This window comes from Emys orbicularis, chromosome 13, assembly GCF_028017835.1.
Source record: "Emys orbicularis isolate rEmyOrb1 chromosome 13, rEmyOrb1.hap1, whole genome shotgun sequence".
NCBI classification, from domain to species: Eukaryota; Metazoa; Chordata; order Testudines; family Emydidae; genus Emys; species Emys orbicularis.
This window is the reverse complement of record NC_088695.1, coordinates 50,343,675-50,410,629: the sequence shown is the minus strand read 5'-3', so window position 1 is coordinate 50,410,629 and position 66,955 is coordinate 50,343,675. Positions and strand designations below refer to the sequence as shown.

General features: G+C 51.2%; 4 protein-coding genes and 1 long non-coding RNA gene across 5 annotated transcripts; 4 read left to right on the top strand and 1 right to left on the bottom strand.

Annotated features, from left to right (window-relative positions):
* The first annotated feature begins 2,974 nt into the window (after window positions 1-2,974).
* Window positions 2,975-3,880, top strand: MYADML2 (myeloid associated differentiation marker like 2). Its single transcript, XM_065416268.1, has one exon. It carries the CDS (start codon window positions 2,975-2,977, stop codon window positions 3,878-3,880), a length of 906 nt encoding a protein of 301 aa, XP_065272340.1.
* A 6,531-nt stretch (window positions 3,881-10,411) lies between these two features.
* Window positions 10,412-21,448, bottom strand: LOC135887637 (uncharacterized). Its single transcript, XR_010561817.1, has 3 exons — window positions 21,372-21,448; window positions 18,489-18,569; window positions 10,412-10,504 (listed from the first exon to the last, which is right to left on the bottom strand). It is a non-coding gene; the product is annotated as an uncharacterized LOC135887637 (long non-coding RNA).
* A 353-nt stretch (window positions 21,449-21,801) lies between these two features.
* Window positions 21,802-27,638, top strand: PYCR1 (pyrroline-5-carboxylate reductase 1). The gene is made up of 8 exons (XM_065415380.1): window positions 21,802-21,834; window positions 21,956-22,046; window positions 22,852-22,922; window positions 23,998-24,177; window positions 25,555-25,776; window positions 26,429-26,521; window positions 26,883-27,046; window positions 27,189-27,638. The coding sequence occupies exons 2-8, from the start codon at window positions 21,980-21,982 to the stop codon at window positions 27,349-27,351; spliced, it is 960 nt and encodes a 319-aa protein (XP_065271452.1). The 5' UTR covers window positions 21,802-21,834; window positions 21,956-21,979; the 3' UTR covers window positions 27,352-27,638.
* A 19,038-nt stretch (window positions 27,639-46,676) lies between these two features.
* On the top strand, window positions 46,677-47,259 carry MAFG (MAF bZIP transcription factor G). Its single transcript, XM_065416144.1, has 2 exons — window positions 46,677-46,715; window positions 46,807-47,259. The coding sequence occupies exons 1-2, from the start codon at window positions 46,680-46,682 to the stop codon at window positions 47,257-47,259; spliced, it is 489 nt and encodes a 162-aa protein (XP_065272216.1). The 5' UTR covers window positions 46,677-46,679.
* An 11,708-nt stretch (window positions 47,260-58,967) lies between these two features.
* Window positions 58,968-66,330, top strand: SIRT7 (sirtuin 7). Its single transcript, XM_065415808.1, has 10 exons — window positions 58,968-59,063; window positions 59,191-59,328; window positions 61,042-61,146; window positions 62,274-62,344; window positions 62,505-62,577; window positions 63,633-63,731; window positions 64,227-64,463; window positions 64,717-64,797; window positions 65,058-65,164; window positions 65,774-66,330. The coding sequence occupies exons 1-10, from the start codon at window positions 58,968-58,970 to the stop codon at window positions 65,985-65,987; spliced, it is 1,221 nt and encodes a 406-aa protein (XP_065271880.1). The 3' UTR covers window positions 65,988-66,330.
* Window positions 66,331-66,955: the final 625 nt, after the last annotated feature.

Below are 66,955 nucleotides of genomic sequence, written 5' to 3'. Positions count from 1 at the left end.
ATTCATTTTTTGGCTGTGGCAGGGTCTAAAAAAGTTGGGTGAGGATTTTTTGTATATTTTTTTCTCTCTTCCATTATTAAAATTTTCAAAAATTAAAATAATTAAAATATAATCCACCTTTGGGTAAAGATAGGGTTACCATACGTCCGTTTTTTCCCGGACATGTCCGGCTTTTTGGTAATCAAACCCCCGTCCGGGGGGAATTTCCAAAAAGCCGAACATGTCCGGGAAAAATACTCCCTGGCTTACCTTAGAGCGGGCGCCGGGGGCTGCTGTGCTCCCTGACTCCTGGGCTCTGTAAGAGCCGAGCTGCCCGAGCGCTACCGGCTTCGGGCAGCCCCCATGCCTCCAGACCCTGTGCCCCCGGCCGGGCACTTCCCCTCCCGGGCTCCGGGGGCGCAGGGTCCAGAGCATGGAGGCTGCCCGAAGCCGGTAGCACTCGGGCAGCTCGGCGCTTACAGAGCCCAGGAGTTCAGGGAGCACAGCAGCCGCCGGAGCCCGGGAGGGGAAGTGCCCGGCCGGGGGCGCAGGGTCCGGAGGCATGGGGGCTGCCTGAAGCCCGAGCGCTACCGGCTTCACGGTTTGCCGGGCAGCCTCCAGACCCTGCGCCCCCGGCTGGGCACTTCCCCTCCCGGGCTCCAGCTGTGCTGGGGAAGCGCCGGCCGGGGGCGCAGGGTCTGGGGGCTGCCCGGCAAACCGTGAAGCCGGTAGTGCTCGGGCAGCCCTTTTCACGTGGCTGGGAGGGAGGAGGGGGAATGCGGGGCGCTCAGGGGAGGGGGCAAAGTTAGGGCGGGGACTTTGGGGAAGGGGTGGAGTTGGGCAGGGAAGGGGCGGAGTTGGGGCGGGGCCAGGGTGGGAAAGGGGCGTGGCCAGGGCCCTGTGGAGTGTCCTCTTTTTTTATTTTTTAAATATGGTAACCCTAGTAAAGACCAACCCTGGGGAAAAACATTTTTGGAAAGTTCTGAGCCTTTGAGAATGGAAAATAAGAATATTACCATAATTACTGTGGGCACTCCAAGCACCTGGTCAGTAGCTAAGACAAGGGGAGTCTGCAAAGATTGGAGAACAAAAGTTAGTCCCATTTTGCCAACGGCAGTCCTTCCTGTCACTCAAAGCTCTAGGAACCTGCACTTTACTGTTAAAGTAAGAGAGAAAGGAAGAAGCAGGACACGACACAGCAAGAGAGAGAGCAGCCAACTCATTTCTAAAGGTGTTCCCATACAAAAGGCTGACACTCGTGCCCAGGACAGAGCAACAGCAATACCTTATAGTGACAAATACCCCAATATTGCTGTAGGGTTAACCCTTTCTGATTTTCTGGGCTAAGACTAAAAATGCAGCTTATCTACCACCGTGTTTCACTTTAAGGAAGGAAACACGGTGGTAGATATTCCTCCACTCCCTTACATCCAGGGCAGAAACAAAACGTCAGTGAGACAAGAACTGGGCATGAAATTCCACAGATCTGAAAACTTCCATCCCAAGCCAAGAGGGCACAGTAGGTTCAGCATCCTAGTGATCAATGAACCTCATCCTAGGGGTCACAGACCTGCATGTGGTAGTAGGAGCCATTGAATATAACGTTCCAGAGATCAGAGAGCTGCTGGAGCCAAGCCCAAAACAGAATCAGATCACAATGGTAATGGAAACATTTATCTCAGCCCCAGGATGCTGCCGCTCAGGACCCTGGCCTACATCTAACTACTGTGATGCAGAAGGAGACTGCTTGATGGGAGGTATATAAGCCCCAGGATGATCAGAGCCTTATTCCCTGTGGACTAAGGAGAGGGGACTACAGGTTAATTAGAGCACCTGGAGCCAATTAAGGCCCCACCAGAGACCTAATAAAAAAACCCTACTTCAGTCAGCCAGGAGAAGGGAAGGAGAGTTGACTGTAGTTTGGAGGTGACTGGTGTTGACCAGAGGATCAGAGTACCGGGGCAGGGAGATCCTGCCCAAGCAGGGCAGAGGGACTTCCCCAGCACAGAGGACTGAGAGAAACCCTGCCCACGGGGAAAGAGGGTAAGAAGCCTGCGAAGCTGAAGGGGCTGGGACCGGAGTAGGAGGTGGACCTGGGTCCCTTCACTGCTCCCCTTTTCTCCTCCTCCAGGGCACTAGCAGAGCTCAAGAACAGGGGCAGGGGCAGGGGCAGCACCCTGACCCACCACACCAAGGAAAAGCATGGGACCCACCACAATAGCATTGGCCCTTTGCCAAACTACTCTACTGCCCAATATCAAACGAAGCAAAATTAATCAGTCTCTATTGTGCCATTGGGTCCACACCCCTCCATCCCACAGCTTCTGTGATGCCACCAGATCCATATACCCATCTGGTGCCATTGAATCTGCCACACCAAATTCCAGGTTCTGTGGTGTGGTAGGATCTGAGCCCTCTCCCCAAGAGGATCTGAGACCTCTGCAGGGTCTGGGAATGCTGACAGTCAGTGTTTAAATGACAAAACAGGCAGTAAAGGAAATGCAGGCTGTTAATCAGGAACCCCTGATGGAGTCCAGTTTGAGTGTAACTAACACCAGCTCATCATAGTTTCAGGGGACAGAGTTCATTCCATTCCAGGACTATTAATATAGCCAACTATTTATATTGCTGCGTTCCTACAGCACTAAAGCAGAGAGCTACAGCTGCAGAGCTAAAACGGAATAAAATGTCAACCACCAAGGAGAAAGTGATCATGCTAGAGACTGAAAGAAGAGACCGTGAAAAGACAGAATAAGAGACAATCTTCACAGATCCTGCCTGGTACTGCCGGGTTAACTGATCTTCATAGCTCTCGGATACCTGCAGCCTGAAAACAGAACCAGTCAATAATCTTACTACAGAAAATGAAGCTATTCTGCGAGGTTGCCAGAAATGCACGCTCGGCGAAGATTCTGATAGAGGGATAGAGAACTGAGCTAACCTGAAAGGAAGCTTTGCGGTCTCCAACTGCCTTGTTACCTGCTCTGATCAGACTATGGAGAGCTCAGGAGGGCCGTATCTGAACACAGCAGCAGTGGCATCCCCGGTGGGAGTAGCCCGTTTGCTGCAGGTGGCGTTTGGATGTACTACTTTCAGCCTGGTGGCCCATCAGGGGGGATTCAGTGCAGCCTATGGCACCTTCTGCATGTTCGTCTGGTGTTTCTGTTTTGCTGTCACCATCTTTATAATAACCTGTGAGTTCACTCGTCTCCACAGCTGCCTGAGCATCTCCTGGGGAAATTTCACAGCTGCCTTTGCCATGCTGGCCACACTCATGTCCATCACTGCGGCTGTGATCTACCCGCTCTATTTTGCCCAGTTTGGCTGTTATTCCATCAGTTGCAAGGTGAGAGATTTCCGCATAGCAGCCAGTGTCTTTGCAGGGCTCCTGTTCATTGCGTATGCTGTGGAGGTGTTTCTAACCAGAGCCAAACCAGGACAGGTGACCAGCTACATGGCCACAGTATCTGGCCTCTTGAAAATTGTCCAGGCCTTCGTGGCCTGCATCATCTTTGGGGCACTGGTAAATGACAGTCAGTACAGCAATTATGTGGCTACACAATGGTGTGTGGCTGTCTATAGCTTCTGCTTTGTGGTGACAGTGGTGGTAGTGGCCTTCAATGTCACAGGAAGGACAGCAATGCTGCGGTGCCCCTTTGAGCGCTTCGTGGTCATTTACACATTCGTGGCCATCCTCATGTATGTGAGTGCAGCAGTGATCTGGCCAGTGTTCTGCTTTGATAGTAAGTATGGGTCCCCATGGCGCCCCTACCAGTGCTCCCAGGGCAAATGCCCCTGGGACAGCCAACTGGTGATTGCTATATTTACTTATGTGAACCTGGTGCTTTACATTGTGGACTTGGCATACTCTCAACGCATCCGCTTTGTCTCACACCCTTAAATTCCCAATGCTGCCCCTGCAAAGCCATCAGGGCTCAAGCAACAACAGAGTTGGGAATCAGTTGGAGACAGGGGTCATAGAAAGTAGCTGCTGAGCCAGACACACCAATAAATTAAACAAACTTCAAGGTTAAGACTAGATCAGTAAATGAACAATCTGTAATGGGTGGGCAGCAGATGAGTCGGGAAAGAAGACCACAACCTTTCTTACCCCTCAACATTTGCTTCCTCCCTTCTGTATAGGGGAAAGGAATAGCATAGCAAACTGGATAGTATCCTTGCATCTCCACCAAACATGAACATCTGCTGCAAGAGTGGCTACGTCTGCCACTGGATTATCAGGCCAAATATTAAGCAGGGATCAGTGAGGTCGTGGGACTGCTACCAACACTGAACTCTAACCGAGAAGGGACTGTATCCAGGGAGACTGAGGAGTTCAGAGACAGCACCAGCTCTAGAACAGAATGAGGATCCTTCAAAATCCCAGACCTTTGATGTTATTTCTGTTATGGCGAGAAATTCATTGCTTGTAAATATGGGAGGTTCTAGCAAAATGGGTCTGAGGGGGAAAAACATGACAACAATTACGCTGATTTGAAGACTAGGAGCCCCCTCACTGGCCCACACACACTGTGGAATAAGCGTCGCCTTGTGTATGTGCCAGGTTGAAAAGGTTAGGGATATTCTTGTTAAGGACACTCTGAGCCATTACAGAAGTGAAAGTTGCTGAGTCATAGCTCTACTACCCAGAACTGGAGTGTGTGCTGGATCCAAGGCCTCGAAATAACCACTTTTAGTTTGAGCTGCTCACTGTTCACTCAAGCAGGGTCTGGAGATACAGTAGCTCCGTGCTCATGTAAAAGTTGCTTAATAGGCCAATATATATATATATGAACTGATGGAAATTAAAGGTGTGTTCTGTGGGGAAAAAGAATGGGGACAGAAATGGACTGGTCCCACCCTACTGCTCCAGGCCCCTGCAGGTTACAGATAAGATGATCAGCCTCATGGGGGAGAGGGGGAAATGCTTAAATCGTTAATGGATCCAGCCAATTTTCTCAGACCAGATTAAATTCCAGGACCCCCTAACTCTCTGCCCTTTGCTTTACCTGCCAGCTGCACAGCCACCTCCCTAATCCTTCTTCAGCAAACACCCTCTCTGGTCTCCTATAGCATGGCTCAGGATTTCAGGTTTACTCCCCATGGAAACTGCCTTCCTTCATCCAAGGGAATTCCCAATCCAGCAAGAAACCAAAGCAGTTTGTTTTTATTCAGATACTTGTACAGAATGTGTGTGAATCTAATAGGAGGTCAGATTAGAAACCACAAATAAAAATGACACATTGTCAAAAGTAACTGTGTTTAATTTGCCACACCGGTAGCATCTGACAACAAAAGCCACATGGTAACCTTACAATGCACACACCCACACAGCTCCATACACTCCCACCGTCCCCTCCCCAGATACAGCCTCTCCAACTTCACCTTTCCCACCAGACACTCCTCTTCTATCCCCCCCCCCCAAAAAAATCCCACCTTATCTTCCCCAGACAGACCCCCCCCCCAACACAGATTTCCACACATTCCTTCCCCTACCCCCCGGAAAAGCACTGCCTATAGTTTATTTTTTAATGTATAAAGTGTGCGCTGTCTAACATGACTCAGGATGGGAGTACAAAATCTAATAGTCAAGTCCACTGAGCACCATGTTCTGCACCAGAGTCTCTAAAGATCCCAGCTGTTCTCTCTCAGCAGAAGGTGCAATCTGGAAGGAAGGAACCATTTCACAGTAGCTCAATACAGATCATGGAGTTTGGGCAGCTAAAGAAAAACTATGTGGGAGATGTTGGGTGATTCTGCTGCTCTCTCTCCAGGTTAGAAGCAACCATTTTGGCTAGAACCCCAGGGACAAGCTTTATCAAGCCCAAGACAGAGAGCTGCTCCCACAGTCAAACAAGAAAATGCATGAAAGACCTTTCCCAAGAGGGTTTTCACCACACTAGGGAGCAGTAGACAAAAGCCTTACAGGGGATTTTCCTCCTGCACAGATTCCCAGCTTGGACAGGAGCTCTAAAAGGGAGTGAGTGGCTCTATTGGAAGGCATCCAGCTACATGGAGTCAGCCAGCTCAATGGGACAGTAGTAATAGAAAGAGACCAAAACTATGTAGCGTGGTACTAGATAACTAGGGGTGTTTTATGGAATGCAACTTTATGGCTCAAAATCAAAAGAAACCAAAACCAGGAAATTCAGATACATTTATTCAACAATCTGAATTCTATCCCTTTCATTTAGAATTTGGTGCACTTTGTATTGTCTATGTTGTTAAATTTAGGCATAAATGCATCCAGTAGCAACTGGAGCCCTTGTAGATTCCTGGAGTGGTTTCAATTCCAAATCAAATGTCTTGAGTATGCACATTGCATGTGGAAGTGCATTTATCTCACTTAATTAAAAGTCGACAAAAGTAGTCATGGTACATAACTATTCAAAGAAATATTCAATTGGTATTATTATATTTTTTAACTCTATATCCCACCAAATAAAAAAAAGTTGTCCACACCCCATCTAGTCTAGGTTTTACTGAAAGTATTTATTTTTGTTTTATTATTTATTATTGTAAGTATTTTTGTTTGTTTGTTATTTATTGGATGGACTTGGCCCAGATGCTGGGAAAGGTGTGGAACTCTCTATACAGGAATTATTGGCTTGCTTTGTAAAAAGTGCAAGTGGAAAAAGGGACTGTCTCTTTAAGACACCATGTCTTTGAGGAATCTGCAGTGGATATAAAAGGCCTGGCAGGAGCCCAGGGAGTTGGTCACCAGTGACAGGTGTCCAGCAAGCAGGCGCTGTTTATTGCTGGAGATGACATCGCTAAATGCTGTGTGCAGTGAGGGCTGAGTGCAGAGGCACCGACTTCCCCAGTTCCTGGGGGGTACTCAACCCCTGCTCCACCCCAGGCCCTGCCCTCACTCCAGTTCTTCTGCCCCTCACGTTCCCATCCCCACCTCACCTCTTCCCGCCCGCTCCCTCACCTCTTCTTGCCCCTGCTCCTCCTCCCAAGCCTCCTGAATGCTGCTGATCAGCGGCGGGTGGGAGGTGCTGGGGGTGGAGAGGAGGAGCTGATCTGTGGGGCTGCCAGTTGATGCTGAGCACCCACTTTTTTTTTTTCTGTGGGTGCTCCAGCCCTGGAGCGCCCACAGAGTCAGCGCCTATGCCTGATTGGAGTTTCCCTCCACTCTGAACTAATTACCTGGAACTTGGAAAAATCTGCCAATGATACAAAATAATGTGTATTATAGGAGACTAAGGTCTTGTCTACACTACAAATGTTTTGCCAGTATAGCTACTGTATATTGGCAGAGCCCCCTAGTGTAGACATAGGGTATGTCTACACTACGAAATTAGGTCGAATTAATAGAAGCCGGTTTTATAGAAATCGGTTGTATACAGCCGATTGTGTGTGTCCCCACATAAAATGCTCTAAGTGCTCTAGTCGGCGGACCGCGTCCACAGTACCGAGGCTAGCGTCGACTTCCGGAGCATTGCACTATGGGTAGCTATCCCACAGTTCCCGCAGTCTCCACCGCCCATTGGAATTCTGGGTTGAGATCCCAATGCCCGAATGATGCAAAACAGTGTCGCGGGGGGTTCTGGGTACATGTCGTCAGGCCCCTCCCCCTCCGTCAGAGCAACGGCAGACAATAGATTCGCGCCTTTTTACCTGGGTTACCTGTGCAGACAACGTACCACGGCAAGCATGGAGCCCGCTCAGCTCAGCTCACCGTCACCATATGTCATCTGGGTGCCGGCAGACGTGGGACTGCATTGCTACACAGCAGCAGCAGCTAACTGCCTTTTGGCGGTAGACGGTGCAGCATGACTGGTAGCCTTCATTGGCGATCTGGGTGCTGGCAGCTGTGGGGCTGGCAGCCGTAGGGCTGCATTGCACCAGCCCTTGCCTTTTGCCTTTTGGCAGTAGATGGTTTATTACGACTGGTAACCGTCCTTGTCGTACAGCAGTGGCTGGAACTCCGTATGTCCCCCAGTCCCCTATCCCCCCAGTCATATTCTGCTGCCTTCACAATGATGATGATGGCTATCAGTCATAGTATGCCATTTTCTGCCAAGCGCCCTGTTGGATCATTGCACATTAGCAGAGTCTTCCCTGAGCAGCAGATCGTGCAATAGGCCTGAAGGCCATCGTCATCATAACTGCCAAGTGCCCAGAAGATGCCGAGGGCTATCAGTCATGCTGCACCGTCGTCTTAAGATGTAAAAAATAGATTTGTTCTGTATTCATTTGCTTCCCCCCTCCCTCCGTGAAATCAACGGCCTGCTAAACCCAGGCTTTTGAGTTCAATCTTTGGGGGGGGCCATTCTGTGTGACAGTTGTTTGTGTTTCTCCCTGATGCACAGCCACCTTTGTTGATTTTAATTCCCTGTACCTGTACGCCATGTCGTCACTCGCCCCTCCCTCCCTCCCTCCTTCCCCTGGTCCGTCAGATACTAGTTTCGCGCCTTTTTTCAGACCAGACGCCATAGCTAGCACTGGGATCATGGAGCCCGCTCAGATCACCGCGGCAATTATGAGCACTATGAACACCACGCGCATTGTCCTGGAGTATATGCAGAGCCAGGACATGCCAAAGCAAAACCAGGACCAGCCGAGGAGGCGATTGCAGCGCGGCCACGAGAGTGATGAGGAAATGGACATGGACATAGACCTCTCACAAGGCACAGGCCCCAGCAATTTGGAAATCATGGTGTTCCTGGGGCAGGTTGATGCCGTGGAACGCCGATTCTGGGCCCGGGAAACAAGCACAGACTGGTGGGACCGCATCGTGCTGCAGGTGTGGGACGATTCCCAGTGGCTGCGAAACTTTCGCATGCGTAAGGGCACTTTCATGGAACTTTGTGACTTGCTTTCCCCTGCCCTGAAGCGCCAGAATACCAGGATGAGAGCAGCCCTCACAGTTGAGAAGCGAGTGGCGATAGCCCTGTGGAAGCTTGCAACGCCAGACAGCTACCGGTCAGTCGGGAATCAATTTGGAGTGGGCAAATCTACTGTGGGGGCTGCTGTGATCCAAGTTGCCAGGGCAATGAGAGACCTGGTGATATCAAGGGTAGTGACTCTGGGAAACGTGCAGGCCATAGTGGACGGCTTTGCTGCAATGGGATTCCCAAACTGTGGTGGGGCCATAGACGGAACCCATATCCCTATCTTGGCACCGGAGCACCAAGCCACCGAGTACATAAACCGCAAGGGGTACTTTTCAATGCTGCTGCAAGCCCTGGTGGATCACAAGGGATGTTTCACCAACATCAACGTGGGCTGGCCGGGAAGGGTACATGATGCTCGCGTCTTCAGGCACTCTGCTCTGTTTCGAAAGCTGGAGGAAGGGACTTTCTTCCCGGACCAGAAAATAACCGTTGGGGATGTTGAAATGCCTATCGTGATCCTTGGGGACCCAGCCTACCCCTTAATGCCATGGCTCATGAAGCCATACAGAGGCAGCCTGGACAGTAGTCAGGACCTGTTCAACTACAGGCTGAGCAAGTGCCGAATGGTGGTGGAATGTGCATTTGGGCGTTTAAAAGCGCGCTGGCGCAGCTTACTGACTCGCTCAGATCTTAGCGAAAAGAATATCCCCATTGTTATTGCTGCTTGCTGTGCGCTCCACAATATCTGTGAGAGTAAGGGGGAGACATTTATGGCGGGGTGGGAGGTTGAGGCAAATCGCCTGGCCGCTGATTACGCGCAGCCAGACACCAGGGTGGTTAGAGGAGCACAGCATGGCGCGGTGCGCATCAGAGAAGCTTTGAAAACGAGTTTTGTGACTGGCCAGGCTACGGTGTGAAACTTCTGTTTTGTTTCTCCTTGAAGAACCCTCCGCCCCTCCCCCCCCCACCCGGTTAACTCTACTTCCCTGTAAACCAACCACCCCACCCTCCCCTACCCTCCCCCCTTCGAGCACCACTTGCAGAGGCAATAAAGTCATTGTTACTTCACATTCATGCATTCTTTATTAATTCATCACACAACTAGGGGGATAATTGCAAAGGTAGCCCTGGATGGGTGGGGGAGGAGGGAAGGAAAAGGACACACTGCAGTTTAAAACTTTAACTCTTATTGAAGGCAAGCCTTCTGATGCTAGGGCAATCATCTGGGGTGGAGTGACTGGGTGGCCGGAGGCCCCCCTACCATGTTCTTGGGCGTCTGGGTGAGGAGGCTATGGAACTTGGGGAGGAGGGCTGTTGGTTACACAGGGGCTGTAGTGGCGGTCTCTGCTCCTGCTGCCTTTCCTGCAGCTCAACCATACGCTGGAGCATATCAGTTTGATGCTCCAGCAGCTGGAGCATCGACTCTTGCCTTCTGTCTGCAAGCTGACGCCACCTATCATCTTCAGCCCGCAACTTGCTCTGTTCATCCCGCGATTCAGCACGCCACCTCTCCTCTCGTTCATATTGGGCTTTTCTATAATCAGTCATTGACTGCCTCCACGCATTCTGCTGTGCTCTGTCAGCGTGGGAGGACATCTGTAGTTCTGTAAACATGTCATCACGTGTCCTTCGCTTTCTCCTTCTAATCTTCACTAGCCTCTGTGAAGGAGAAACATTTGCAGCTGGTGGAGGAGAAGGGAGAGGTGGTTAAAAAAGACACATTTTAGAGAACAATAGGTACACTCTTTCACGTTAAATTTTGCTGTTCACATCACACAGCACATGTGCTTTCGTTACAAGGTCGCATTTTTCCTCTTATATTGAGGGCCTGCCGGCTTGGTGTGAGAGATCACTCACGCAGTGCCAGGCCACAGATTTCAGCTTGCAGGCAGCCAGGGTAAGACACAGTCTTTTGGCTTTTTTAACCTTCTTAACATGTGGGAATGGTTTCAAACAGTAGTGCTCTCATTTCCCATACCAAGCACCTGTTGGGTTGGCCATTTAAAATGGGTTTGCAATGTAAAAGGAGGGGCTGCGGTTTCAGGGTTAACATACAGCACAAACCCAACTAATTCCCCTCCCCCACACCCAATTCTCTGGGATGATCACTTCACCCCTCCCCCCACCGCGTGGCTAACAGCGGGGAATATTTCTGTTCAGCAGAGCAGGAACGGGCACCTCTGAATGTCCCCTTAATAAAATTGCCCCATTTCAACCAGGTGAACATGAATGATATCACTCTCCTGAGGATAACAAAGAGCGATCAGGAATGGATGTTGTCTGCATGCCAGCAAACACCGGGACCATACGCTGCCATGCTTTGTTATGCAATGATTCCAGACTACGTGCTACTGGCCTGGCGTGGTAAAGTGTCCTACCATGGCGGACGGGATAAGGCAGCCCTCCCCAGAAACCTTTTGCAAAGGCTTTGGGAGTACATGAAGGAGAGCTTTCTGGAGATGTCCCCGGAGGATTTCCGCTCCATCTCCATACACGTTAACAGACTTTTCCAGTAGCTGTACTGGCCGCGATTGCCAGGGCAAATTAATCATTAATCATTAAACACGCTTGCTTTTAAACCATGTGTAATATTTACAAAGGTACACTCACCAGAGGTCCCCTGTGTGCCCACAGGGTCTTGGGTGAGTTCGGGGGTTACTGGTTCCAGGTCCAGGGTGATAAACATATCCTGGCTGTTGGGGAAACCGGTTTCTCCGCTTCCTTGCTGCTGTGAGCTATCTATGTTCTCTCCATCCTCATCTTCCTCGTCCGCCGAACCCGCTTCCCTGTGTCTTTCTCCAGTGAGGGACTCATAGCACACGGTTGGGGTAGTGGTGGCTGCACCCCCTAGAATGGCATGCAGCTCCGCGTAGAAGCGGCATGTTTGCGGCTCAGCCCCGGACCTTCCGTTTGCTTCTCTGGCTTTGTGGTAGGCTTGCCTTAGCTCCTTAATTTTCACGCAGCACTGCTGTGCGTCCCTGTTATGGCCTCTTTCCTTCATGGCCTTGGAGACCTTTTCTAATATTTTGCCATTTCGTTTACTGCTTCGGAGTTCGGCCAGCACTGATTCATCTCCCCATATGGCGAGCAGATCCCGTACCTCCCGTTCTGTCCATGCTGGAGCTCTTTTGCGATCCTGGGACTCCATCACGGTTACCTGTGCTGATGAGCTCTGCGTGGTCACCTGTGATCTCCATGCTGAGCAAACAGGAAATGAAATTCAAACGTTCGCGGGGCTTTTCCTGTCTACCTGGCCAGTGCATCTGAGTTGAGAGTGCTGTCCAGAGCGGTCACAATGAAGCACTGTGGGATAGCTCCCGGAGGCCAATAATGTCGAATTCCGTCCACACTACCCCAATTCCGACCCCCTAAGGCCGATTTTATCGCTAATCCCCTCGTCGGAGGTGGAGTACAGAAACCGGTTTAAAGGGCCCTTTAAGTCGAAAGAAAGGGCTTCGTCGTGTGAACGTGTCCAGGCTTAATTCGATTTAACGCGGCTAAAGTCGACCTAAACTCGTAGTGTAGACCAGGCCATAGTGACAGAAGGAGTTTTTCTGTCAGCACAGTAACACCACCTTCCTGAACAACATTAGTTATGCTAACAGAAGCTCTCTTCTGTCAGCATAGCTGTGTCTACATTGCAGGTTTTGCTGGGATCACTATGTCCGCTATGGAGTGCGTGGTTTCACACCCCTGATTGATACAGATATGCTGATAAAAATTTGCAGTGTAGATATGGCCTAAGGAGAGTAAGGAACTGCAGATGGGTCCAGCAGAATATGGTATCTGAGCAGCAGGAAGGCAGGTGAAATTCAATATCTTGTATAGACACAGAAAGATACAACTTCAACTCAGACACAGTGCTGGGGCCTAAATAAGGTCACATCCTAGGAACAATCTAGGTATTGTGCACTGATCAGTGACAATGTCTGCTCAGCTGTGCCCATCAAAAGAGCAAATAAGATGTTAAGAAGGAGTGTGATTGATGTGAGTATGCTTGGTGGTGAATATGGATCTGGATGCTAAACATATTTTTCTGTATAGGGTTTCTGAGGTGGTGTGTTGGAATGCTGGGCAGAAAACTTTTAGCATGTGTCTAGTCAAAACTGTAGAAAGTTCTCTCAATGTCCAAAAGTCCCAGCTTTGGCTGCTTCTGCTCCTACCAGCTGGCGTCTCCAGCTGGCTCCTCTCTCCAGTTTTCTACCAAGGCAACATAGAGAGAGAACATAAGAATGACCATATGGGTCAGACCAAAGGTCCATCAAGCCAGTGTCCTGTCCTCTGACAGTTGCCAATGGCAGATGCCCCAAAGGGAATGAGGGATGTGCTGGCCGTTGCTTCCAACAGCCCCCATTGGCCTGGAGCGGCGAACCATGGCCACTGGGAGCCGTGATCAGCCGAACCTGCGGACGCAGCAGGTAAACAAACCGGCCCGGCCCGCCAGGGGCTTTCCCTGCATAAGCGGCAAATGTACTGATAATGAGATGTGTCCCTCAGATTGTCTGAGTACAAATAGCAGCCCTCATCACTTTGATTCACGCAGCTGGAATTCTATGGAAGGGCCTAATGTGTTATGAAGCCCCAACATTGGCTGTGCTGCAGCCCCTGAGGCAAGAGATTGAGATTCCTGCACCAAAAGTGTCAATTCATCCAATTAAGGGGTTAGTGGTCTCAAAAAGCACTCCAACTGCAAACACTCACTCTCCTGCTGATGCAGAGGAAGAGGAATGCCTCAAAGCTAGGGCCTGCGCTGCAGCAGAACTCCACTGAGGAGACATTGGCTATGTCTACACTTGCAGAGTTTTTGCGCTGTCAGTTTCACCAGTGATAGGGAACCGGTAAAAGAAAAGCGCTGGTTTGTGTTCTTACTTACTTCCACAGGCGTCAGATTGTTTTCACATTTGAAGCACTTCCATCCGATGAGAGCAGCGCACTGAGGGCAGCTATCCCACAGTGCTGCTCTCTGCATTTTGAGGATAGGTCTTGTGGGAAGGGCAGGGGGGTGATTGCGGGACATTCTGGGTCCCTGCACAGCCTCCTCTCCCCAAACACTGATCAGTTCCAGTACCTCAGCATTGCTCTCTGGAGCAGCCATTGACACCTGGCCAGATGATAAGTGAGCACTTGCCAAGAAAACAGGAAGGGGGAGTTTCAAAGTTCCCAGGGCTTTACAGGGGGAGGGGTAGACATCGGTTTACCTGGCATCAGAGCAGCAGAGCTACTGGCCAGAGTGGTCACCTAGGCACTATGGGATATCCGCTGGAGGCTAAAAGCTGTGTAAACAGGAAGAATGTGTCTTCACTTGCACATCACCACAAAAGTATCACTGGTAAGAACTGAATGCCTCTTGTGAAGATGGTTTTCTGTTTGCGGTGAAACTTCTGAGTTTTACCACAAAGAGTCATTGACCAGATGCTCCCATGTTTTTTGCACAAAAAAGGGACTTTTTGTGCTTTAAAGGGCAAGTGTAGACATGCCCACAGCCTCTCTCTTTTTCTCCTGCTTTGGTCTTTTGTGCAGAGGCTCAGTGGTGCAAACAGTTTCCCTAGTACGTTTATTAAGATTTACCATTACTCAGTTTCCACACAAGAATTTCTTTATTAGTCCAAAGGCCATTTGATGTTGGTTATGTCCAAAATATCAATACAAACAAACACACACATATTCAATATCCTACCAACAATACAATTACAAGCATTGGCCAAATACTCACAACAGAATCAAGCTCAAGAAATACCTTCCCTTCATGGCGAGACTCCAGAGGAGTAAGGAAAAGTTCTGACAAAGAATATCCCTAAACAATTTGCCTTTTTATACACTATAATAAACAAGTGATGGTGGGTTTTTATATATATATATATATATATATATTTTATCAGACCTTAGCCAAAACCAGAGGATGCAGTTTCAGGGCTGTGCACTAGGGATGTAAAATATTAAATGGTTAACTGATAAGTATTAGTCTTACCATTAATATATTGCAGTTAACGTTTAAAACAGATTTGCAGCCTTGACCCTGGACCCCTGCTGTGTTGAGCTGGGCGGCAGCCCTGACCCCAGACCTCCGCCATGCATCAGACCCGGACCCCTAGCCCCACCATGCGGCAGTTCCGATCCCTGTCGTGTTAACAATTAAACATTTGACCGACATAATTTTAATAGTTTAAACAGGTACTTTTAAAAATGGTATTTACACCCCTACTGCGCACGCTGTCCTTTTCCCCAGTCCAGACAATATTAATGGCAGGCCCCCTTTTCGAGGCCTTCTTCTGATCTAATTTTGCCATATTTTTCCCCAACCACTGGACTAAGCATTTCTTTTTAAACAAGCCATATATAAACAATTATTTACTGCACCTCGTTCCCAGTTAACCATGTTTTCTTTATTCTGATTACCTGAACCCAAACCGTAAATAAGATAACACTGGTATTTCAAGAATCACCACAAGTTTAACACGAACAACTCTTCTATCTCATGATTTAATTCTTTTTGGTCACATGCTTTGGATCTATTCCTCATGCTAATATACAAACAATTAAAAAAAAAACAGTTCACTGAGGCCCAATGTAGGCCTATATTCCTACACTCTGCCTCAAGTTATCTGAGATCAGTGCCACTGACTTCCAGGGATGGCCTCAATTGTGCTGAGAAGCTGTCACTTGTCACAGCCCTCTGTTTCAATGGTGAAGTTGCCCAGCTCAGCTTACTAGGAGGATGGGTTTGCATGAAGATGGGCAGCATTGACACAGAGTCCAAATCTCAGTTGTCTTGGCTGACTCAAGCTCTCCCCATCCCCCGCCAAAGCATTCCATGCCAGATTCGTGCCAGACTTACAGGAGCCCTACAACTATTAATTTGTTGTTAATTTCCAGGAGGTCCCAAAACTGTTTTGTGGATATTCAGTTCCAGTAGATCCAACCCCAAGGTACAGTTATTCCTTTTAGTACTATATACACTGCAAGCTCTCCCCAGAATAGATATGACAGATCTATACATGTATTTAAAGATTTCAGGTTCGATCTGTGTCATATTTGATCTGTCATGGGGAGAGCTTTTGTAAATAGATAAAGTCAAACTAAGGTTTAAAACATGATTTTTCTCTCCAAATTCTTTCCTGAAATTTGTGTTGGAGGAAACATGGGACTGGCAGACAGGATGGTTTGTACAAAGAGTTAACAGGTTTTCCAACACATGGAATTTCTTCATCTCTGTTTCCTTTATAAAGGTCTCACCTTTCTACATGCAGCCACATTCTAAAGAACTGACAGTTGAGTAAAAAGATACTACTAGATTAAAATATTCCCAGAATGTGGAGCATGAACACATGGCAGGCTGACTCCTAAATTGCCTCTGCCCAATTTAGAAAACCAACACAATGTGCTGAGACATTCCTAGCTGTTTTCAGCCCTGTGCTGAGTAACTGCAAATCTCCACAGCTGTTTTCTATTCATCCTGAAGAAACTCCCAGAGATGAGGCAAATTTAGCGGGAGACTTTCCCAAGAGCTCATGTTATCTGAGTGCCTATATAGGTGCTGAGTTCTTTTGAAAATCTGATCCTTTGTTTCTGTGAAATAAAATCCTGATCCCACTGTGACGCTCTGTACCTTGAGGAACACGCAGCACCTCCATGTTCATCCTTATAATATGATTGTGTGGTATCTAATGCAAAGTTTGTCATGTCGGGGGTCTTCAAAAGGCTCATGATGTACTGAGCATTGTTGTTACAGTGATGTTATAGTAATGTTATAGGTTATAATTTCATGCATATAGTTATGAGGCTGAAAATGAATCCTCATGGCTTATGAGGGCAGGGGACTGGACTCGATGACCTCTTGAGGTCCCTTCCAGTCCTAGAATCTATTAATCTATGAAAACAAGCCGGGACAAAAACTCTCCAGAAGCAGAGGGGCAGTTCACACCTCATCAGGGCATGTATGGGACAAACCCAGCCCAGCCTCACAGGAACAAAGGATGCTGGCCTAGGCAACAACAAAAGGATCTGTTGGACTCTGGAGTGAGTTACCCCCCTTCCTTTGGTCAGCTTGGGACTGCAATGAGGTAATGCTAACCTGACTCTGAAGGGGGTGGCCAAAGCCAAGAGGGAAGAAAGGACATGATAAAAGGGAGAGACTTTGCCATACTCTTCCTTTCTCTTCCACCACATCTACAGACACCACACCAAGCGACTGAAGTGCTGATCAAATGGGAGAGTCTGGCTGAAGAGCAACCAGCCAGCCAGCCTGTGGTGAGAAGCATCTAAGTTTGTAAGGGCACTGAAAGTGTTAAGATCAGCTTAGAATGCGTTTTGCTTTTATTTCATTTGACCAAATCTGACTTGTTATGTTTTGACTTATAATCACTTAAAATCTATCTTTATAGTTAATAAATCTGTTTGTTTATTCTACCTGAAGCAGCACGTTTGGTTTGAAGCGTGTCAGAGACTCCCCTTGGGATAACAAGCCTGGTACATATCAATTTCTTTGTTAACTGGACATTGCAAGTCAGAGGTTCCTAGGGTTGCGTCTGGGACCAGAGATATTGGCTAGTGTCATTTGGTTGCACAATCCAAGGAGCAGCTTACATGCTAGAGGCTGTGCGTGAACAGACCAGGAGTGGGCGTTCTCACAGAAAAGCAGGGTAAGGCTGGCTCCCAGAGTCAAGGACTGGAGTGACCTAGTAGATCACTGGTCTAGATAACACCAGAGGGGAACGTCACACCCACCCCTACACTTCCCTCCTATTTCAACATATGCACAATCTAGTCACAGGCCAGGAAGTGACAGAGTCCTGGACCAAGAGGTACAGTATTCATGCAGTTTTATAAAATGCTGTAATTAACAGGACTTGATTTCCACAATCTGGCAACTGTCTAGATTTGCCAGGCTACAGGAGCAAATACAAAAACAGCTTAATCTCAATAGTCCTCTTCATCCAAGTGAGCTCAAGGTGATGTTATGGACCAAACACTCTTCCATTTCAGATAATATGTTTATTCCATTTTCACTTATCAACTTGAAGCATCATCCTACTCACCTCCAGGCCAATACAGAATTCCTTCCCCTCCCAACTCTTTCCTGTGAGGGATGGACAGCCAGCAGGAGGCTCAAGAACTCTGTGTGTGGGTAGGTGGGAAGGCAAATGGAAGCTGTAATCAGCTGAGCTTTACAAGGGGTAATTAGTTAAGAATGCAAAAATCATTGTATTTTAAATAATCCACATAGTTCAATCTGATATCCTGCCTCTGACAGAGGCCAATGCTGGATGCTTCAAAAAAGGCACAAACCCTTTATGATGACCCAAATATACAATACTATCCTTTTTTGGGGGGTATGGGGAGGTTCTTCTTCTCTTGACCCTAACCAAGCTGGTGATCAGCTCATTCCCTGGTGCATGGGGTTTGAAAGCCACTGTACTGTCATCCTCAATTGTGAGACACTTATATGTGTAATGGCCTCCCTGAACTGATACATAAGGACACAACCCCTACCTTCTTCAAATCCCTCAAGACCCACCTATGATGTGAGACCAATATACCTCTTCCTGTATGCTAGTAGAGGATGCTGCAATACATGTAACAAATAATAATATTGTGCCATCCTAACTGGGCTCACTGCAGGTGTTATACTTAGCCATATACATGTCTAATCATATTTTGTAAACTTACCCAGCTCTTTGCCTCATCAATGCTGTGGGCTGCATTCTCTGATCTGGCGCCTCATCAGATTTGCCCCATGCCACTCTATTCCTGTTAAATATAAATCATGTTAATGTCAGCACTGCAACTTCTATTTTACATAAACACAGAGAGGGTTTCTCAAGCATATAGAGGGCACTGCATATAAGTGACAGGATCTGGGTGGATGAGTAGCAGGTTCTTTCTCCTCATCAGGTGTGGCCAGAACGACTTTCAGGATCAGGTAAAAGCCGCCCTACTGGTATAGTAAATCCCTGGATTTCAGCAGGTGATGGGGGTATCCTTGGTGATGATACTGGTGGATGCACTGAGGATGCTTCTGGCACCAGCTCCCTGCCAACCAAAGTTGCCAAAGTGCTCCCAAGAAAAGTAATGTCCAAATAGGGTGGCAACAACATCCTTTCAAAACTGGCTAATCACAATTAATTCCCCAGTGCCCATATATGAGATGGCATGAGTCCTGCTACGGGCCCTTCCCCTTTTCATAGTAAGAGGCTGATCTGCTGCTCCGACAGTTTGTAGCCACCCTATATTTACACTCACCTGATCCTGGGTCTGCCTAATGGCTGACCTTGTCCCTGGCATGTATTACAGCATTATCCCCATATCTGCATTCAACTGTCCATCTAGACCCGAGGCGCTCTGAGCCAGGCCCTCCCTACGTCCGTCCAGACCCAAGGGGCTCTGAGCCAGGCCCTCCCTACGTCCGTCCAGACCCGAGGCGCTCTGAGCCAGGCCCTCCCTACGTCCGTCCAGACCCGAGGCGCTCTGAGCCAGGCCCTCCCTACGTCTGTCCGTCTAGACCCGAGGGGCTCTGAGCCAGGCGCTCCCTACGTCCGTCTAGACCCGAGGCACTCTGAGCCAGGCCCTCACTACGTCCGTCCAGACCCAAGGGGCTCTGAGCCAGGCCCTCCCTACGTCCGTCCAGACCCAAGGGGCTCTGAGCCAGGCCCTCCCTACGTCCGTCCAGACCCGAGGCGCTCTGAGCCAGGCCCTCCCTACATCCGTCCAGACCCGAGGCGCTCTGAGCCAGGCCCTCCCTACGTCTGTCCGTCTAGACCCGAGGGGCTCTGAGCCAGGCGCTCCCTACGTCCGTCTAGACCCGAGGCGCTCTGAGCCAGGCCCTCACTACGTCCGTCCAGACCCAAGGGGCTCTGAGCCAGGCCCTCCCTACATCCGTCCAGACCCGAGGCGCTCTGAGCCAGGCCCTCCCTACGTCCGTCCAGACCCGAGGCGCTCTGAGCCAGGCCCTCCCTACGTCTGTCCGTCTAGACCCGAGGGGCTCTGAGCCAGGCACTCCCTATGTCCGTCTAGACCCGAGGCACTCTGAGCCAGGCCCTCCCTACGTCTGTCCGTCTAGACCCGAGGGGCTCTGAGCCAGGCCCTCACTACGTCCGTCCAGACCCAAGGGGCTCTGAGCCAGGCCCTCCCTACGTCCGTCCAGACCCGAGGCGCTCTGAGCCAGGCCCTCCCTACGTCCGTCCAGACCCGAGGCGCTCTGAGCCAGGCCCTCCCTACGTCTGTCTGTCTAGACCCGAGGCACTCTGAGCCAGGCCCTCCCTACGTCTGTCCGTCCAGACCCGAGGGGCTCTGAGCCAGGCCCTCCCTACGTCTGTCCATCTAGACCCGAGGCGCTCTGAGCCAGGCGCTCCCTACGTCTGTCCGTCCAGACCCGAGGCGCTCTGAGCCAGGCCCTCCCTACATCCGTCTGTCCGTCTAGACCCGAGGCGCTCTGAGCCAGGCGCTCCCTACGTCTGTCCGTCTAGACCCGAGGGGCTCTGAGCCAGGCGCTCCCTACGTCTGTCCGTCTAGACCCGAGGGGCTCTGAGCCAGGCGCTCCCTACGTCTGTCCGTTTAGACCCGAGGCGCTCTGAGCCAGGCGCTCCCTACGTCTGTCCGTCCAGACCCGAGGCGCTCTGAGCCAGGCCCTCCCTACATCCGTCTGTCCGTCTAGACCCGAGGTGTTCTGAGCTAGGCGCTCCCTACGTCTGTCCGTCTAGACCCGAGGGGCTCTGAGCCAGGCGCTCCCTACGTCTGTCCGTCTAGACCCGAGGCGCTCTGAGCCAGGCGCTCCCTACGTCTGTCCGTCCAGACCCGAGGCGCTCTGAGCCAGGCCCTCCCTACATCCGTCTGTCCGTCTAGACCCGAGGCGCTCTGAGCCAGGCGCTCCCTACGTCTGTCCGTCTAGACCCGAGGGGCTCTGAGCCAGGCGCTCCCTACGTCTGTCCGTCTAGACCCGAGGGGCTCTGAGCCAGGCGCTCCCTACGTCTGTCCGTTTAGACCCGAGGCGCTCTGAGCCAGGCGCTCCCTACGTCTGTCCGTCCAGACCCGAGGCGCTCTGAGCCAGGCCCTCCCTACATCCGTCTGTCCGTCTAGACCCGAGGCGTTCTGAGCTAGGCGCTCCCTACGTCTGTCCGTCTAGACCCGAGGGGCTCTGAGCCAGGCGCTCCCTACGTCTGTCCGTCTAGACCCGAGGCGCTCTGAGCCAGGCGCTCCCTACGTCTGTCCGTCCAGACCCGAGGGGCTAGCCTCTGAGCCAGGCGCTCCCTACGTCTGTCCGTCCAGACCCGAGGCGCTCTGAGCCAGGCCCTCCCTACGTCTGTCCGTCTAGACCCGAGGCGCTCTGAGCTAGGCGCTCCCTACGTCTGTCCGTCTAGACCCGAGGGGCTCTGAGCCAGGCGCTCCCTACGTCTGTCCGTCTAGACCCGAGGCGCTAGCCTCTGAGCCAGGCCCTCCCTACGTCCGTCCGTCTAGACCTGAGGCGCCCTTGCCTGGGTCCCCCTGAGTGTATGTCTGGATGTGGATCCCCCAGGACTATCCATTAGTCTGCGGAGGCGGGAAGCCGGCACTGACCTGCCCCGCGCGCTCTGCGATACTCTAGCGAGGGCGGGAGGCGAACCTAGAACGTTCCAGAACCTGTTGCCACTATTAACACTGAGCAGGTCCCCTCTGCTCCCCCGAGACTACAATTCCCAGAAGGCAACGTGCGCCCACACTACAGCGCCCCATAGGCAGCTCGGGCCCTACGTCAGTATAGCTAGAGCATTGCATGCCGGGACACAATAGCCGTCTGGAGCGTTGACTCCTTGCAGCCCTCGTAGGCAGCGAATGATGCAATTGCAAATACAGGTTGCCCCAATGGCTGGCGAGCGCTGAGAGGCGACCCCGCCTCGTCTTTCTGATTGGTTGAAGCTCCGGCGAGGCCCCTCCCCCTCGCCCGTGGATTGGCGGGGCTCTATCGCGCTGTCCCTGTGCCACGAGTGGTGGACGAGGGGCTGTCACTCTCCCTTCGCCGGAGCGGCCACGTGGGCAGCAGGTTGGGGCTCCGGGCGCGGGTCCGGGCGCGGGGCTGGCTCCGGGCAGCGCGGGCTCGCCGCCGCGGGGGATGCCGGCCGGCCCCGTGCGCGTAACCGCGGCTCCCCTTGTCTGTCCCGCAGGTCCCGCCGCCTGCCGGACGCACCATGAGCGTGGGCTTCATAGGAGCCGGGCAGCTCGCCTTCGCCCTGGCCCGGGGCTTCACCGCCGCAGGTGGGTGCCGGGCGCCCGGGACAGGCCCCCTCGCCTCGGGGCTCCCGGGGAGTTCCAGCCTCGGGCCTGGCGCTGGGGGGCGGGGGCGGGGGCAGGGGGTAACTCGGCTCAGGAGGGTGGCGACCCAACCATCGTTCCTGTGGTCTCTCGGGGTGTGACAGGAGTAGGGTGACCAGATGTCCCGATTTTATTGGGACAGTCCCGATTTTTGGGTCTTTTTCTTATATAGGCTCCTATTACCCCCCATCCCCGTCCCGGTTTTTCACATTTTCTGTCTGGTCGCCCTAGACAGGAGCTCGTGCAGCGCGTTTAGGATCCAGGAAAGCTGGTTACATGGAGTCTGCAGAGGTGTAGAAGGGAAATGGTTCTTTCCCAGGGAGACACAGCTGAGAGATGGAAATAATGGCGGTGAGGCCTCTGGGGAGTGTAAAGAAAATTTTAAAAAGCTGTCAGCAAAGCTTAAATGTGACACTTGTATATCAAAATACATGTCCACACATAGACTTGCACTGAAATAACAAAAGATGTGAATTAAAACTGCCCTATTGGTTTGAAGCAAATTTGTGTATTTCATCCCTAAGGCACAGGGTTCTTGAGAATCTGAGAATGGGAGAGTTCTTTAGTAGAGAGACATTAGGATCAGTATTTACATCACTGAGCCAGAAGAAGAGAGGTGTTGTGAGGGGACAACATAAGGGTGGGGGAATGACCAAGTTCAGAATGACCTGGATAAATAACAGTGAAGAAGCTCTGGGGTAAGCAGGACACATGGAACCCAAACTGAAGTTACCTGTCCCTTTCCTAGGGATTTTGGCTGCTCATAAGATCACAGCAAGTTCCCCAGACACTGACCTCCCAACTGTATCTGGACTGAGGGTAAGTTCTAGTGTTTGTAAGATCCAAATTCCTACCCACAGAAATCCCATAAAGATCTCAATATGTTTGCAGTGGCCACAAGTAGGACTCCTATGTTTAATATTGCATGTTGTTTTCTCTGCTTGGCTCAATAAGATTCTTGGGTCTGAATCGTCTCGCATCTGAACTTCCTGCCATTGGCAATTGGGTTCACTTATTGCCAGCAGTGCACACAGAGCCACAAAAGGTGAGTGGTTCCCATCTTTGGGGCAAAGAGTTTCTTGCCCAGAGAAGCTAATTGAGAACCACTCTGGGAATCTGAAGGTACAAATAGAGTCAATAGTTATCATAGGCGCCAACTTTCTCCAGCGCTGGTGGGGTGCCCCCCCGCCCCAGGTCCTGCCCCGACTCCACCCCATCCCCGCCCCTGCCCCCATTCCGACCCCATCCCCAAAGTCACTGCCCTAACTCCGCCCCCTCCCTGCCCCTATTGGAGCCCTTCCCCAAATCCCCGCCCCGGCCCCACCTCTTCCCTCAGCAAGTGTTCCCCCTCCCTCCCTGCCCCGCGAATCAGCTGTTTCACGGCACAAGCGCTGGGAGGGAGGGGGAAGAAGCAGGATGCAGCGGTGTGCTCACGGAGGTGAGCTGGAGCAGGGAGGCGGGGCCAGGCCGGGCCACAGGGAGCTGCCGGTGGGTGCTGAGCACCCACCAATTTTTTTCTGTGGGTGCTCCAGCCCCGGAGCACCCACGGAGTTGGCGCCTATGATAGTTACATGTTCAAAGTGCATGACTGCACTATAGTGAAAGTGCAATGTGGAACTGATCATGAGCTATAAAGGTTGGGGATGTAACTTTGCTCCTTCCCCCTATGGTAACTAAAAAAACAAACTGTCCTGTTCTCAGTGGGTTACTGCTGTACTCTCCTCCTGATCAAGTCTGTCTCTGCATGACTCCTAGTGAACAAGATTATTCTCTGCTGGTGGCTGACCCAGCTTGGCTGAATCCTGATTCCCAAATGCCATTTCTAAGAGCTGAGAATGCAAGGGAAGTACTAGGAATGAGGTGCTATTGCTATTTAACTTTCAAATTATTCCAGAAAATAGGTGTAAACTTCACTATAAGTAACAAGGAAACAGTTAAAAACAGCGATGTCCTGTTCCTGGCCGTGAAACCTCCCATCATTCCCTTCATTCTGGACGAGATTGGCTCAGACATAGAGAATCGCCACATCGTGGTCTCATGTGCTGCTGGTGTCACTATCAGCTCCATTGAGAAGGTGAGGGACAGTGTGCTGCACAGCTCTGATGGGGTCAGAGGGCCTGGAGATAGGACTACAGGCTACATGCCTGCACCTACATGCATCTGCACCTGAAGCTTCTTGAAGTCAGGGCACTGAGGGCTTGTCTGCACTTACATTTTATAGAGCTCTAACTTGCTGGCTCAGGAGTGTGAAAAATTACCCCCCTGAGCGCAGCAAGTCTGAGCGCTTTAAAGCGCTGGTGTAGACAGGCTCTGAGCGCTGGGAGCCAATACCCTCATGGAGGTGGATTACCAGGAGAACTGAGAGAGCTCTCACAGCGCTCGCGCGCGACTACACTCACACGTCAAAGCGCTGCCGTGGGAGCATTCCTGCAGCAGCGCTTTGAAGTTTCCAGTGTAGACATACCCTAAAACTCTAGAAAGCTTTTCTCAGAGGGCTGGAGCTCTGGGTATTTGACTTTGAGACTGACTTGTTCTCCCAGCTGCCAGAAGTTGAGTACAATGTTCATTTCTGGCACTGGGAGCACTACAGCTCATGAGTTAAGCACCATTTGCCCATGAGACTCTGGCCCATTTCTGGACTGCAGCCAATTTTTGGAGGAGCAAAGGTTGCACTAGGCCCTGTTTGCACCTCCTAATCATACCCAGGATAAGCTAAAACAGTCACTAACTTACTCCCTGGCTGCCGTGGTCCGTAAGGGACAGTCTGGAAGCCTGGAATAGTCAGAGTGCTATGCATTCCAGCAACACAGATGGAATGTCCCTGTCCTACAAAGTGGTGTGGGTCTATTCTGGCCCAAGACCACCAGGGAATCCTTATGCCAGTAGGGAGGTCCATATGTTTTCCAGCCCCTCTGCTGCAAGATTGTCATGCAATGTCTGGGAAGCATCCCAGAATCGGGGCCTGTGTTAATAGGGCCTCGGCATCGTCCCCGTCCGTTCCCCATAATCATATGAAACTTGAATAGGTCTTGTCTTTCCCTGCTGAGGGCTGCCAGCCCCTCTGCATTCATGGAAACTCATTATGTTAGATGTCTGCAGGAGCTGCCCCCATGGAAACTACAGGGGCCATGCTAGAATGATAATGCTTCTGCTACCAAGGGATGGGCAGGGTCTGCTCAGCACTCTGTAACTGAGTTTCACCTACATTCCCAGGGACATTGCATTAAGGGCTCGTCCCCTTTGGCAAAGGCTTAACAGAGGGAATCTTGAGGACCATCCTGCAGAGATGCCTGGGGTTGGGGTGAGGAAGAGGTCCTTTACCCTGCTGGATTCCCTCTGACCTTTGGGAGTTCCCTAGAGGGGGGTTACTCCAGATGTAGAAGGTGTATTAAATCTGGTTCTCCGTCTCTCTCTCCTTCCCGTTCTGTCTCCAACTCTTTCCCATCCCAAGAAACTCTCTGCCTTCTCTCCCACCCCAAAAGTGATCAGGTGCATGACTAACACACCTGTGATCGTGCGGGAAGGTGCTACCGTCTATGCCACGGGGACTCACGCAGAGGTGGAAGATGGGAAGCTCCTGGAACAGCTGATGGCCAGTGTGGGCTTCTGCACTGAAGTAGAAGAGGACCTAATAGATGCTGTTACAGGGCTCAGCGGCAGCGGCCCTGCTTATGTAGGTGCCACTTCCTTGGCTTATGCAAGTCAAGTGGAGAACATTGGGGTTTAAATGCTGAGAACACGCCTGCATCTGAAAATGGTATCCGATTAGGCTGCAGATTTGACCAAGGAGATATATTTGAATTTCTAATCACCTGGAGTGTGTAATCTATAACCTGTAGGTATCTCATTCAAAGCCAGGCCAGCTCAACAATGAGAGTCTGTTAACAGCTAGACTATGCTTGGCCTCTGAGGAATGAGTGTGGGTTTCTGTTCAGTGCCTAGTGGACAAGAGTCCACATTACAAGAACGGGGCTAATTGGGCCACTTGTCAGCAATTTCATCTGAGGCCAAGGATGGAATGGCCTCAGAGTCTGAATCGCCCTGCTCGAGACCGAGGCCCTCTGGGTGGATGTGAAGCTTGGTTTGCAGCATGTGCTGGGGAGCCTGAGGATTGAGTTCCTGTCTGCCCAGTCTGTCATCTTCATTTGCTTAAGAGATTGTCCTCAACAAAGAGTGATTTTTATCAGGTCCCTTTAAGTGGTGGGGGTCCACAGTGACCCCAGAGCCTTGGGCACTGTCCCTCTGCCTGGGAATGTCACAGCCTTGAGGGCACACGGTAATCTCCAAACCTCAGAATCACTGTCATGCTGTTTCTGGTCTCTCAGGCATTCACAGCCCTGGATGCTCTGGCAGATGGAGGTGTGAAGATGGGGCTTCCCCGCAGGCTAGCTGTCCGACTTGGAGCCCAGGCCTTACTGGTCAGTATCTTCTCTTCCAGACTTCATTCAGTTCACATCTGGTCCATCCAGATCAGTCTGCAAACTAGATCGAATCAGGCCCACACTGACCGTTTGTTCACATAAAGGTCGCGCTGGGTGGATTTCCCGGAGATTACTGGAGTTGCTGATGCTCTGCGGGAGGCTGGGATGGAAAGAGCGAGGCCGTTACTCCTCTACAGACTTGCAACTCTGAGCTGGGTTTCCTGTAGCCCTGCAAATGTGAGAAAGGGGCCGATTGCCTACTGCAGCCATCTAGCAGCAGGGAACTGGAACGCGCAACTGTTGGGAATCCTCTTGGTCCTATTTCTGACCAATGTTTTCCCTCCCTGTCCTGCTGCAGGGCGCTGCCAAAATGCTGTTGGAATCTGAGCAGCATCCTGGGCAGCTGAAGGACAATGTCTGCTCACCTGGGGGAGCCACCATCCATGCCCTGCACTTCCTGGAGAGTGGAGGCTTTCGCTCACTGCTCATCAATGCCGTGGAGGCTTCCTGCATTCGCACAAGGTGAGCAGGTGTAAGGCCGGCCTGACACTTGGCAACTGTTGCCCCAAAGGGAAGGCTGCAGCGTTCTGCTGCTCCTTTCTGTCTAGATGCCTCCTCCTTTGTGGTTCTGCTCTTCCCACTGACTGACAGACTCTTCCTGCAGGGAGCTGCAGCACCTAGCGGATCAGGAGAAGGTCTCCCCAGCTGCCATTAAGAAGACCCTTCTGGATAAGGTGAAGCTGGAGTCTCCCTCTGTTTCCATGGCCTCTGCCAGCAAAGTCAGTCTGTTCAGCAGCAGCTGGGCACCCAACAGCAAGAAGAACTGAAGGGATGAGGCTCGTCCAGGCACCAGCCCCCTTGCATGCACTTTCTTCTCACTCTGTAAAGGAAAAGCTCTAGTCGTAGGCGTTCCCAGCCCCTTGCCTGGCTCTTGGCCTGCAGCAACTTTGGGGGCGGTGCAAAGCTGTAGAGAAGGGACCTTAACTTCCAGCTGAGGGTGGGAACACTGTCACTAGCACTTCCTTCCCTTTGGGGGAGGGCGGTTGCTCCATCACTGGCACAGCTGGTTGTCAGGGACACAAAGCGTCTCCTCTGGCCAGAGGGCTAGCTTCTCCGTAAAGCTAACTCCCCCCCCCCCCCCCTTAATAATCTCCTGGGCCAGGGGTCCCCAACGCGGTGCCCGCGGGCATCATGGCGCCCGCCGGGGTGTCTAAGTGCGCCCGCGTACTGGCCGGCGGACGAGCATTTCGGCGGCGACGCCTCTGGATGACGCTGCTTGTTGGCGGCATTTTGGTGGATGCTCGTCCGCCGCCACAGTCCTCCGTGGCTCATCGTCTGGCACCTGCCAGACTAAAAAGGTTGGGGACCACTGTCCTGGGCAGTAGTTTATTTTGATGGGCTTATTTTAAGGAGTATCCTGCTGCTACTTGGCTCTGAAGGTTAGAGCGGGGCCTTGGGCCCCCCATGGCTCCTATCCCCATCTCTTTTTCTTCATCACCCAGAGTAGAAGCCGTCCCCTCTGTGCATCATACTAGGGTTCGGCTCAAAGTTGTCTTCCACTGAGAGCAGCAGCCTTGCTTTCCCCTCAGCCAGAATTCACATTTCAGTAGCTGCATGATGCAGATCTCAGAGCATGTGTCTCTCTTCCTGTGCCTGGTGTGATTTGCAGACCAGGCCATCCGAACATCCCCCTTCTGAACACGCTGTTGGGGCCCCGGCCACTTCTCCTCCATCAGCACCTTCCTGGATGAACAGCTTAAAAAGCCTCCACTCAAGCGAGTGTTCCCTGCTGCCTGTGAACAGGGTCCAGTCCCAGCCTTACCACCACTGAATGCTTCAGTTTTCATCCCATGTCCGAAACGCTTTCTCCGCTCCTTAGCATGTTCTCTACCTGCTGCCTTGGGGGCAGAGAGGGAGGGGAACCTGCATTTAGGTCACACCTGGTTCCAGGCCCCAGCAGGATTTGCCCATTTCCCAGGGTCTTGTCCAGTTGTGTATGCGAGGCTGTCAGCCCTTCCCTTGGAGCTGATTTCACAGGATTCCTCCATATGCATATGGTTCCTTTCTAACTTCATCTCATTCCCCAATGTTTACATCAGTCCTTGATGGTTTCCAGCTTCACCACCCTTTGTGCTCCAGCTCAAACTGCAAACTTTCTCCACTCTGTACTGCAGCCCCTGTTCCTCCTCTGGCCCTGCTGCACTCCTCCTCTCTTTTCCTGCCCTCTCCACTTATCTGTCACATGCCCTCCCATCTCCAGCTCCCTGGAAGGTGGTGTACTAAAGGGAGAGAGGAGAAATGCCTGGGCTGGCAGACACTAGCTATGGAGGTGGGTGTTGAACCTCTGTCCAGTTACATTAGGAGCTACTCCAGGACCAGCAGCACAGGCAGATGCCTATCAATACTTCACTCACTGCTTTGTGTGACTCGTTTACAGCAAGGGGCTAAGCTGATCTATGTTTACATAGCTTCCCTGCCCCTGCTGCTGCTCCCCGTGGAAACCCTGTCACACACCAACGAATTGCATGGGGTAGACAACAGCCCCCTGCCCTCCCTTTGCTTGGGTGCAGTGGAAGCCAGCAGGCATGGCAATGATATATTGTTCTAGACCATTTCCTACCTCTACTCCAACAGGGCGGGGGGGAAGAGAGGCAGGAGCTGTCTCAGAGCTGAGGTTTACAGTCGGGTGGTGTTGGAGCCTCGTGGGCCAGGCCTCTGTGCACAGAGCCCTGGGGCTGAGCCCCAGTGCAGGTAGCATGTAGGGTGTGTCCCCGCGGCAGCTGGGAGAGAGCCTCCCACCCCAGACAGGCAGACATGGCTCAGCTCAGACCGACCCACCCTCCTGCAGCTGAGGGAAGGGGGCTAGTCAGCCGCTGCACACGTGTTTGTAGTGCACTCTCTCAAGCCCGACTAGCACATCTGGCCTGGGCTGGGAGGCTCACTCCCTGCTGCAGTGGAGACACACTGTCGGTGGCACAAAGGTAAAAGCTTTCTTTCTGTCCCAGCTCCTGCTTGGCAGAGGCAGCGTGGGACACTATTGCTGAATTAGACACACTTGCTCCCCCTCCCTCTTTCCAGAATAAACATTGCTTCTCAGCCTGTGGCTAGTGTGATCTGTGTGGACATGGAGTGTGTCCCTTCACTGTCAGGGTGCCCAGCTGTCGCCAGCGTCTCCTGTTCTGCACTGCACTCATTTTGAGCCACGTGGGAGGGTTTGTTTTCATTGGAGGCTAATTCCTAAAGGTGGGAGATGAAGGTCCAACCCTGCTCTTCACCCTGGCTCCTGGGGGCAAGAGCACAGAGGCTGCACTCACAGGTTCATTAGCTCTGGCTTTTAGTGGTCTAAAACATGGAGGGAAAAACCTTTCTGGCTGAATTGTGCCAGTTAAGGGTCTTGAAATTGTAATCCCCTGAAAGCCTGGCCTGGGCTTCTGCCCCTCTAACAAAAAGCCACTGTGCCTGTAGCTAGCATCACAGCTGCACTGTAGGCTGTGCCTGTGGTGGTGAACACAGCACCACCATGAGGCAAAAGCAGAGCACACCCAGGGCCAACGTGCAAAGCCATAAATTACTGCAGCCTACATCGTGGATAGGGTGACCAGATGTCCCGATTTTATAGGGACAGTCCCGATTTTGGGGTCTTTTTCTTATATAGACTCCTATTACCCTCCACCCCCGTCCCGATTTTTCACACTTGCTGTCTGGTCACTCTAATCGTGGAAAGGGGACAGCACAGCCTGCTTCCCCACCACGTGCTCTGCAATCACTGGCCTTCGTTGGAGAAAGGAATGTTCTAAACAGTGGCTCTGGCAGCGTGCAATAAAGAACAACCAGCAGAGCTAAAAGGTTTCTGTCCTCCAAATAAGGCACAGCAGGATGGGCCAGTGCCCTTGCCGTCACTAATGGGGGGAGCCCTGGAAGGAAAGCCCTGCTCTAGCACTCATTTTACAAGCTGGGCTTCAGAGAGCTCTAGCTCAGCTGGGCTTCTGGTCCCCCAGAGAAGGGCCCACCAACCCCCATTCAAAACATATGCAGGGTTTGGCTTCATTTGTCCCCCTCCATGTGTTACATGGGAGTGTACAGCTACTGCTGAATACCCTAGAGAGCATCTCCCTCCAAGGACATAGTACCTTTAGCCAGCATGTCACCCTAATTCCCGTGTGTTGCTGTGCCTCTGAGTACCATGAATGTGCACATAATCCCTCTCTTACCCTTCTGCTGACATTGTTTTAGACTTGAAGCTCTTTGGGCCAGAAACCATGTCCTCATGTTTATGCAGCACCCACTCCCCCAATGCTACAAATAACAATTACAGCCGGAGCACAGGTGGCTGCTGGGCCTGGCCTGGGGAGAGTAACACTTCATACACAGGAAGTAAGCCTCCCCCCCAGGCTGTGACTTGCTTTAGCACCATCACAGGCACCTAAACAAGAAGCAGCTGCAAAACCCTCTTTCCTGTGTCAGCATTTCCAGTAGCGACCCTGCTCCCTGCCGTTTCAGCAGCACTGAGAAAATGTAGATACAGCAAAGAGGAGCTGCTGAAGAGAAGCTGGGCTGAGGGAATTTCTAGGGGAGAGGTGGGTAGCACAGCATGCTGATGGTCTGATCTCTGGTATCAGGTATTTATATCTGCAGGGCCCAATTGGCAACAAAGAGTTCTGATGCAAAGAGTGTGACATTTGGTCAGTTTGTCAGCCCCCGTCTATCCCTGTCCATCTCCCAAGTTCCATCCAAACGGATCTAATTAATAATACCGCACACACCCCAGGGGGCGGGTAGGAGCTGACTTATACCTGCACAAGACAAGACGTTTTCTACTCAGGCAGTTCTCAATCACCGACCCATCCCTTCAAGTGAGCAACTCCACAGAGCTGGGCTTTTGTCTCCAAATAAGCACCTTTACTTGTTAGACTGACAGAATTCACCCAGGCTACCCAGAGGCAAGGCACTAGCCCCTCTAATCTAAGATCTGTCTGTTACCACAACCCCTGTACTGTCTATTAGCAGGACCCACAGCACAGCAGACGCTGGGAAAGGCGCTAGAAGAGACAAGCTCTGAGCTTCCTTTGTTGAATATAGAGTTCATTTCCTCTGAGGAGAGCCCTGAATATTGGAACAAAGGGCCCAGCATGGGTGACTAGGAGTTTCTGGGGACATTCCTAAGGCTGGGAAGTCAGGGGCCCTGCAGAAAGACTAACACTGGAGAAGGGGGCTGAGGTTCGATAGGAAGAGCTAGTGCTTCCCCTCAGGGCTGCCCTGGCTAATGCAATTATATGAACTCTGAGATTCCAACCCAGGTCTGGTAGCTACTGGGACTCCAGTTGAGCGGGAAGGATTTGATCATCATCCCAGGGGAATCCTGGCTGGTGAGCAGGAGGTTAAACTTGCAAAGTTGAATGTAGTGTTTGCACACTGCATCTGTTCCTCTGCAGAGCACTGTCTAGCAGCTCAAAGGTAATGTGTTCCAGGAAAAGGATGTGCTAAGTGGGGTAAATTGGGTGAGTGATCTGATGGCGAGGGACATGCTTGGTGGAATATTATGATGGGCAGACTCGAGGGGGGGGGGTTGTTTCCCTAAGATACATTACACAGAAAAGTGCTGGGCCAGGCAGATTCTTGGAGAGGGGGATGTGAGCTGCTGACTAGAGGGGGGTTGGGCAGTGTGACTGGGTGCAGTGCAGTGATTAGTCCAAGGCATCTAGCAACACGATGAGGACCTGCTAATCACCTGAGAAGGTGCCCAGGTGACAGCTGTAAGCCGCAGAGCTGAATAGAGGCAGTGAAAAATGCAGCCTCTGTTTTATTTGCACATATACAGACAAGTCCTATTGGGACCTGAATTGTTCCCCACTGCTGGCTGCGATCCACATAGTGACTTTGCAGCTTTCCTGCTGTGGTCATTCTGTGGTGTACCTGCTTAGAGGAGAAGCAGTTCGAAGATGGGACTTTCCACAGCAGGACGGTTGCCCCGACCTGTGTTGGTTGGATTATCCTGGGGAAGGGGGAATTCCACCGTCTGTCATTACCCACAAAATCTGCATGAATTTAAAAGTCTTTGTGAGTGAGTGCGCTGAAGGTGCAGCTTTTACAATGTGCTGAGCTGCTTGGCTGCTGCACTGTCAACATGCCATGCAGAAAACTCTCTAACCTGCAACAGTGTCTTGCCTCTCCCCTCCCACTAACATGACAGTAACCCCCCCACCTCTCCCCTCCCACTAACATGACAGTAACCCCCCCACCTCTCCCCTCCCACTAACATGACAGTAACACCCCCCCACCTCTCCCCTCCCACTAACATGACAGTAACCCCCCCACCTCTCCCCTCCCACTAACATGACAGTAACACCCCCCACTCCTGGATAGGTTAATATCACTAGACAATGCAGCATCAGAAACAAACTCAGATCACCCACTTTTTACCTCAAGGGCACAAGGGGACCTTTGCACATCTCCCCAGCAGAAGCTTTCTGACACTCAGCTGCCTTGGGAAGGAGACTGGGGTTCTCTCTGCCCCTAGGAGGCTGAAGGCTCCATTTGTACAACTAGCCACACTCTGGATCTAGTGTTGGAGCAAGGGACCTGTCCTGATGGTGTACCCTCCGGTGGAGACTAGGGTATTACCAGCAGATCACGCTCAGTGCACTTTATGACTATCTTTTGTCGCAGACCATTGATGGAGCCCCATCCCCAGACTCATCTTCAGGGGACATTCCGGCTTACCGATGACGCAAGACAGGTGGAGGTGGGACGACTGTTACAGTGCTTGTAGCAGAAGTCTTGTCTCAGACATTTATTGAATTCTTATGCTGTGGCTGTGTGGGAGAAAAGCAAGAAGTGAGGTTCCTAGGGGCAAATCTAAGCTCTATTAGTTGCCTTTGATACTGTACTTAAGGGGTGGGCAACTTTCAGGAACTAGAGGGCCACAAAATCCACTAAAGCCCTCTGGCGGGCCAGGGGTGTGTGATGAGGCAGTTAAGTCCTGGCCTCAGGGGTCTGACATGGGGGTCAGAGGATTGGGTCCTGCCCTTTGTAGGGGATGATATGAGGGGCCGGTCAGTGCCAGGACCTCAGAAGTTCCAGGGTGTGTGAGTGGAGAGTGAGCCTGCCCCACACCCATCCTGGACCAGTTCCTGTCCCACAGGACTGGGCCCTACTCCCTGCTCTGGCCCATTGCCTCTTGCCCCAGCATCCTATGATATGTGTCTGTGAACAGGTGGGGCCCTCCCCTCACAACACTGCCTCCTTCCTGGCCCTGGTGGCCAGATTGCCTTCCCCAAGCTGGGCTACAGTGGGCCAAGTGAAAGGATTAGCTGCCCCTTGACCATCCCTGCCGGTGGTGATGTAATTGGGATCCCTGGAGGGTGAGGTGGGGCTGCTCTTTGGCAGCCCCAGAGCAGGGCTGGATGATCCCCAGCCTGCCCGGGGCACTCACGGGGCAGGGCAAGACCTGCGCTGTGACTGCCTGCATGCGAGTGAGGACAGTGGGCAGCTGGGCCCATGAGCTGCCCAGGCCAGAGAGCGCAGCCCAAGGTGGCTGTGATGCCTATGCTGGGCTGGGGCCCACTTGACGGGCACGTGCTCAGCTCCTCCTGCATCCCTGGCAGGCAAAGCCCCGGTGATTGGCTGCTTGCTCACTTCCCTACCTTCTGGGGGGTAAGTAGCCAATCAGAGCTTCTGTGGGAAGTAAGTGAAGCTCTCATCCCCTCCCTCAGGCAGCGAAAGCTGTTCTCAAAGGGATGGGGCCTGGGGGGAACTAAAGAGACCAGCAGTTCGGGGCAGCTTTGCAACCTCCCCTCCTTACCAATGGGAGGGCTCCTCTGCCCCACCCTGTCCCTCCATGGCCTGGGAAAGGGTGGGGGTCAAGGCCCAGAGGACCTGAAGCAGGGGGAGGGGGCAGAACCAATGGGGCTGGAGGGACAGACAGGTGAGGGGTTAGACTCCATCCACTTTTTTAGCTCTTTAAGACCTGGATTCAGCCATCACTTAACCAAAGTTTGCAGCATGAGGGTCTGATCAGATTCTCTGATGCCTTTAGATAAATTACTCCTGGGGGAATTCTGCAACAAAAAAATTAAAAATTCTGTGCAGAATATTTTAAAATTCTGCATATTTTGTCAAAATAACACAGTATAATTACACCAGTTTCAATTATTTTTGGTAATTTATTTCAAAATACCTGTCAGCAGGTATGTCGGTAACAATACAGACAACCAAAAAGATTCAGGAAATGTTTTTTTGGCAAATAGATTCCTTACTAGGCATATTAATACAGAACTCTCAGTAATAATTAATTTAAACTACAATACAGAACTGTATTTCCCGCACCCCTCAGAAGCAGTGCAATGGTTTGGGGGAGTCGGGGTAACGGAGGAGCTGAAGGAGAGGAAAGTAAATTGCTGGGAAGGAACCTGGGTGTGGACTTGGAGGGGTGTTAGGTATGGGTGGGAAATGTATGGAACAGGTTTTTTTTCAGGGGGTGAGAAGGAATTATTAGGAAGCTTCCCCATGCAGACCCTGGTTGACCCTTAGCCTCTCCCATTCAGTCAGGCACATCTGCTCCTGTCCCCATGTGTTCCTGCAGCCCCGGGTGTCCTTGCACTCCTTGTCCACATGTGTCCCTCCACCCCCATTCAGATACCCACTCCCCCCATCCCCATGTCGCCCTGCACCCCTCCCCCTGTTCTCATGTGGCTCTATACCCCCTCCCCATCTCTCTGTACCCCCACCCAGCCACTCCCCTCCCCGTCCCCATGTATTTCTGTGCCCCCACCCAGTCACTCCCCTGTCCCTATGTAGCTCTGCACCCCCTTCCCCATATGTCCCTGCACTTCCCTCCCCCGTGGCCATGTGCCTCCACTCCCATTCAGCCCCTACCCCAGTCTGTCCTCCACCACTATCCCTTATGAGCCCCTGTATGACCCCCCCCAGCACCCCACACTGTCTGTCTCCCCATAGCCCCTGTCTCCTGACCTGGCCTGACAGGAGCTGTGAAGAAGGCAGACTCTTTCTCCTCCCTAGCTGACTGGGAGCGGCTGCTGTATTCTATCGCCACACACCCTCTGGTGGGCAAAAGGTGGAACTGCAGAAGTTATTTTCCGCTGGGAGCCGCTGCAGTTCTTGGGCCACAGCGCCCTCTGTTGGGCAAAAGGAGGAACTGCAGCAACATTTCAGCAGAAGCTTTTTACTGCGCAAACATTTAAAAATAGGTGTGGCTTATTACCTCAGACCAAGGTACCGCAAAACACTCACATTCAGGAGTGCAAGTAGGCTGGTACTTGCCAGTATGCAGTACCGGCAAGAGATTTTTAGCGGGTCCAGGGTACCGGAAAGACTTGGGGCTAGCGTCCCCCCGCCCCCCCAAGGAGGGCTGGGTCTGTGCTCTGCTCCTTAAAGGAGCAGAACACAGCTAGGGAGGACATTAATTCTTTAAATGGCTTTAACAGAGGAATACATATGCTAACAAACAAAGGCTTTGTTTGAATTTGTGACCATGTTTTGTGCTGTTACATTGGTCAGGAGTCCTCAAGAGGGGATGGGTGCAGGGTACGGAAGGTGTTTAAACACTGTTTTTTATTCTGTTTCTCCCCGTTGGTCTGAATTATCCATGACATCCATACTGTATCACATCAAGTCCAAATCATTAGAGGCATGCCTCTGCTTGCACTGACCAGAGGATGTTTGGATTCTGATGTCAACCCAGTTCTGCAGCCTGACAGGAATCAGGTGTTGTCCCCAGTGTACCTAGAATTCTTCTTTGCAGCCAAACTAGTATAACATGCATTTTATTAACTGGAACAGGAGCAGCAAAACAAAGAAAACAAATGCCTAATTTTCCAGCTTTGTGGGTGAGAGAACTATGAGTGAAAATTATAATGCAGGACACTGATGGTCTTTAACCAGCTGCCTCAGGAATCTGCCAAGAACTTTGCTGAAAATATGTTCCTCATCTTAGCAAGGGAGCCAAGACTTATCACACATCTGCCTACCTTTATTTGAATGAAGCTCCTTCTGATCTGACAGCTCAGGCATTGTCAGTTTCATCCAGAACAATTTACAAACTTGAAACCTAATCCTGTAAACCCTTAATCGTTTTATCAATCCCATTGAAGACAATGGGACTATTTGCATGACTGTGGACCACTTTTGTGGTAAGAGTTTCAGGAGTCTGTTCTGTTGAATCCCCCATTTAAATTCAATGTTTGGGCACAACACCATAAAGCAGTTTAGGATACAGTTCTACTTAAAATCGTCTTTTAATAAGTCCTACATATGCTGAAATGGCTCCTCACCCAAATCCCATATAAACAGACTGAATACTATATATGTGGGGGGGGGGGGAGTGAGTAGTTAAGCATGTTGATGATGTTTGTATATACAAAAGGGGCTGTCGGAGGGGCTGGGGAGAGCGTGGGGCCCCTGGGCTGGGGGCAGGGAGGAGTCACATGGGGAGATCACATGCCCCCCCCCCCTTGTGTCCCTGCCAGGAGTGCAGTACCGGCAAGAAATTATTTTTACTTGCACCACTGCTCACATTCCATGTATTGTTACCACCGGAGCTCTTGATCTTCGATACAGCATCTCTCTCATCTCCATTTCTTGACGTCCCCCCATCTCAATATTCCAAACACCAGCTCCATGGAACCAAGTCACACCCTGTCTCAGGAGCCAGAAATGTGCTACACAGCAATTACACCCTCCATTTAGCATTAATTCAGACTTGTGTCTCATTGGAACTATTGCATCCAGAGGATTGCTTCCCTTCCAGAAACCATGGGGCACCTCTCCTTTATTTTCCTGCGTCTTGCATCCACTCTCACCCGTGTCTCCCCAGCTCTCAGGAGGCCTTTGCCGGGTGGCTTAGTGGGGGACTGCCCGGGAGCGGGGGGATCATTGGCCCGGCCCGGCCCGCACCACACCACACGGGTATTCGCTGGCAGCACTGCACTGAATCTGAATGCAGGTGCCACGCAGGGCGGGTAACGCAGCAGCCCCAGCTCCGACCTTGGCTGGCCTGGCCTGGCCTGTGGGATGGGGCGAATGCTGCAGCACCCGGCTCCCAGCCCAGCTGCTCCCCCCTGCCCGGGCGCCATGGGGCGCGGGAGCCCTGGGGTGCGGGAGCCCTGGGTGCCCAGGCCAGGCCGGCCCGTGGGGCAGAGGCCCCAGCTCTGGGCCCCGTCCCTGGGCAATGGCTGTAGCGCGGCCAGCCTGCACCCCGGGGCGCGCCCCACCCCGCACGTGTGCGCGCTCGCCCGCCTTCCCTTTAAGGTCCAGGCCCACCTGCGCGACGTCTTTTTTTGCCCCGACACTAATGACCGCAGCCACCTCCCCTTTAAGGCTCGGGGCTGTTGCGCCGGGCCCCCGCTTCATGAATGGAGCCATGTGACCCAAACATCACGTGACGCGTCCGTGAGCAGCGGCGGCGGCGGCGGATCCCGGAATCTCGGTCCCTCCCAGCGCCACCCCGGCCCCGGCCCCCCCGGCGGCACCGTGAGGAGGGTGAGGGACCAAGCGAGGGCGGGGCCCCCCTTTCCTGGGGGGGGAGCAGGGAGCCCCCCGGCCTTTCCCCGGGGTATTGTGGGGAGAGAGAGCGGGCAGCCCCCCCTGCCTTCCCCCGGGGTACCGGGGGGAGAGAGAGCGGGCAGCCCCCCCTGCCTTCCCCCGGGGTACCGGGGGGAGAGAGAGCGGGCAGCCCCCCCTGCCTTCCCCCGGGGTACCGGGGGGAGAGAGAGCGGGCAGCCCCCCCTGCCTTCCCCCGGGGTACCGGGGGGAGAGAGAGCGGGCAGCCCCCCCCTGCCTTCCCCCGGGGTACCGGGGGGAGAGAGAGCGGGCAGCCCCCCCTGCCTTCCCCCGGGGTACCGGGGGGAGAGAGAGCGGGCAGCCCCCCCTGCCTTCCCCCGGGGTACCGGGGGGAGAGAGAGCGGGCAGCCCCCCCTGCCTTCCCCCGGGGTACCGGGGGGAGAGAGAGCGGGCAGCCCCCCCTGCCTTCCCCCGGGGTACCGGGGGGAGAGAGAGCGGGCAGCCCCCCCTGCCTTCCCCCGGGGTACCGGGGGGAGAGAGAGCGGGCAGCCCCCCCTGCCTTCCCCCGGGGTACCGGGGGGAGAGAGAGCGGGCAGCCCCCCTGCCTTCCCCCGGGGTACCGGGGGGAGAGAGAGCGGGCAGCCCCCCCGCCTTCCCTGGGGGAGGATGTGTGTTGCTCTCACGTTGCTATTTGCCCCTTGCAGTGTGCAGACCTGCTTGAGGGTGTTAAATGCGAGAGCTGCTGATTCATCAGGTGTCTGGGGCTGTGGTGTGAAGCGTCTCAGAGCTGCTGTGGGTCACACTAGAGAGGGTGTTTCCGAGGAGCTGGTGCCTGCACCCCCACCCCCATTCTGCATGCACCTTGTGAATGTTGAACAGACACTGCTGACTCATCAGCATGCAGTCACTGGGTAGACAGTGCCAAGGGGGAACGGGGCACTGAGATGGGAGTGAGGTGGGGGCTCATGGACAGGGGGACAACGTGCTGGTCAGTCTGTGTCTGCAAACCGATTTTTAGGGGTCAGAGCTTGACATGCTGACTCACCTGCTGAGAAAGTGACATGGTAGCGCTGTCACGGAGACAGCACTGTCATGAGGGGCAGCAGGCCTCCCCCTCGTGTGCCTGGCTGCTGTGGGATGGAGGTGCAGGCAGTGGGATGAAAGGTGGAGTTAAAATCCTGACCAGAATGTGTGAGCACACAGTGTTTGGTGGCATCCATATGCTGGGTCTCTGCGTTGACCACTCTGGCAGCTGAGGGACATGATGTAGGGAGGAAACAGAAAAGGCTTGTTGTGGGAGGTGGATGTATGTGGTGGGGTGGGAACAAGGATTCTGAAAACACCTCCCGGTCAACCAATATGGCCTGGGCTCAGTGTGAGACCATCAGACTGTCTGCTCTGTGTACTTCTCACACATGTGTTTGGGCTCTGTGCGATCTGCCTGTTTGCATGCTTGTATTGTACTTGTAACACCCTGTGCACCTCTCCTGCCTCAGCTAGTGTTACAGCTGATTGATCTGCTAGGGTGATAGTCTTACAGTACAGTCCCCAGCAGGTCCCCAGACACATGGTCTTTGTAACAATAAACACAACCGTTTCAAGGCTCAGTTGAAGAGGCTGGCATACCCTAAACATAAGCAGAAAGAGGAGAGCAGCGCTACAGATCTATTCAAAGTGCCCAAAGATCAACTAAACCCAACTGTTGTGAGACACCAAAGAACCCTGGGTAATAGTGAACACCTGTGTGCAACCTTGCAACAGTGCACCATCTTCCCTCCCATAGCAAGATTTCTGCTAAACCCAAATGCATTGTCACAAGGCAGAGTGAACCAAAACAAGTGGGGTCAGGCCTAACCCCACTGGTAGATATGCTGAAGGCCTCTGCCTGTGAGGGCAACCCAGCTCTGTCAAGGGGGCATATGAGTTTAACAATAACAGCAGTGTTTATGAATTAATTGCTGCTGAATGGGTAATGTTAAGAATGTTTTGTGTTTCTCAAGGATGTCTCACCAAAGGATTTAAAGGTCTTTGCAGATACTTGCCTACTTCTAGGTTTATATGCTGTGCCTATAGGAACACAGGGATTGCCAGACTGGCTCAGACCAGTGGTCCATCTAGTCCAATCTTTGACAGCATCCAGAACCAGCTGCTTTAGAGGAAGGTGCAAGAAACTCTGTAACGAACAATTATGGAATAACCAGCCCATGGGAGTAGTTTCTCCTGTCCTTGACTGTCAGTTATTGTTTGGCTTAGGCCCTGAAGCAGGAGGGTTTATATGCCTTATACATTTCTAGCCTGGCTAGTGTAAGGTCTGCTCTACACTAGGAAATTAGGTTGGTATAACTACATCGCTCAGGGATGTGACAAATCCACCCCCCCCAAGCGACCCAGTTAAACTGACCTAACCCCCGGTGTAGGCAGTGCTAGGTCGACGAGAGAATTCTCCCATCAACCTAGCTGCTGCCTCTTGGGGAGGTGGATTAACTTAGCTGACTGGTGAATATCTCCTGTCCGTTTAGATAGCATCTTCACTCCAACACTACAGCTGCAGAGGTGCAGCATTTTAAGTGTAGACAAGCCCTAACTCTAGTTGCTCGATCTTTAAAAACACATTGTGTCAACTGCGTTTCTATGGCAATGTCAGCCATTGTGTTAAGTTTCTCCCCAGCCCACACACAACTTTTTGTAAAGATCCTACCTATCAAATCAAAATGTTTAATAGTGGCAAGGCATTTATTCATAACGTCATTTAGTACAAAATGTTAATGAATTTAGCTCCCAGCTGCGAGGCAAGCAGGTCAATATTATCCCCACACTGCAGAAGTGGAAACTTAGGCAGGGAGAGACTGACTTCCCCAAAGCCACACAGTAAGTGCAGAGCCAAGAGTAGGATTTGGGTGTCTTGCATCCCAGTCCTGTGTTAAAAACACTAGGTCATGCTCTCCAGTCTCCATGTGAATCCTCCCATTTGTTTGGTTTTGAGTGCAGTAGCCCCTCATATGTACCAGGCACTTGCCAAGCACAACAGAAGATATGTTTCCTGACCTGAAGGAGGGATAGCTCAGTGGTTTGAGCATTGGCCTGCTAAACCCAGGGTTGTGAGTTCAATCCTTGAGGGGCCACTTAGGGATCTGGGGCAAAATTGGTACTTGGTCCTGCTAGTGAAGGCAGGGGGCTGGACTCACTGACCTTTTCAGGGTCACTTCCAGTTCTATGAGATAGGTATATCTCCATATATTTAAGTGCTCCCATTCTGAGAGAGATCTACAGATGGGTGTAGGGGGAAGGAAGGGTCCAGACAAGCATGCTCTGTGTTTATTTTGGTTGGTTTGCTTTATTACATGGATGGCCTCTGCATCAAGTTGTCCTACATGCTGGGAGTTACTGTAATGTCAGTCTTTGCAGCACGTCTGCTCCCTCTTACCTGGGTGATCAGCAGAGGTACAGGTTTCTATTTGCTCTGCCAGCTCCTCTGGATGGAGTAGAGGTATATGAAGAGCAGCAGGTGCAAGTCCCTTTGGATGTGAAGATGTACACTGCAGGAGAAGACTCTGCTAGAGCCAATGCACCTGCTGTGTTCCACAGTCTGCTGTTCAGTAACCTCATTGGCCGTGATCCGGGGCTTTCTGAGCTGAGGCGTGGTGGTTGCTCTTTTGTATGAGGTGGCAGGTGAGGGCTGACAGAAGACTTTCTTCAGCCATCTGTGTTGTCAGTCACCCCAGAGGCTGGGCTATTTCTTTCATCTTTGGTCTCCCCATGAAGGAAAAAGCTGGAGAAAAGGACAAGCCAAGAAGCTGCCATCCCTCCTACCTTTAGATCTGAGCGTTTGCTTGTCTCTGTACCCCAGAGACCTGACTCGGGGGTGCGCAGGGCTCCTCTGTTCTGTTTTTTCTATACAGTGTCACTTGGAATGAAAGCTTCTGAGTTGGGGCAGCTGTTGGACATTGTACCATTGGGGGGGAGGGAGTTTTTGTTCTGTTACTGTTAAAATATTTTCTTAGGGGAAAGGGGTTTAGAGGTGCAGAGGCTCATTGCATGCTCTAGAAAGGACTGAGAATTGCACTCTATGGGCTCTCCTGAGCCCAACCAGTATCCAGGTTTGAGGGAGAAGTGTAAGGTGAGTTGCTGCTCATTGAAAGACATGCTGCTGGTTGGCCCTTAATTGTAGTCTCCTGCCCCCTGCCCAGATCTGACGAGGTTTGGAAGGATTCAGAAAGTTTGAGCTGCATGCAGTGGGGAGCAGCAGGCGCCACTGGAACCTTTCCCTCCCAGGTTTCAGGGTGGGCTGCAGGTCCTGCTCAACAGTAGAATTATTCTCCTTTCTTGTGTCCTGGCATTTCCTGCTCCTGGGAGACAGGATTCTCAGATGACAGCTTATTGCATGAAGGTTTGCTGCTCAGAGCTGGGAAGGCCTCTGCTTTACACCATCTTAGGCCACTTCCCATCTCCTATGTAAGTTATACACCTTGGCCAGCAGAGCTGTGCATTTAGAAAGGGGTTAACTTGCTGAGGGAAGGAGTATCTGAGAATCAGCTAGTCCCATTCGCTGTCTGAATTCAGCTAAACTGTGCACTTGGAGACAGGTATTTTAGCTGCACTGCAAAGATGCTCTGGGCACTAGTTCGACTTGGGGCCCATCTGCTGCAGCGTGAATCTGTGGGTGATCTGAAGAGATGAGTTTCAGAGGAAGTACTGTCTCCACTTCCACACATACAGTCAGGGAGTATATTCAAGCGGTGTCCTTACTGCCTGTGTAAGCACCACTGTTTGGCCTGCCACCCCCCCTGCAAAACCCCTTACCGTGCAGTTCCTTCCTCCGGCTTCTACATTCCTTGAGGATGGGCCTCCCTTAGTGGAGCCGTCTCCAGGCTGGCTGTGCTGCTGGAAGGAGTGACGTCAGTGTGTTTACACTAGTTTGATGGCACAGTTCTGTGAATCGGGAATGTTGAGAATGGGGCCTGTGTTGAATCATGCGTTTTGCTGTCAGCTCTGTTGTGCCTTTTTTTAGCTGAGGAGAGAATTGGCTGTGCTTGTGCTGAGTTCAGGCCTTTTGAGTTCTGGGGAAATGTGTTGAGGCTGCATTTTTCCCCTTGGAGCCATTGTACTTGGCACTTTTCAGTGTGATCTTTCTTCATGAAGCCAGTGAAAAGCTGAGAAATCAGCAGTCTGGGGAGTTAGACCAAGTGTGTCTCTGCCTTGATGACAGTTCTGAGTGTCCTCTGTGTAGGCTTCTGAATAGCCCTGCCTTTGGCCTTCCTGTCAGGGCTGGAAAATGACCAGCAAGCCTTTCCCTTGTCCTCCCCTCAGTGATGGAGACTTAGGCTAGGTCTACACTACCCGCCTGAATCAGCGGGTAGAAATCGACCTCTCGGGGATCGAATTATCGCGTCTCGTCGGGACGCGACAATCGATCCCCGAATCGACGCTCTTACTCCACCAGCGGAGGTGGGAGTAAGCGCCGTCGACGGGAAGCCGCGGAGGTCGATTTTGCCACCGTCCCTACAGCGGGGTAAGTCGGCTGCGATACGTCGAATAGCGTAGCTGAATTTGCGTATCTTAAATCGACCCCCCCTGTAGTGAAGACGTAGCCTCAGGCACTGATACCTTCTGAGTGATGCTTCTCCACCTTTGATCTCTTCTTGAGAGGGGGTGCTGAACCATCAGATGCTTTCAACTGGAATCTTATTACAGCTGCAGAGGTGCTGGGAGGCTAGGCTTGGATAGAGAACAAGGCCTGACAAATTGGATTCCTTCTGTTCAACCCTTTTAACCCTTAAGACACAAGGAAGAGTTTAGTTGTCGTCAGCTTCTCCCACTCCTTGGCTCCTTTCCAAGCTGTTGATCTTTCTCCTACCCCCATCCCATCCCATCCCAGCTGTCTGACCACCTGCAGTGGCTTGGAAGCACCCAGCCATTGCATCTCCACCACTGGTTCCTTTCAGCTCCCACCTGTCCCTGACTCTTCTCAGATCTCTTCTTGTTCCCAGAGTGACTCTCAGATCTGGAAGCAGTTTGCATGGGCTGTATGATTTTGGGAGCTTGAGGAGTGGGGGGGATGATAGCACCTATTCCTGACAGCCCAGTGCATTCAAACACCCAGTTTGCAGGAATTCAATGTTTTAGCAGTAAAGGGGCATATGTAAATACTGCACAGTGCAGGGGGTGAAGGGTAGGGTGAGGCCGTGTTCTCTGGGCAGCTCCTGTGAGGTGCTTAATGGAGATCTGGAATTTTCATGCTGAGGAACTTTGCTGAGCAGCTCAGGCCCTAAATTTGAGTGAATCTGCCTCTGTCCCCCTCCCCCATATTAATACTTGGCTTGGGACTATAGTCTGGATATTAAATGTTTATATAGTCTAAAATATCAGTGTCAAGGCTAAATTTGTAGGGTCTACAAATGTGAGAGTTGCCCCCCTCCCCCCGGTTCTGCAGCTCCTGCCAGTAAGAGCCCTTTTTCCATGAATGAGGAAGTAAACCGACTATTTCAACTCCATTGTAGTGGGGTGTGGGGAAGATTCAGTGTTTCTCCCGAAAGTGAGAGGGAACGACATGACCCAATGAAGAGGGAAGAATACGTTTTACGAAGCAGTTGCTGGTGTCCCGTCAAACCGTCCTGCTCATGGCCTGTGCTAGCCTGCTCTTTGTGCGGCAGCTTCCTGTGGAGGCTGGCTGGCAGAAATGACCTTTTATAGCAGCATAGTTAGCATCTTGTGAGTGGCTAAGGCTGTCCCCTCTGGGCATAAATTACTTACCTCCCAGTAGCCTCTGGCACTTTAGAAGCATTTGAATCCTGCCGGTTTGTTGGGAATCTTGGAACGTGCTGAAGCCTTTCTTCTCTGGTGGGTGGTGGTAGATGCATTGCATGATGCCTGAGCCGCAGTTGCTGGAGCACCGTAACTTGGCATTTACTGACTTTTGTGTCGGATTCTCAGCGTTGTGTCAATGTTTCTTGCATGTGATTAGTTTTTTTATTATGAAAGCATTAACTGTGCTTGCGACTGGATAGGACACAAATATAAAGGTGTTCTCAGTCTGGATTTGGATGGGAGTGCTCATCCCAGTCTTGGCAGTGGCAGATCTCTAGGGGGGCTCACGGTCCCTTCTTGTTATGTCAAGTGGGATTTCAGGAGGCTTCACATTAGCAAACCCTAGACAGGGCGGTGGTTTATTACTGTCTTTCTAGAACGGCAGACCTAGAGGACTAAGGACCTAGGAGCACGAGTCTCCATTACAGCTGTCCGTGTACCTGTGTCTGAATCCCAGGTGGCTGCTGTGTGACGGGAAGAGCTCAAATCTTCCCACTGGTGATAGCAAAGGGATCCACTCTCTTCTTTCTGTGGCCTCTTCATCTTTAATTTATCACCCCTGGTCTCTGAACTCGCTACCCTGAATGAGGAGGGGAAAGCGGTGGCAGAGATAATCAATTCTATTTTGTCAAGGTCCAGACTCCAGAGAAAATAATAATAATAAAAAAAAACCAGCCCCAACAATAATGATGATGATAAGATTTCAGAGTCTGTTCAAAAGCATCTAGCAGTCCGGCTTTGGCCCACAGTCTACCTATTGACTACCCCTGGTGGTGGGCCTTTGCCCTGGCATTTTAACAGGAGGAGGAGCTTGTCAGGTGGAAAGTGCCCAGCCCCTGCAGAGAGGCTGGCTTGCCAGAAGCCAGCTAGGCTAGGGGTTGAGGAAATACTTAGGCATGAAGTGGGGCTTGTGTGGTACCAGTCCAAACAGACAATGGGATTCTTTTATGGTGGCTGGCAGGGCGAATACTTTTCCAGTGCTGCAGAGTCCCTCTACCCTCTCACACCTCTGAGTGGGCCGTGGAGCTTTGCTAAGTAGACATGCACCCCTGGACTGTGGGGTGAGAGGGACAGTGCAGGTCAGGTGGCGGGAGCGGAGAGTGGTGACTATCTGCTTCCCGGGGCTGCCAAGCAGGGGATTCTAGCAGAGCCAGTGGCTTTCCCCCTGCGCAGCTACTTCTGGAATCACCATTCCTTGGCCTTCACCGGTTTGGGTCCTCTGGACTCTCTGGCCCCCAGCCTGAAAGGGTCACAGGTAACGGTGTCTGTTTTCAGGCCCCCTATGGAGGGAGGACACTTAAATGACTCCACCTGGTTGGTTGTGCTTGGGGGTTGTGAGGAGGGGGGTGGCTGAGAGAGGCTCAGAGGTTGCCAATGTGCTGAGTCAGCATGACCGGCTTGGAACAGCCATGCTCTGGACCCAGCCTGCCAGGCTATTTTTAAATATGTGGCTTCCTTGTACTCTGACTCCTCCCAGTGTTTCTAATCTTCCTTCTGCCCCCCCCCCCATTCCCTCCCCAGCCACTGCCAGCACTTGGCTTAAGTCTTCACAGGCGCTCGGGTGAGGAAGGAGAGAGATGAGCAGCAGCAGCTTCTGCTGAGGGGCAGGATCAGTTGCTTGTGAGTCTGTCTGGTTCAGACTGGGAGACAGGTGTTTGCTAAGCATAGCATGTGGGAGAGACTGGCACTGGCAGCAGGCTTTGCCCCAGCCTCCCCTGTTGGAGCCCCTGGGTGCTGTGCAGGGTTAGGTTGCCCCTGGGGAGTTGATCCCACAGGCCAACCTCTGACCTTCCCCTCCTTTCTTTCAGATCCTGACTGACCAGGCTCTCGTGTTATGACGACCCCCAACAAAGGAAACAAAGCCTTAAAGGTAAAGGGGAGGGGGGGCCTGGGAGCATGGGTGACAAGCAGCTGGCGCTATGCGGGCGATCGCAATAATGCGTGTGTTCCTCTTCCCCCAGGTGAAGCGGGAGCCGGGCGAGAATGGGACCAGCTTGACAGATGAGGAGCTGGTGACCATGTCTGTGCGTGAGCTGAACCAGCATCTGCGGGGCCTGTCCAAGGAGGAGATCATCCAGCTGAAGCAGCGTCGGCGCACGCTGAAGAACCGAGGCTACGCGGCTAGCTGTCGTGTCAAGCGTGTCACCCAGAAGGAGGAACTGGAGAAGCAGAAGGCAGAGCTGCAGCAAGAGGTGGAGAAGCTGGCTTCTGAGAACGCCAGCATGAAAATGGAACTTGATGCTCTCCGCTCCAAGTATGAGGCGCTTCAGAACTTCGCCAGAACCGTGGCCCGGAGTCCTGTGGCCCCAGCTCGGGGCCCTATCACCTCCAGCATGGGGCCCCTCGTCCCTGGCAAAGTCGCCACCACCAGCGTCATCACGATAGTGAAATCCAAAACGGACGCCCGGTCTTAGTAAAGCAACGCTGCCTGGGCTTGTCTGTGCAGGGCAGTTAGGCGCAAAGCTAACCTGGAATCCCCAAAGCACAAACCCTTTTCCTAGTGGGTCAGGACTCCCTCCTCTCTGCTCGGGACTGGCCTGCTGATCACTCCAGTTTTGTGTTTTGTCTTGTTCAGATTGATATGACCAGTGGTGACACCCCCCCATCCTGTGCAAACAGAGCCTCCCACCTATGGGTCTACAGCCCTCTGGGGCATCCTTGGGATAGAGACTGTGAAAGACCTTGGTGTTCTAGCCAAAGAAATTCTGCACAGCATGGAGGAAGGTGTGTGCTTGAGGCCCATGACGCTTCTCAGTGGGTTGGGGATGGGAGGGCAGAGGAGGCTCTGTGGCAGGGAGTCGGGATCCCTGGTTTCAGTCACTTCCGAAGGATTTATTCCATTATACTTCCAAGTGGCATATCTCGGTGCCTGTTTGCCAGGTGCCCAAATCTGCTGCTTCTGTCTCGCTTGGTATCAGTGATTGCCGTGGGGGTAGTTTGTGTAACTGAGTTTATGTTAACTTCTAGACGCACCGCCTGTGTCCCAAAGGCAGGTTTCCTTGTGACTTTCACTGCACCAGCCACACACATGCAGTAATGGAAGGGAGGAAACTGCAGTTCCCTGGTGTCTCTGCTCTGGAGATGTGTGTGTGTGTGTGTGTGTGTGTGTGTGTGTGTAGGGGGGGAAGATGATGGGGACACTGTGGGGGCCAGCAATGGGAGGGGGAGGAGGTACCATAGTGACTGAAGGCCAGTTTTGTGCCTAACATGTTGCACTGAACAAGACCAAAATCACTAGTTTTTTCCCATCTATTGAGGGTATCAAGTGTCTCTAGTGTGATGGTTTACACAACCAGTTTGTGGTTAAATAGTCCTTTTATTTAAAGAGAGAAACATTCATTTTAAGAGTTATTAAATTATCTAAGTTTAAAATCAGACAGAAGAGAGCGCATATTTATAGTCGGCTTTTTTTACCTGAGCAGGCGGGAATATTTGACCATATAAATGGAGAAATATTCTCAGTCTCTGCTAGCTGAAAAGTAAATAAAGAAAAATAATTTTAAAGTTTCTCATGAACCTCCTGCAAACTCTCTGTGGCTCCGAGGTTAGTTTTTATAAAGAGTTATCAGACTTTATTTATAAAATTTAGAAAAAGACAAAAAAAGAGGCAAGTCCTGTTTGATATCTTTTTTGCAATTGTACCAAAAGTGACTTATTCTTGAACTCGCTGGCTTCCTTCGTGTTCCCACTGTGTTGCGCTGTCCATGCTCTCTGAGCTCTTGTGTGGCGCTGTGATGTGATGGTGCCAATAGCTGCCTTTGCTGTCTGGATGTCCTGTCTTCACGCTGCCTTTGCTTTCCCAGGGATTGACATGGGCACTGTCCTAGGCCTGCAGTGGGTCCTTGGCACATAGGCGAGGTTGCTCCCCAACCAGTGAGGGCCAAAATCCATCCTGACCTTTCTAAACTGAAGTCAGAACAACTTGATGGGTGTGAACAGATGGTTCCACATCTCCATGAGCCTCTCCTTCTGCACTGTCCTTTTGTATTGTCCAACAGCCTGTTTCCCTAGCTGGCAGCCACCCGCCTCAGAGGTACAGCTGCTGCTGGAGGCTGTTGCTAACCAGGTTGTTCTTGGTAGCTCTGTTACCTGAACATGGCAGACTGTTGTAAGACTGCTTCCCCCAACTCTTCAAGCAGGAAAGATGGCAGGGGAAGTGAAGCAATGGAGATTGTTCCAAGAGGTCATGTTTAGGAGGAGACTAATGGGAAATAGCTCTGGGCTTTGGTTTCCTTTTAGATCCTGCGGTAAGAACTTTAAGTGCTCATTAGATGCTGGCCATGAGCCTCATTGTGCATTTGAGCAGGGCAGGAAGTTGCATCAGTCCTGGTGATGGACTCCCTTGCTGTTGAGTGTCTGCATAGTACCGAAAGGGAAGCCAGGGCATAGTTGCTTTCTTTCCTCTCCATCCAACCTCCCCGACTTCCTGGTGTAGCTTCTTCTAGGTGTGATGTGTATGTTAGGCTGGTGCGTAGTTTGCAAGGCTGTGCGACGGAGCTGGGGGGGGGGGGGGATAGCTCAGTGGTTTGAGCATTGGCCTGCTAAACCCAGGGTTGTGAGTTCAATCCTTGAGGGGGCCACTTAGGGATCTGGGGCAAAATCAGTACTTGGTCCTGCTAGTGAAGGCAGGAGGCTGGACTCGATGACCTTTCAGGGTCCCTTCCAGTTCTAGGAGATGGGATATCTCCATTAATTTAGCTAAGATGCTATCTGAGGTCTTGATCCCTTCCCACAAACTGTTCCCCTTGAAGCTAAAGCTCACAGCTGTTACCCCCAGGTGGCAGGACAGTGGGAAGAGACCAGCCTGACAGGGGACACTGAGCTCCATATGGTGATCTCTGGGCTGCTGGATGCAGGCTGAGTGTAGGGGACAGAGTACATGGTGCTGCAGCCTAGCCCAGCACCAAGCTTAGGAGCCTGTTTGTATTGCTGACCTTATCTGGTGGGGCACAGATTTCATGCCCACCCCACTCAAGGGCAGAGATTTTTGCTTTTTACGGAGAAGCAGGTATGCCTGCCAAAGCCCAGCGTTCAGTGAGAAGAGGGAGGGCCAAGGACAGGTTGGAATGTGCGGGCTCAGAGCAGAGCAATAGTCCATTGTGGAGGATTTTCCATTCAGTCCCACCCTTACTCCGGAGCTTGAGGGTTTTTTCTGCTTTGTTTTGATCTGGGATCCAGGAGGAAGCTGTTGGGGTCGAACTTCCCAGTGAGTTGCATTGGACAGAGGAGAGGATTGGGGAGGTCTTCCCACCTTCCCCATGTTCCCCCTGCCAAACCATGGGTCTTTCTCTAGTCTCCATTATGAAAAGTAGGTGTCTTCAATCTCTGGTCTCAGCCTCCAGGAACCTGCTGAGACTGTAACTCTCCGGAAGGGCTAGTGACTGCACAGTGTGCAGTGCGTCTCCTTGGGATTTAACTCCCCAGTCTTCTGGGACTTTTGTCTTCCCATTGCTCAGAAGGTGCCAACCGCTGGGTGTTATTCAACTGCAGACCCCTGAAATGAGCCCAGAATACCAAGTCCAGACTCCCCTTAGAACCAGCTTGAAATTGGGTACCCCACATGAAGTTGAGTGCAGAAGGCAGTTCTGTGCCAGCCTAACATGTCTGCCCTGCCTGGGATGCAGGGGATGCTGTTGCCAGGGGTGTATTTATATAGCGAGCTGGGTGCTGTGCTCTTGCTCCAAGAGGGTTTGGTTTGAGGCCCCATCAGCTTTTGTGCAACAGAAGGAGCAGGCGGCGACCATCTTCCTGAGAAGATACACGTGGCCAGAGAGACCCCTGTTAGTGGCTGCCAATCCCTTTCCATCCTACTAACAGCCTGGAACTTCCCTCCCTGACTGACATCTCACCCATCATCCATCTTCAGAGGAGTCCTGGTCCATGCCTTTACCGGGAGAGGATGCTTTAGGGCTGGGTTCCATGAGTGCCGGAGGACGGAGAGAGCAGACACTGACTCAGACAGAATCTTTTCCACTTCTTGACGTTTTTATTTATTGTGCTTGTTAGTCTGTTATCCCAAACAGCTCTCTGATTGGCTGAGCATATTCAGTAACATCACATCTCAACATAGAGGATTTAGGTGCAAAGACAGCAAAGCTGTGGTTGTGTGATGTGGAGTCATGAACTCAGCGCTGGGGGCCAGGACTCCTGGGTTCCACTCTTGGCTCAGCCACTGGCTCCGGGTGTGACCTTGGGCAAATTGCTTCCCTTCTCTGTGCTTGGTGCCTCTGCCCCACGTCAGTGACCGGTGTGTTGGAGGGGCTCTGGGCAGCTCCCTGCGGGCCGTGCTCTGCCCCACGTCAGTGACCGGTGTATTGGAGGGGCTCTGGGCAGCTCCCTGCGGGCTGTGCTCTGCCCCACGTCAGTGTCCGGTGTGTTGGAGGGGCTCTGGGCAGCTCCCTGTGGTCTGTGCCCCACGTCAGTGGTTTTGGTTCTTTGATTTTAGTGAAGTATCAAATCTGAATACCTTCTTGCCCCTGTGTTCAGGGAATCCCCCGTTTATGCTAAAGGGGGCACTCCCCCACTCACCCCAGCACCAGTCAGCTTCTTGTGTTTATGGATTGTCCCAGTGTGAGTCAGGCCCCCCAACCCCTCACTTGATTTTTTTTTTTTCTCTCTCTCTCTCATATATAGCGTTTCAGAGTGTGACAGTTCTTGTTTTCGAGGTGCTTGTTCATTTGGTTTCCTGCTGTGAAGGGTGTTGTGTTTTCTTTCTCTGGTACCTTTTTGACGCAGCGGGTGGGGTTTTTGCTCCTGGCCTGGCTGCAAAGCGAACCCGTGAAGTGTATCCACCCTCGCATGGCTGGGTGTAGGCGTGGCTGTCCCACCCAGGGCGTGCACAGGGACTTGTGTATGTTGTGGTGAATTGTGTAAAGTGATCTCTTGGCTTAGGCAACGTGATGGATATTTCCCTTTAGGGAGAGGAAGAGGCAGACTGCAGTGTGCAGGCAAGAGCTCGGACTGCTCTGTGAGGGTTCATGCAGGTGGGGAAGGGCACGCAGAGCACTCTCCCCTTGGGTCGGCTGGTGTGTGTGTGTGAGATCCTGGATGGTCACCACCATCCCTGGGTCTCTGGTATGAAATGCATGGGGGGGGGGGGATTTGTGAAGAGCTGGGGGTGGCATATCTCTTCCAACCTTTTATGAGCAGAGTCCCCCCCCTTGCCCTCCCCCCCACCACACCCCTAGTGGCCAGAGGGTAATGGCTAGATGGGGGCTGTGTCCTGTCCTTTCACCAGCCCACAGGGAGGACATCGCTGGGAGGGGACTGCTCCTTTTGCTTGCAGGCGCCTTCCTGAATGAAGCTCCGTGCTTCAAGCTGTGGTTTTTCTGGCAGGAACAAACACTAACGCTCTCACCTCAGAGGAAGGTTCCCTTCCTGCCAGGGTACACTGCTGCCTCCCACCATAGTAAAGAGAAGGGTGGGGACCTGTGAGTACACTGACTCCCCTCCCCACTCAGATATGAGGAGGTAGTGCTGGGCCCCTTTCAGCTGCAGGGCTGGCAGGTGCTAAGGGGCAGCCTGGCTGGGGCAATACTCTCTCTGCTCAGTAGCTGGCTTTGCTCCCTTTGGAAGTAGGAGCAATCAGGTTGGGTGCATGAGTGAGCTTTGGATGCTTGTGTATGATACCTCTGGGTACAGCCTGTGTGAATGATTCTGCAGCCCTGGTTCCTCTCTGGGGCAGCCATGTGAACCGCTCCCTAGTGGAGGGCAGTACTGTGCTGCCATGAATTCCCAGAGTGCAATGGTGGAGCAGTGGGAGTGGAGTCCCTGCCCTATTCCAAGGGGAGAAGGAGCTACCAAACTGCTGAGCCCTGCCTGAAGTGTGACCTCACTGCAGTCTGCCCGGAGTTTATTACACCCTTGGCCAAACTGGAATGTTATTGGAGAAATAACATCCTGAGCACGAAGTGACAGGACGAGGACGCCTTGGCTGCTGACCAGGCTATGCTGCCCTGCAGTGTCAATATTGGCTTGTGTCAAACATGAGGACCGGGCCTGCAAGGCTCAGTTCTGAATCATGTATTTGCTTCTTTTCCGTTTTAAACGGACTCTAAAATGGAAAAAAAAATATTTTATTAAACAGAATCTAATTTGTAAATATAAAAAATGACTAGAAATGGGGGCAAGATCTCTGTGACAGGGGTGTAATAAAATGTTCAGTCCAAGGCTTTTCTATAACAAAGCCAAGTCCAGCTAATAATCAGTATTTATTACTAAATTATTGTCCTTTTTCAATCTGTAGATAGGTATCTGTTGATAATTGTCGGGGATTTGCTGTTGCGGCCCCGTTGGAGGTGTTGTTAATTTATTTCTGTATATAGTGTATGTTTGTTGATATGAGGCTTTCTTTATTTTGTATATGACCAATAAACTTCTTTTAAAGAGACCCATTCCAGAGCATCTTCCCTGGGGATTTGGCGGGCAGCCTTGTGGTAAGGTTTGTTTCAGGCTCTTCTGTTGCTCCATTGGGGGGGCTCTTCTGAACTGAGAGACTCTTCCATTTTGCAGACACTGATTTTCATCCCAGGCCTGGTTTATGCAGCTTTTTTACCAATTTCACTGTTTGGTTAGGTGGTGACTTCTTTACAGGAAATTAAATTGTACAATCCCCTCCTGGGGATGCCATTCTTGATATAAAAGTCCCTTATCTGAGCCTGGGAACTTAAATTCATAGCTCGGCTGGACACTAACATGGCCTTAACGGAGACACTGGTTTGATGACTCACTACAACAATTGGTAACACACCCTACTGCCTGATAACCCTTAGTTGTCCATTTAAAATTAAGTGGTCTCCTACAGCATGTGTGAAGTACTTATGCTTAACAATTTCTCCCATGTTGTATTTAGCTTGGACGATCTGTTTACCTTCTCCAGACCTGAAGAAGAGCTCTGTGAACTTAACAGCTTGTCCTTTCCACCAAGGTCACGCACAATCATCAACCAATAAGATATTACCTTACATACCTCATCTCTCCTTTATAGTGATATTGTTTGTTTCTGTCCACTTATGGGAATAAGCTATGCTGGTATAACTGTGTCCACATTAGAGGGTTGTACAGCTTTAACTGAGTTTCAAACCAATATAGTTAAAACAATACAAAAACTGCATGTAGACAAGACTCCAATGTGTTGAACAGAAGACGCAATCGATTCCAGGTGTATCCCCTGTCATCCTGTGTCTCAGGAGAAAGGTGCAATACTTTGGACTAGAGTGCAAGGGGCACTTACACCTCACTTCATGGACACTGTTGGATGATGAAATGGCTTCTTTATGGAGGAGATGCTGCCCCAGACTAGAACTGAAGTTTGGGGTAGGAGGGAGAACCCAGCCATGTCTTTCCCCAGGTGGAGACGTTCTTTAAAGGGTTTCACAAGCACTGAGTAGAGAGGGATCCATTGGCCTGATGCTGAGACGTGGCTCCATGGAAAAACACATAAACCAGCCTTGGCTGAAATCCCCTCCCTCAGCAGGAGGAAGAGGAGAGAATAAAGTTAGAGGTTGGCAGTGGGGCAGTAAAGGGAGAGAAAACCCTAGAGCACAGGCTCCAAGGTGCAAAGAATCAGAGCCCAGAGGTTCACAGTATCCCCTTGCACACTTCTCATTTTGAACACTGGAGAGCCCCAGTGATGTGATACCTCTGGGGGTTGGGGTGGTAGTGGACACACATCAGTGTGGCGAGGGCAAGCTGGCCAAAGACACCAGGGCAAACTCTACCCAACTTAGAAAGAGCCCATAGAGTCATAAGCCTCTCCACAGAGAAGGCAGGCTTTGGCTCTAAGGCCTCTTCCAAGCTGCAACTACACCATGATGTGCCTGCAACTCGTTGTGTTGCCTTTGGCAGGATAAGAACATAAGGAGGGCATAAGAATGGCCACACTGGATCAAACCAATGATCCCTAGCCAAGTATCTTGTCTTCTGGCAGTGGTTTGTACCAAATACTTCAAAGGGAATGAACGGAAGAGGGCAATTTATCAAGTGATCCATCTACTATAGTACAGTCCCAGCTTCTGACAGTCAGAACATGGGGCTGGATCCCTGCCATGAACAGGGGGAGGGATAGCTCAGTGGTTTGAGCATTGGCCTGCTAAACCCAGGGTTGTGAGTTCAATCCTTGAGGGGGCCACTTAGGGAAGCTGGGGCAAAATCAGTACTTGGTCCTGCTAGCGAAGGCAGGGGGCTGGACTCAATGACCTTTCAGGGTCCCTTCCAGCTCTATGAGGTGTGTGTGTGTATGTATAGATATATATATATAATTTTATTTTTTATTTAACTTATCTAATTCTTTTTTGAACCCTGTTATCCTTTTGGCCTTCACAACATCCCATGGTAATGAGTTCCACAGGTTGACGGTATGTTGTGTGAAGAAATACTTCCTTTTGTTTGTTTTAAATCTACCGCCTATTTAATGTCATTGGGTGACCCTGGTTCTTGTTTTATATGAAGGGGTAAATAGCACTTACTTTCTCCACACTATTCATGAACCTTATATACGTACAGAGAGAGAGAGAGACCTCTATCATATTCCCACCATAGTCATCTCTTTTCCAAGCTGAACAGTACCAGTTTTTTAATCTCTCCTCTCATGGAAACCGTTCCATACCCCTAATCACTTTTTTTGCCTTTCTCTATACTTTTTCCAATTCTAATGTATCTTTTTTTGAGATGGGGTGACCAGAACTGTATGCAGTATTCAAGGTGTGGGTGTACCATGTATTTATATAGTGGCATCATGGTATTTTCTGTCTTATCTATCCTCTTCCTTATGGTTCCTAACATTCTGTTGGCTTTTTTTTGACTACCACTGCATATTAAGCAGATGTTTTCAGACTATGACGCCAAGATCTCTTTCTAATTTAGACTCCATTTTGAATGTATAATTGGGATTGTTTTCCAATATGCATTACTTTGCATTTATCAACAATTAATTTAATCTGCCACTTTGTTGCCCAATTACCCAGTGTAGTGAGACCCCTTTATAACTCTTCACAGATAGCTTTGGACTTGTCTATCTTGTGGAATTTTGTATCTGCAAACTTTGCCACCTCAGTGTTTACCCCTTTCCATATTTATGATTACGGTGAACAGAACTGGTTCCAGTACAGATTTTTGGGGGGACATCATTGTTTACCTCTCTCCACTATGAAAACTGACTATTTATTCTACCCTGTTTCTTATCTTTTAACCAGGTAGTGATCCCTGAGAGGACCTTCCCTCTTATCCCACGACTGCCTACTTTGCTTAAGAGCCTTTGGTGAGGGACCTTGTCAAGGGTTTCTGAAAGTCCAAATACACTATATCCACTGGATCACCCTTGTTCATAGGTTTGTTGACCCCCTCAAAGAATTCTGATAGATTAGTGAGGCATGATTTCCCTTTACAAAAGCTATATTGACTCTTCCCAATTGTATCGTGTTCCTCTGTCTGATCATTCTGCTCTTTGAGATTAGGTTTACCGGCCTGTAATTGCCAGGATTGCCTCTGGAGGCTTTTTAAAGAATTGGCATTACTTTAGCTATCCTCCAGTCATCTGGTACAGAGGCTGATTTAAGTGATAGGTTACATACCACAGTAGTTCTGCAATTTCGTATTTGAGTGATACCATCTGGTCCTGGTGACTTATTACTGTTCAGTGTGTTCCAAACTTCTGTTATTGACGCCTCAATCTGGGACAGTTCCTCAGATTTGTCACCTATAAAGAATGGCTACGGTGTGGGAATCTCCCTCACATCCTCTGCAGTGGAGACTGATGCAAAGAATTCATTTTGTTTCTCTGCAATGGCCTTGTCTTCCTTGGGTGCTCCTTTAGCACCTCAGTCATCTAGTGGCCCCAGCGACTGTTTGGCAGGCTTCCTGCTTCCCATATACTTAAAAAAATGTTGCTGGTTAGTTTGTGTCTTTTGCTAGTTGCTCTTAAAATTCTTTTTCGGACTGCCTTATTTATATTTTTACACTTGACTTGCCAGAGGTTATGCTCCTTTCTATTTTCTTCAGCAGGATTTGACTTCCAATGTTTAAAATGTCTTTTTGAACTCTACCTGCCTGTTTTACGCTGTTTAGCCATGGTGACTTTTTTTTTTTTTTTGGTTGTTTTTGTTAATTTCGGGTATACACTTTGTTTGAGCCTCTATTATGGTGTTTTTAAAAATTCCATGCAGTTTGCAGGCATTTCACTCTCATGACTGTTTGTAACTAGCTGCCTTGTTTTTGTATAGTTCCTCTTTTTGAACTTAAATGGTACTGTGGTGGGTTTCTTTGGTATTTTCCTTCCTACGAAGATGTCAAATTTAATTATGTTGTGGTTCAGCTACATTCACATCTTGGAGTAGATCCTTAGGACTAAATCAAGCATTACCTCTTCCCCTTGTGCGTTCCAGGACAAACTGCTCCAAGAAGCAGTCAATGGTGTCTAGAAATTTTTATTGTCTTTGCATCCCATCCTGAGGGGGACGGGTACCAATTCATATGGGGATAGTTGCAATCTCCCACTATTGTTGGGTTTTCTGTTTTTGTAGCCTCTGTAATCTCTCTGAGCATTTCACAATCCCCATCACCCTCCTGGTCAGGTAGTAACATACTCCTACTGCTATGCCTTTATTTTTCAAGCACAGAACTTCCATTGGTAGAGATTTTACGGTACTGTTTCATTCATTTAAGATTTTTACCACATTTGACTCTCCAGTGTTCCGTTGATTATCATTCCACTAAGTTTCTATGGTGCCTATTATATCAATATCCTCATTTAATACTAGGCGCTCGAGTTCATCCATCTTAGTATTTAGGCTTCTTAAATAAAAATAAGGTATCTCCATTAATTTATTTATTTCCTAGAACTGGAAGGGACCTAGAAAGGTCATCGAGTCTAGCCCCCTGCCTTCACTAGTAGGACCAAGTACTGATTTTGCCCCAGATCCCTAAGTGGCCCCCTCAAGGATTGAGCTCACAACCCTGGGTTTAGCAGGGCAATGCTCAAACCACTGAGCTATCCCTCCCCCGTTCTTGCATTTCTGTACAAGCGCTTCTAAAATTTGTCACTATTTCGTTGTCTGCCTTCATGTGAGATAACTGAATGGGACTCTTTTGTTGGTGTCTCTTCAATTCCTACCTGTACTTTATCAACTTCTGTCCTCTCCTCTTCACAGCTGAGCCCTAGCTCTTGCCATCTACCCCTTCTGATGCTAGCTAATGGTGACCTCTTACAGGGGAAACTGAAGCTCACACTTAGGGTGACCAGATGAGGGAAAGCAAATAGTGGGACACTTGGGGGAGAGGGGGTGCCCGCCGGCGGAGCAAAAAACCGCTGCCGGCGGATATCGGGACAATTTGCGTCCTGACCAAAGATCGGTTGCGACGCGGGCCACACCCTGAAATATCGGCACGGTCCCGCTTTTATCGGGACAGCTGGTCACGCTACTCTCCCTAGGCCACTGTTGGAGGGGTGAGATACTGCGGCTGGAGTGGGCCAGCGTGTCAGGTTACGACCTAGCCTCCCCCAACCCACACCCACGCTTCTCTCTCCTACAGGCGCCCCGGGGTGGGGTAGGTGTTGGGAGTAGCCTCTGAACGGACCGGTGCCCCCTGAACCCCACAGCTGTATCCAGGCCTCTCCTCGAGCCGGGCAGGGTTCTAGGCTGAGGCACTGGCTCCTGCCCATCCCGGCTGAGTGAGGTTCTAGGTCCTGGCCGGGCTCCCGCCTTCAGCGCGGGAACACCCAGCGCCACAGTTCTGAGGTGAGAGGTGGAGGCGCGCTGGGCTGGGGGGGGGGGGCAGGCGTGGGGGGCGCGCGCCGGCTGTCCCGTGTTGTTTGGAGGCCCGGCCCGGCGAAGGACCCCGCTCGCTCCGCGGCCGGCGCTGAGCCCAAGCGCTTCACTGCGCAGGCGCCGTTGGCGCATCGCTCCGCCCCCTGGGCTTTGCTGGCTGGCGGGGCAAAGACACGTGAGAGGCGGGGGCTCTGTCCTGTAACCCAAACTACTCTCTTTACCCGGAAATAGCCGCTCTGGCCCGGAAGTGAACATCATCCTCCCCCCCCCCGCCCGCGACTCTGTAGCCGGAAGCGGAAGTACAAGGTCTGTCTACTCTTGGCTCAGTACCCGGAAGCGGCCGGCATCCTGCGGCCGTCATGGCGGCTGGCGGGAGCCTGAGCCGGACGGAGCGGAAAGCGGCAGCACGAGCCGAGATTCTGCAGCAGGAGGAGCAGCGGGACCGGCGCAGACAGGTACCGCCCCCTCCCCTTTGCCCCGGGTTCCTCGTCGGACTCCGCCGCCGCAGCGCGGTCCTACCCCGCCTCGGTCCCCCTCGGGCGGGCGCGGTGGGTGACCGTGTCTTTGCTCTCCGGGTGCCAGGTGTCCCGGATCCTGAAGAAGCCGGCGGGGGAGCGGAACCCTGAGGAGAGCCTGCTCCTGGGCGAGTGTGAGGATATCGTGCGGGAGCTGGAGCGGCGGCGCAAGAAGCGCGAAGGGCTGCGCAGGAGGCAGGAGGAGGTGGGTGCTCGCCCGTGCTGGGACGTTGAATGCCCCTCGTGCGGACCCCGCTATAATCATTGTTATCCAATGAACCGCTAAGCCACGTGAGCGCATCAGACCTCCGCCCTCCCTTGGATCCCTGTCCACTTGCCCCGCCACTTCAAAGGCATAGTCCTAATCTTCAAAGCTGCTAAGGATCAGGACCCTGCACGTCTCTGGGACCATGAGGATCACACGACCTAGAGCAAAGCATGTGAGAGCTGGAAAATTCTCAGTTGAGAGGAGTCAGGTATGGAATGAAATTCCAGACTAGACTAGTGAGTCTCAGGTCTAACCTTTGGTAAAGGTTTCCACCATAACTAGAATGGCACTTGCAACAAATATTTTTTCCACTAAAAGAATAAAGTCAACAGCAAACAGAGCTTCCTCTAACTAGAAAAGGGAGAAGAGACAGACTCTGGTAAGGACTTCCATGTTGCTTACCTAACTCTTGTTGCATGAGCTCCAATAGCATAATGATGAGTGGCAGTAAAAAAAAAAAAAGGAGGATAGTTTCTGTAATCTATAGAATTAGCCTGACAGGGAAACTCAGAAAATGGATCAAATTCAGCGGAGAATTGTCCTTTTGGGAAAGGACATGTAAGGGTGTCACTGTCTAGGAGATTTCTAACCCACCATCAAGGTTTAATAGTCCATGTCAATTCTTTTCTATTCAGAGAAGAAATTGTTCCTGACTGGCATTGTATGCCAGCTTCCCTCCCCCGCCCCCGCCCCTCCCTAGGATGAGACACTGCAGCTTCCAGGGATGCAGAGTGAGAACCAGGGAGTCAAACTGGTATTTATTTTGCTTTGGTTCAGGTTTGGGTTCAGTTGTATTCTATGTGTTTGGGTTCTTTTCTGGTTCAAGCCATCAAAAAATCCCCAAAAACTTCATTTACTGATTCAAACTAGGTCAAATCAAATTTCAATCTGGTTTAAATTTAAAAAGAGACCTGAAACTGTTTTGATTAACTTTTACATGAATTTTCCTAGTGTTCTTGTGCTGTCAAACAGAATTTATTTTTTTTATGAACAACATGTTTGAACAAACTAAAATAACATCTTGTAAGATTTTCTGTGTTGTATTGGACCTGTGCGGTGAAAGGATTCTGAGGCCTGAGAATGTTCTTTCACCACTCACTTGTATTGCTGGAACTGTAAATTGATTCATCTTGGGCATGACATTTTTATGATGTTTCCAGTAGTTTAATATATGATTTCTTTCTTAATGAGATGTGGCTCATTTGCAAATGAATCAAGAATTGTCCCAATCCTTTTTTGAGCTTTTCTTCATCCAGATATCTCTTTATTTTTGGAGATTTCATGAGCTTTAAGAAGAAGTTGCAGTTCATCATCCAGTCTTTCAATGTCAGACGTGTCTGACATTGATACTATTACATAATTATTTTCTACTTCTGACTGAAACATTTTCGTTTTCATCCACGTTTTGCTTAAATTAAATTTTACCTTGACTTTGTCTTCTTGTGTCAGTAGGAATTGATATCTAGGATCAAGGTATGCACATGAGAAAAAGATATCCTTTTCAAACAATTTTTTTTCTAATTTTTTAATTAAAGCCATTAAGGATTCAGTAAAAAGAGAAGAGACTAGAAGGGAGTTAACCAGCAATTTGTGTAGAGTGACGCACTGCATCTTAGAGAGATTGCTCTAACTTCCTTGTCTTCTCTTTAGGTTTGTGATGAACCGGAGGAATTAAAGAGAAAGGTCATTGAACTGGCTGCAGCTGTCCGAAGTGCGAAACACCTGGTCATCTATACAGGAGCTGGGATCAGCACGGTAGGGTTGAATGGGATGAGTGTTTAAGGCTGCTGGAGCTCCTTCAGCAGTGTTTCTATGCCATAAATTCTAGAGAGATCTTTCTTGGCTAGTGAGTGGATTGCATGAGGCCAGGAAGGTGTGTAAACAAAGTATTAGGAGTCCTAGGATCCTGGATTCAGACTGAGATTGGCCCACGGTTAGGGACTGGACGATGGGCAGGACACCTTCATGTTTTGTGTCTCAGGAAGACACTTGTTAGTCAGAGAGGCTGAGGCTCTGATTGCGTACAAAGATATTTGTCAGAGCCCTTCTGGGATAGTGTCAAGTGCTAGGCAGCAGCCAAGATCACTGTACAAAGAATGTCCTTTTTGATCTGATCAGTAAGGCCACTCCTTCAGATTTCTCTTCAAGACCCACTTCTGTCCTATAGCCAATACGAAATTGGCCAGTTAATGATGGCTAGGTTGAAGGGCAGATAGGTCTAGCAGGCACTTCATAATTTTTAAGTTATAAAGATCTATAAAAATGGTCTGCCTTTGTGGTCCCTTCTGGGAGAAGTGGGTGTTGAAGTCAGGCACATCCCGCCCGTGTATGTCACTTATCACTTTTGATTGTGAATTTTTTGAAGCAGGAACCATATTTTCTTCTCTTTTTCTACAGCCCCTATGGGGGCATGATTCTGACTGAGTTGTCTGGGTGCTACTGTGCTATAGACATTTGTGCTGGAGAATGGCCAGCATAGGCCAGCAAAGATGCCACCATATCTGGAGGAACTATGGAAAGATTCAGGAATTGAGTTCTTTGTGGGGAAATAGGAAATACTGAGTGGGAAAAAGTGGCAGAAATTATATCAATTATGTGAGGGAGGAGAATACTAGGGATCTAATATAAAAATGCAGAAACTGAACGAAGGGGGCAGATGGACAGAATGTTGCCCTGATGATTCTGGATTAATTGTCGGAGTGAGTTAAGCATGGAGTTCAAACAAGTGAGACAGACCTGTATGTGCTTCTGTATGAGAGAGGGATGATGAATTTGTGGGGAATGTAGAAAGTGAGAGTCAGATAAACTAACAAGGCTGGACTGGTGGTGTGGGGAGCATTCTCAGCAGGTCTAATTTTCCTTTTGTTTCTCCTGTAATGCAGGCAGCTTCAATCCCTGACTACAGGGGTCCTAATGGAGTTTGGACGTTACTGCAGAAAGGGAGGAGTATCAGGTAAGCAGATGACATTCCTAAGTTTTTTCCTTCTGCTCTAATGGGGTGACAGTCTTTGCAAACCTCCCAAGAGTATCTTTCTGGGCTGCACAGCAGAAGGCAAAGACTGAATGTGGGATTAACAGCTCCTCTTCTGTTCCTTTTCCTTTCCATTTGCCAGGGCTACAGATCTGAGTGAAGCGGAGCCCACACTCACCCATATGAGCATTGCCTGCTTACACAAGCACAACCTGGTAAGGTCCTAAGCTCACTAGTGCTCTAGTACCTGGATCTGAAGGGAGAGACTGGAAAATCAACAGAGACCAGTTGCTGGGAGTGTTCCTTGGGTTACTGAACATAGTTACTGTTACTTACGGAAGGTGGCCAGATGTCCACATGAAAACAGCAGGGTTTGTGCTCCTGTAAAAACCTAGTGTCTTATTAGTGTAACCGGGGTGAAAGTAATATAAAATTCTTACTGGTACGGGGGCCCGAAGGGGCGGGGCCTCGGGTGGAAGGGGCGGGGCTGGAGGGGGTCAGCCTCCCCCAGCCAGCCCATTTGCACTGCATGGCCCACGCTGCCTGGGGCTCTGGTGGTGATTTAAAAGGGCCCGAGGCTTCGGCCGCTGCCCTGGTAGCGGCAATGGCCTGGAGCCCCGATAGTGGTGGCGGCCTGGAGCCCTGGGCTTCTTTAAATTGCTGGTCCTGGGGCAGTTGGCCCTTTTGCCCCCCACTCCGTTGGCCCGGGGTGGGACAATTATGCGCTTTAATGTCGTTGCCCCTCTCTCCCCCCACCCCCCTCCACATCACTGCTGCTGACTGGGGGTGGGGTGGGGCAGCAACATTAAAGCGCTGCCGTGGCAAAGGACCCTCTGGCAGTGCTTTAGTGTCGCTGCATACGGGCCGGTACCACACTGTACCAGCCCACTTTCACCCCTGGATGTAACTCCCACCCTTTGCAGCAGCATCTTTTCCATAGCGCGCTCTCTCTCTCACACACACACACGCACGCGCGCACACACACACCCCCTTCTGTTACTGCGGATGGGTGAGGGTCCCTGTTATAAAACTCCTAGCAGAGCGATAGTGATAGCTCCTAGCAGAGCTTTATTTAGCAGTGGGAGCCCTTTAACTTCTGTCATAAGTGTGTGCTGGTTTCTGTGTCTTCTCAGTCATTTCTTTCCCACCCTGCTTGGACTCTGCCAACTGTGCTCAGATTCTGGGGTTGTACTGAGATCAGTCTGTTTGCCTCATTGGTGAACGCTTTCAGAGTTTCCTGCCATGTCAGCTCTGCTTCCTTCCTTCCAAGGTACAGCATGTGGTGTCTCAGAACTGTGATGGGCTCCACCTACGGAGTGGGTTACCCCAAGCAGCAATATCTGAGCTTCATGGAAACATGTACATAGAGGTGAGTAGCCAGGGCACAGACTTGCTATTCTGTGGGCTCAAGTGGGTTGTAGGTTGTAGGCTGCTGGCCTGTCTCCCCAGTCCACGAAGGATTAAACTCCGCACCTGGAGTCTGTTCAGGCCCTTTCTTCAGGGCACAATGTATTGGTTGCACTGACAGTCTTTAGAAAAACCCTAAATGAAACAGTTTAGCATAAATCCAGCAGCTCTTCCTCAGTCCTCCTATAGACAATCTGCCTAGGCATACCCCTGCCACAGGAACTACCCTACTTCCTGTAGCTCCCACCTAGAAAGCGAGCTCTTTCAGCCTTATAGGAATCAAGTGCTCATCAGGCAGTCACCTGACCCCCCCTTACCTGCTGGGTCTGAATTCCCTACCAGGGCGAAACACCTATTGTTAAAGGGGCTCGGCCTCAAACCAAGGCTAACCGATGCAAGGCCCCTGGCAAACCTCCCTGTTACATAACTGTATTTCCTTGCTTCCTTCCTGCACAAGGTCTGTACTTCCTGCACACCCAATAGAGAATATGTGCGAGTGTTTGATGTGACGGAGCGCACAGCCCTGCACAGACATCATACGGGCAGGATGTGCCATAAGTGTGGGACACAGCTGAGAGACACAATCGTCCATTTTGGGGAGAAAGGGACCTTGAGGGAACCTCTGAACTGGGAAGCAGCAACAGAGGCTGCGAGCAAAGCAGATGTGATTCTGTGTCTGGGTTCCAGCTTAAAGGTAACTAGACGCTCAGTGAAGATTGTTAGCAGCATTCTCCTTTGGTGATGCACCCTGGCGCGGAGCAGTCTCCTCCCAAAGACCATGGTGTCAGGCCTCGCCCACCACATGTGATAAATCCTGGTGCCGGGTAGTCTCTCTTCTGACTCCTCCCTCATCCCCTTCCTGGTAATAAATTCCACCTGCTCTCACAGATATATTCTAGCATTCACATCTGTCTTTGGCTATACTGACAGTCTCTATTTTATGCCAGGTTTTGAAAAAGTATCCACATCTTTGGTGCATGAGCAAACCCCCCAGTCGCCGTCCAAAACTCTACATTGTGAACCTGCAGGTGAGATGTTAAAAAATGGGAAAAGCCTCATAAGAAATGATTCTGCGCCTACATCCTGCTGTACAGGGGAAGCTGGAATTCATACCCACAAAGAGTCTGGGAGCTAGACAGTGAATTTGAGCAGGGGAGAGACTGGGACATGGGTCCCCTGCCACAATACAAGGCTGTTAGGTCTGGATAGGGTGCTGTGCAGGGATCATATAAGGGTTGCTCATTCAACCTGTCTGGATTTTTATCTTCACTTCCTTGGCCCCCCACAGTGGACTCCAAAGGATGATCTTGCTGCCTTGAAACTACATGGGAAATGTGATGATGTTATGAGATTACTGATGGAAGAACTTGGTCTGGAGATCCCATGCTATGACAGGTATAGAGCCTCAGGCCTGGTGGCTGCCTCATGTTTACTGACAATAATATTCATCTATTTTATAGAGAACTCACCCCCCCCCCCTTCACTTCCCTCCTACAAAGCAAGTCACTTCTGCCATCCTCGTTTTATAAATGGGGAAACTAAGGCACAGGGAAGGGAAGTGATTTGCTGGCACGGGGATTATAATACGGAAGTTCCAAATTCCCAGGCCTTTGCTGAGACTGCACCCTCCTGTGCCTGTTTACTACAGAACATTCCTCTGCCTGTTCAGCAATATATTTTAATATTTGTAGTTTAATAGTGATTTTCATCGGTGTAGATATGGACCTAGAAGGCACTGTCAACAACTCCTGGCAGAGGTGGGGCAGTGAGATGTTTGCAATGGCAGAGCAGTCCAAAAGCGTGCCTTCCAGGGGAGGGCACAAGAGGTGATTTTAGTCACATAACTGCTTCTCTGGACTGAGTGAATAGTAGCTGCTCACTGGCTACATCCAGGATGGAGGAGTGTAATTTTCAGCAGTGGGTTCAGTTCCTCTCTGTGGTAGTGCTGAATTCCTCAGCAGCAGGCCGAGGGGCCTTTCTTACACATCTGTCTTGTTTTGGTAGAACAAAGGATCCTATCTTCTCTCTGGCTATTCCCCTTAGCCCTGATGAAGAAGGCAGTCATAGTCGGAGACCCGTGGCACCACCATGGAGCCTGGAGGAGGCGCAGATGCAAGAGCAGCAGCAAGAGCCAGCTTCTCAGCTCAGCCTCTCTCTCTCAGGTGGCTGGTTTGGCAGGGGTTGTGCAAAAGGCTCCAAGAGGAAAAAAGTAAATTGACTTTGTAAATTGCCATTTGAACACTATATTTTTATGGAAATACATCAGCTGGTGCCCTTCAGGATGGCTTTTCCCTACTGCCATGGACTCCACACAGACTCTGCTGGTCTGAGGTGGGGGCAACTGGAAAAAACTGCAGGAGCCATACCGTATTTTCATGCAACTATTTATGATGCGAAGACAAAGCTCAGAGGACAGCTGGGTATTGGGCAAGGGGGCTTGCAGTCTGAACCCTTCCCCTTAACCTCAGCACTTGCACTCTGCTCTCTAGCAGCACTGGCAGGCTGGTGCACCTGCCCTTTCCCCGCCTTGCGGGGTTCTTTTTGCTAAGTAAAGAAAGCCTGGACTCTCCTGCGGTTCTGTGACTGGCTGGTGGCGGTGACCCTGGGCTGGGTGCGGGAGCCCGATTGTGTTCTGCCGGGGGGAGGGAGGGAGGGATTCCGGCTGGGGGCATGTGGCCGCGGCCTTGGCATTACAGCCCCTCGGGCAGGGCCGGCTCCCTCCGCCCCGCCCCGGGGAGGGAGGGGCGAGACCGGCTGGGGTTGTTGTCACGTGATCTTTCCATGATGGCGGCGCCCTGGGCCGGCCTATCCCCGCCCCCGGTCAGGTGACTGAGGCGGCTCCGGCCGGTGACGGCTCCGGGGCGGGGGTCCAGGGCTTGTCCGAGATGCTGCGGAACGGAGCGGCCGAGGCTTCCCCCAGCCCCGCGGGGGGCAGCGCCGCCGCCCACCAGCCCGTCCGCGTGTGGTGCGATGGATGGTGAGCGAGGCCCCGTTACCTGGGAGACGGCGCCGCGGCCCGGGCTCCCTCTGCCTCCCCGGGGCTGCCCAGCGGCCTGGCGGTCCTGAGGGCCCGGGCCCGGCTTCTCAGCCCCTTCAGAAGCTGGAGCTCGGGGCACTCCACGCGAGCCCGGGGGCGGGGGTGTCTGTGAGACAGGCTGGGGAGAAGCGACCCGCACTGTGGCGAGG

Excerpts from the sequence above, each read along its gene's own strand:
- SIRT7 (XM_065415808.1), top strand. The coding sequence starts at position 58,968 with ATGGCGGCTGGCGGGAGCCTGAGCCGGACGGAGCGGAAAGCGGCAGCA. Across the intron at positions 59,329-61,041 it reads TGCGCAGGAGGCAGGAGGAG|GTTTGTGATGAACCGGAGGA; the intron begins GTGGGTGCTCGC and ends TCTTCTCTTTAG. Across the intron at positions 64,464-64,716 it reads GTCTGGGTTCCAGCTTAAAG|GTTTTGAAAAAGTATCCACA; the intron begins GTAACTAGACGC and ends ATTTTATGCCAG.
- MYADML2 (XM_065416268.1), top strand. The coding sequence starts at position 2,975 with ATGGAGAGCTCAGGAGGGCCGTATCTGAACACAGCAGCAGTGGCATCC.
- MAFG (XM_065416144.1), top strand. The coding sequence starts at position 46,680 with ATGACGACCCCCAACAAAGGAAACAAAGCCTTAAAG. Across the intron at positions 46,716-46,806 it reads AAGGAAACAAAGCCTTAAAG|GTGAAGCGGGAGCCGGGCGA; the intron begins GTAAAGGGGAGG and ends CTCTTCCCCCAG.
- PYCR1 (XM_065415380.1), top strand. The coding sequence starts at position 21,980 with ATGAGCGTGGGCTTCATAGGAGCCGGGCAGCTCGCCTTCGCCCTGGCC. Across the intron at positions 22,047-22,851 it reads CCGGGGCTTCACCGCCGCAG|GGATTTTGGCTGCTCATAAG; the intron begins GTGGGTGCCGGG and ends TCCCTTTCCTAG. Across the intron at positions 26,522-26,882 it reads TTGGAGCCCAGGCCTTACTG|GGCGCTGCCAAAATGCTGTT; the intron begins GTCAGTATCTTC and ends GTCCTGCTGCAG.